This window comes from Cydia amplana, chromosome 26 (genome assembly GCF_948474715.1).
Source record: "Cydia amplana chromosome 26, ilCydAmpl1.1, whole genome shotgun sequence".
Taxonomy (NCBI): domain Eukaryota; kingdom Metazoa; phylum Arthropoda; class Insecta; order Lepidoptera; family Tortricidae; genus Cydia; species Cydia amplana.
The window spans coordinates 2,336,995-2,409,083 of NC_086094.1; the positions used below are offsets into that span (position 1 = coordinate 2,336,995).

The 72,089-nt window shown below is 43.4% G+C and overlaps 2 protein-coding genes across 2 annotated transcripts in view; both read right to left on the bottom strand.

The window, feature by feature from the left end:
- Window positions 1–279: 279 nt before the first annotated feature.
- Window positions 280–54,847, bottom strand: LOC134660026 (uncharacterized). Its single transcript, XM_063515725.1, has 27 exons — window positions 54,747–54,847; window positions 53,970–54,026; window positions 53,455–53,601; window positions 43,981–44,062; window positions 42,805–42,926; window positions 39,059–39,231; window positions 36,873–36,979; window positions 35,852–35,959; window positions 34,897–34,969; window positions 33,538–33,708; window positions 32,961–33,109; window positions 29,894–30,086; window positions 27,554–27,708; window positions 21,827–21,920; window positions 19,769–19,875; window positions 19,011–19,151; window positions 18,458–18,561; window positions 13,791–14,007; window positions 11,587–11,675; window positions 10,479–10,576; window positions 8,980–9,118; window positions 7,209–7,395; window positions 6,452–6,578; window positions 5,011–5,168; window positions 3,837–3,923; window positions 1,179–1,290; window positions 280–405 (listed from the first exon to the last, which is right to left on the bottom strand). Exons 1-27 carry the CDS (start codon window positions 54,808–54,810, stop codon window positions 280–282), a joined length of 3,387 nt encoding a protein of 1,128 aa, XP_063371795.1. The 5' UTR covers window positions 54,811–54,847.
- A 10,849-nt stretch (window positions 54,848–65,696) lies between these two features.
- Window positions 65,697–72,089, bottom strand: part of LOC134660137 (ruvB-like 2) — a 26,385-nt gene continuing 19,992 nt past the window's right edge. Inside the window, exons 11-12 of the mRNA XM_063515850.1 lie at window positions 67,277–67,388; window positions 65,697–65,768 (exon numbers count right to left, since the gene is read on the bottom strand). Coding sequence (XP_063371920.1) covers window positions 65,734–65,768; window positions 67,277–67,388 — 147 coding nt within the window. The 3' untranslated portion in view covers window positions 65,697–65,733. The remainder of the gene's footprint in view (window positions 65,769–67,276; window positions 67,389–72,089) is intronic.

The following is a 72,089-nucleotide window of genomic DNA, read 5'->3' on the forward strand; positions in this document are numbered from 1 at the left end:
AGTGTCGACATCTAGCATCGAGTAGCGGAACTATCAGTACTGCTACTTGACAATAGATGTAGCACCGACAGGAAAGTCTTATCTCAACAGCATAAGACTTTCCGGTCGGTGCTACATCTATTGTCAAGTAGCAGTACTGATAGTTCCGCTACTCGATGCTAGATGCTAATAGTCTTTTTGGTACTAAAACTGATGTATGGAGTGAGCACTCTATGTATTTTTTTCTCTATGTCTAGGGTCAGAGGTGTAGAGTATTCCACATGACAGTTGTGTTGTGACCTACGGTTTGACAGCGGTGAAATACCGCTGCAGGTCCGTGTCGGCTAGAGCTACCCATGCTGCGTTTAAAGCTATGGTGTCCAACGCGCCCACCGCTCCCCTTAGCTCGCCGAATAGATCTTTGAACTGAAATAGACAAATTTGTGTTATTGTTATTATTATTGTGTATTTGACGACCGGTCTGGCCCAGGGATGTTGCGAACATCCGCATCCGCAACCGCGGAACTTCCGCATTATTTTCAACATCCGCATCTGCATCCGCATCCGCATAAAATCGATGCGGAGCTTATGCGGATGCGGATATGGAACAGGTCGGTACAGGAACGTCTTAGCATCGGCGTAAGTGCTAGACTGCTAGGTTAGTCATTAGCCAAAAAAACCTATTAGAAATGAGCAGTCAAGCGTGATTAGGACTTAATGTACGGAACATTAGAACGCGAGTCCGACTCGCACTTGGCCGGTTTATTGAAATAAAAATTACTAATATTTGACGTTTTTTATGTACCCATCTTGACATCCGCGTCCGCGGTTGTGAGCCTTTAAAAATCCGCATCCACAACATCCCTGCTCTGTATTAGTGTAAGGGCTGAGTGGAGGCTCGCTCGGCGACGCGTGCAGCGTGGCTGTGTGCTCACGCGTGATGCGAGCAGCGTGCACTAAGGCCGCTCCTATACGTGCGCGTTTGTTTAACATGCACGCCGCACGCCCCGCCCCGCACAACAAGAGCGTCCACTCAGGCCTTACACTAAAGCCCACTTGCACCATCCCACTAACCCAGGGTTAAGCGGTTAAACCGTTAACCTAATGTCAAATTGTACTGGTAACCATGGTAACTCTTGATTTAACCGGTTAACACCGGGTTAGTGAAATGGTGCAAGTGGCGCTTAGTCAGCACTTACCCGGTAATAGTCGTGTGGTTGGTGCAGGCAGCGCGCGGCGGCGAGAAGCGCGGGCGGCGGCGGCGCGGGCGCAGCGCGCAGCACGCGCCACGTGTGAGCCGCGCCGCGCCATCTAGTGGCAAAAATATGATGATGATGATGATGGTATTGACGACCGGTCTGGCCTAGTGGGTAGTGACCCTGCCTGCTAAGCGGATGGTCCTGGGTTCGAATCCCGGTAAGGGCATTTATTTGTGTGATGAACACTAATATTTGTTCCGGAGTCATGGATGTTTTCTTTGTATATAAGTATGTATTTATCTATATAAGTATGTATATCGTCGCCTAGCACCCATAGTACAAGCTTTGCTTAGTTTGGGGCTAGGTTGATCTGTGTAAGATGTCCCCCCAATATACAGGGTGCTTCCTGTAACAGGAGCAATAAATTAAACTGTAGGCTGTACTCCTCAAACTGACCAACATTTATTCAGCAACTTTTAAAAATTATGAATCCTTTAGACTTCCTCTTTTTCATACAAAATAAATATTGCCTTCAATGTACGCTGACATCAGTGTGTTTGACGTTGCTTGTCACGCTTTAAACATAACAAAATTTGCAATACATTGCGTCTTAGAATAAACTTTAAAGTGTAATAAAAATCAAAACCTGAGTTATTTTTAAAAGTTGCTGAACAAATGTCGGTCAGTTTGAGGAGTACAGCCTACAGTTTAATTTATTGCTCCTGTTACAGGAAGCACTCTGTATATATATCCTGTAATCCCTCATCAGGGACATAGGGCTCTCAGAAGGGATTTCCATTGTTCGCGGTCCAGCGCGGCCTCCTCCAGCTCCGCCCAGCCGAGGCCAACGAGGTGACAAAAATATAACCGAAAATAACAAAGATACCATCTCTGAGATAATTTATAACACTAATAGACGGGCGTACCAGACCGCAACCTTGGTCTGGTCACTTTTTCGCTGTCACCATAAAGTAAGTATAGTATGTTGTCTGTGGCGACACAGATCGAATTTTTCCAAGTATATGCACTTCTTACTGAAGGCCACCCCTAAAGCTGGCCACACACACTAGGTTTTGCGTGTCGGTTTTGCTTGTGCAAGCAAAACCAACAGGCACGACCGAGTTCCATAGGGCACACACACGTAACGACAAACCTGCACAAACTCTCAGTTCAAACCATCATGGCACCGGTAGCGGTGGTTGACGTAGACGCAATAGCGCTATTAGGCTTATATTTCGTCAGCCATACACGCATACAAACCATGAATCCACTCCACACTTAAAAAATAATAAAACTGGCCAAGTGAGAGTGGGACTCGCGCACGAAGGGTACCGTACCATTATCTATAAAAACGGAAAAAAATCATGGGAGCCCCACTCCGACTCGCACTTGGCCGGTTTTTTAGTATTTGTTGTACTAGAGGCAACAGAAATAGATCATCTGTGAACATTTCAACAGTCTAACTAGCATAGTTCATGAGATACAGCCTAGTGACAGACGGACGGACGGACAGTGGAGTCTTAGTAATAGGGTCCCGTTTTACCCTTTGGTTACGGAACCCTAAAAATCTACTAAAAATCCTCTACAATTGCATTTCGTTTGCGAGACGACATTGTTGCACAGTGACTTGCGACCTATCCCCTCGGCAATCACTGGATAACTGAAGCCTATCAAGCCTGCCAGCCACACACGTTCAGTTATGCCTGCGCAAGCGAAGTGCGCAAGCACAACCGACAGGCAAAAAATATAAATTTTGATATTTTCAATTTTGCTTGCGCAGGCAAGGAGTTTGCTTGCGCAGGCAAGGAGTCATGTCATACACACGTTCAGTTATGCCTGCACAAGTAAACTGTGCAAGCATAACCATCGGTTATAACCTAGTGTGTGTGGCCGGCTTAAGGTAGAGCAGTATGGTTCGACCTTCTAACTGGATCATCTCAGGTGATTCCATTCCAGCCTGGGGCACTGGAGGCCTTGGTCACTTTTTCTTAGTATATGACATTTATTTCAGTTTATAATCTATATATGTAGTAGCTTTTCTACTTGAAATCAAAACAAATTTGAATATTATCTGAAAATAATTTGTTTTGTTCGAATACTTCTAATATGTAGTAAAAAACCGGCCAAGTGCGAGTCGGACTCGCGTTCCAAGGGTTCCGTACATTAAGTCCGACTCACGCTTGACTGCACATTTTTAATAGGTTTTCCTGCCATCTATAAGTAAAGAACTATTTTGTGTATTTTTTTCAAAATTTTAGACCCAGTAGTTTCTGAGGTAAAGAGGGGGAATGGTCATTTTTTGTCTATTTTCTTGAATAACTGCTAAACTATTAATCCTAAAATTATAAATAAAATATATTTGAGATCCTTACAATGAGCTCTTTCATTTGATATGCAACACGATATAGTTTGAAAAACTTTATTTTTTAATTATCTCATTTACCCCCCAAAAATGGCCTCCATATTTAAAATTCATTATTTACGTTACACGTCCATCTTTGGGTCACAAACTTACATATGTGTGCCAAATTTCAACTTAATTGGTCCAGCAGTTTCGGAGAAAATAGGCTGTGACAGACGGACGGACAGACAGACGAGTGATCCTATTAGGGTTCAGTTTTTTTCCTTTTAAGGTACGGAACCCTAAAAATGTATTACCTGCAAGCGGCTGCGCAGAGTGCTGTGATCCATTGCTTCCACTCACGGCCACGTTGCGCCTCTGGTGACAGCGCGGTGAACGCAAATCTGCAGACACAGGAATTCACTTAAAATAGAGACATCTATTGACAAACTGAAGAAAACACGTTCTAAGCTATAACCAAAGTAGTTTCAGGATCAGTATGAAAACTGCGAAAAATAACCCGTCTTTTTTTCGTATAAGCGTTTAATCTTCCTTAATATAGGGTGTTTGACTATATATAAAATATTGTACACCGTGCATGAAATAAAGCATCAGATAATTACTAGAAAAACATAGATAGGTAGCAGTTATTTTTAAACACAAGTTCTATTTAATAAATCGGATTGAAATATATAAAGTAGGTGAGTTGACCGTCACGTCACGATGTAATATTTCATATAAATTCCATATTAGCGATTTGCTAATATTTGTTTTGACAGTTCTAAAAAAGAAACTGATTTGACTAGTAGGAAAATACCCTATTACTCATTTTACTTGGATACAACGTCTGTGCAAAGAATACGGCGGAAAGTTGAATTCCGTTATTGCCTTCAGGGATGTTGCGAATATCCGCATCCGCATCCGCAACCGCGGAACTTCCGCATTATTTTCAACATCCGTATCTGCATCCGCATCCGCATAAAATCGATGCGGATGCGGATGTGTAACATGTCGGTACAGGAACGTCTTAGCATCGGCGTAAGTGCTAGACTACTAGGTAATTTAGTCATTAGCCAAAAAAACCTATTAGAAATTAGCAGTCAAGCGTGAGTGGAACTTAATGTACGGAACCCTTGGAACGAGAATCCGACTCGCACCTGGCCGGTTTTTTGAAATAAAAATTACTAAAATGTAATATTTGACGTTTTTTATGGTACTATCTTGACATCCGCATCCGCATCCGCATCCGCGGATGTGAGCCTTTAAAAATCCGCATCCGCGGATGTCAAAAAATCGGCATCCGCAACATTCCTGATTGCCTTTCATCATACCTATCTCCTACAAAGCCTAGTGTCCTACCTGAAGAACAGCCGTCCATCGGCAAAGCCAATGCAGCTAGCAGCGCCCGGTGGCTATATAAAGGACGCGGGGCCGCGTAGGATGCTGTTAGAGCCTAACGTATCTGCTAACCTACAAGGCCGTGTGTCGTACCTGTAGAACAACCAGTCGTCCTTCGGCGACGCTAGCGCGGCTAGCAGCGCGCGGTGGCTATATAAAGGACGCGGGGCCGCGTAGGATGCTGTTAGTGCCTTCCAGCAGGTCTGCCAGCCGACGAGGCCGTATGTGCGCACGCCCGCTGTGAAGGCAGCCTGTACATGACATTTGTTAATTAATTCCGTTCGATGTTTAATTAATTAAATAAGTAGTGTAAAAAAACCATGAAATAATAATTTATTTACAAACAAGATATATACAGTGTATTACTAAAAGAAATTAAAAACTAGCTCAAATCTAAAATAGGCCCATTAATTTAAGTTTAAGTTACTTATAAGAGTTGCTATGCCCTTGCTCGTAAGTTAAATTTCACCTGATATTTCCAACATGATTGTAAAAATGTTATGGAATAAACTATCTTATCTTGCGAGGCTCATTTTTTAAACTTTTATTTCATATGATCTTATGTACAACATGGTAGCAAATAAACTACTTGAACACTTGAATTAACCCTCTACGCAAAAAGAGGGGTGTTATAAGTTTGACCGCTATGTGCGTGTCTGTGGCACCGAAGCTTTTAAACGGGTAAACCGATTTGAATGAGGTTTTATTTATTTATTCGGAAGCAGATTTTCTAGCGCTGGTTCTTAGACGTGTTTTATTAAAATCGGTTCATAGTTTCATTGCGTTGGAGTTTTTTTATAACTTTTATTTAAGACGCGTCAATGTGGCCATGTTTTTGTTTTAGACAACTAAGTGGTAGACGGGCGTTTTCCAAAATAAATATTGAAAACCCGATTCTCACAGATCCTGGTGTTTTTGGGTTCTTTCAACTCAGAATCACTAGCATATTCAATCCTGATGATAAAAAAATATGACCCAAAAAATTGTATGAAAATTGTACATTCCACTACGTCACGTCCATACAAGTGAAAACATTTCTCATAATAAAACGTGACGTAATGGAATGGACATTACTAAGACCCCGCTGTCCGTCCGTCCGTCCGTCCGTCCGTCTGTCACCAGGCTGTATCTCACGAACCGTGATAGCTAGACAGTTGAAATTTTCACAGATGATGTATTTCTGTTGCCGCTATAACAACAAATACTAAAAAAAGAATAAAATAAAGATTGAAGTGGGGCTCCCATACAACAAACGTGATTTTTGACCGAAGTTAAGCAACGTCGGGCGGGGGCAGTACTTGGATGGGTGACCGTTTTTTTTGCTTGTTTTTTGCTTGTTTTGCTCTATTTTTTGTTGATGGTGCGGAACCCTCCGTGCGCGAGTCCGACTCGCACTTGGCCGGTTTTTATTTAATGGAAGGATGGAGAATGCTGTCGATTCTGAGTAGAATGAGCCCAAGAATGTCCAGATTTGAAAGAATCAGGTTTTTGATATTTATTTTAGAAAAAGCCCAGATAAGAAATATGGGTATACCTCCTGGTATATCTCCGGTATGGTCTTGTTGGCGCTGCGCCAGGAATCGAACAGGCGTACCGCCTGCTTCGTCACCCGCTCGTTTTCCCATTCCACACCGGCTGTGAGCAGCGCGCCGCTCAGCCATCTGTCAGAAAGAGTTTTAATACAAGGCCTAGGTCTACGTTATCATCTGTCAGAAACAGTTTTAATACAAGGTCTAGGTCTACGTTATCATCTGTCAGAAACAGTTTTAATACAAGGTCTAGGTCTACGTTATCATCTGTCAGAAACAGTTTTAATACAAGGTCTAGGTCTACGTTAGCAAAGTCTGACGTGAATGACACTAATCAATATGTTAGGTACAAATTACAATCTTACACAAAACAACTTAGTATGGATTTTAAGGCTACTGCTACAAAAATAACGTATTCCAATTTAAAACGGAGCTATAGTAATACTCATAATAAAAAAAAAACGATCGATCAATCTTTCAAAATCACCTTTGTATGAAATCCCATCTCACCCCAATTACTACTATGGGGTGAGGTGGGATTACCTGTCTATCGTCAAAGTTATGAAATGGAACTACCCAAAATAAAATAAAAACTAAAATACAAACGTCCGGAACACTTATTACATACACCATTCAGTTTGGATATGTAAAAATAAAATGTTATCGAAGTTTGAATGTCAGTTTTGCCCCTACTCACCCCATTTTACGGTACATAGTTAGCAAGTTCCATAGAATGACACTTTACTATTAACTAACACTTACAATTGGTCTTCATTCAGCGTCTCCATCTCCTGGCTGGTGTATATGGTCACCGTATCCGGGTGTAGGGTGACCAGCAGCTTGGCTAGAGGCGGGCCTGACGAAGTTAGATGAAGCAGCTCTTTCCACCAGGATAAGTGGTTGAGGACCACACGCCACGGGGCCCAGTGGGTCTCCTTATTTAAGCGGGCTGCGGAGAATATGGAATCAAATTAAAATATATATATAAGAATAAGAATAAGAATAAGAATAATTTATTTATAATAAAATAGGTAGGCAATCACAAAGGTGTCCGGTAAGCACCAAACTAGGCTGAGCCTGTATCTTGGGGCTTACAAAAGAGTAGGTAACATACGGTAACTAAACCTAATTAAAATGATGTGTGAAAGAGGGTGATAAGGTGTATGCTTTTAGGGTGTGTATATGTGTGTGTGTGTGTGTGTGTGTGTGTGTGTGTGTGTGTGTGTGTGTGTGTGTGTGTGTGTGTGTGTGTGTGTGTGTGTGTGTGTGTGTGTGAAAGGTGTAGGAGAGCGAGTAAGGACTAGATGATGACAGACCTAAATATAAGTCCAAGTCAATTCAACAGAACAGTTTTGAATGATTCACGGTTAGTTTCATTAGACTTATATCGACCGGGACATGAACCGTGATTACCATTTGTATTGTTTTCGAGCTCCCGATATAAAATACAAAAGGTAATCACGGTTCATGTCCCGGTCGATATAAGTCTAATTCAACAGAAGTCAGAAATAAAAGTAAACCACGACGATGAAGTGCCTGTGAGGCGATACACATTGTATTTTCATAGTATAGCTAATTAGTATTGCTGAAGGTTGCAATTGTCGTCGTAATGTATCTGTTTTACACATATTATTTTAGTAAATTTATATTAGGTACAATAAAGTGCCTAAACGTGCAAATAAGGTTACAGTGAGAAAGCCACAAGTGAGCAAATTTAGTGCTTATTGCTTGCGGCACAAGGCACATTCTGGAACACATAGTGATGCGAGGTGCCCTTTTTACCTGTAACACCTTTCCGAAGACATGGAAAATAATATCAGGATTTAATACTTAAATGTTAATAAAAATACTACCTAGACTACCTAGAAGACCTATATTAGCTCCGTTTGACAAGAAAGTGTAGGTACCTTTTTAAATAAAATATTTATTCATATTTCTACTGAAAATAAAATTTTGGGAAAATGTCCCAAGTTTTCTATTCAATTTGTACATCAGTTTAGTGTTAGTAGGTCTGGTGATAGTTCACATAAAATGTTTCAAAAGTGAACAAAAATCTAGGACCGCTTTTTTATTTTTTTATCTGCAGCTGCGATAGCACGCTTTACGTAATTCTGCTGTCCGTGATATCCTTCTAGATCTCAGAAAAATATTTTTGAATTTGTAACCGTGTCCTGCTCAAAAACGTTAAAAATAAATGTTGTCCTTTATAAAGGCCACTGGGATGTTGTCCTTTATAAAGGCCACTGGGATTTTGTCCTTTATAAAGGCCACTGGGATATTGTCCTTTATAAAGGCCACTGGGATGTAGTCCTTTATAAAGGCCACTGGGATACTATCCTTTATAGTCATTGGGATGCTGGCCTTTATAAAGGCCACTGGGATGCTGTCCTTTATAAAGGCCACTAGGATGCTGTCCTTTATAAAGGCCACTGGGATGTTGTCCTTTATAAAGGCCACTGGGATGTTGTCCTTTATAAAGGACTAATTTGTGTAAAAAAAAAAAAAAAACATGTGTGATGCTGGGTGTGTCTACCTGCGGCCGCGACGGCGCGACAGGCGGGCAGGCGGCGCGCGCGGCTCAGCACGAAAGCGTCGTCCAACAGCAGCGCGCGCTCGGCCGGCGCGCCGCCCAGGTACAGCGCAGACGCGCGGCCGGCCGCCGCCTCCGCCGTCTGCGAGCAATGTCACACAATAATAACCTCTAGCCACCCATACGTCAAACCTTGCCAAGCAAAATTAAATTTTATTTTGTCAACACAAAGTTCAAATTAGAATGGAACAGGAGACCTTTTTGTAGGTCTCTGGGCAGCTAGAGGTTAATAATAACAAATAATAATTTAAGCCTATATACGTCCCACTGCTGGGCACAGGCCTCCTCTCATGCGCGAGAGGGCTCGGGCTATAGTCCCCACGCTAGCCCGATGCGGATTGGATTGCGGATGTCACACAATAAATATTAAATACCTATCTGAGAGAAAACATATAGAAACTCAAAAATGCGCGTCTTCCCAGAGATAAGCGCCCCGAAAACCCCCATATAGCAAATTTCATCGAAATCGTTAGAGCCGTTTTCGAGATCCCCGAAATATATATAAATACCTACAAGAATTGACAGCAGTCGCTGTGGCCGAAGTCGGATGTGGAGTTATTATTATAGGTACAGAAGATTCACTCTAACAAAACGCGGCTATACGCCAGATATGATCGCTAGGTGGCGCAGGCGTCCGTTCCGTAGCGCGGCAACTACTATGGCTAGACACCAAAATTGGTGTGGGCCGCATGTACTTGTAGGTACTTGTAGCGACGCGACGAAATCGCGGAGTGAGCCATGCCTGGCAATGTTTATAACTAATATTATTTTGGATACAAGCTATTATCGCTGACTGTACTTTTCTTACAAGAGGCAACTCATACTCGTCGAGACAATCCTAACAACCGTAAACACAAGTTAAGTTCATATGGCATCCTGTGTCCATCTCAGCTCGATTATACCATAATATTGCATTGTCATCAGGAACTGAGTCTAACAAAATGTAGCTTGCAAGATTTGACCCGAACATACATACATACAAACAATGCAAGTCAAATAAAAGCTTTCAAAAACCGCACCGTTCGGAATTCCGTACCTTTACACTTTAACCTTTTCGACGCCGTGTCAAACACAAAAACTGTCACGCTGACGCCACGTCACCGAAGTGTCAAAACTGAAATTGAACTTTATGTATATGCACGTAGGTCTATGTTGCTCTGTGGTCTGTGACCGATTAATCGGTCTTTGGCGTTGAACCTACGGTGCGGATATATCGGTCATTGGCGTCCAAAAGGTTAAATATATTAAAAACGGGTCACTCACGTATTTTAAGTCGAAAACGCTCGACATGTTTCACTCCGTACCGAGGAGCATCATCAGGAGCTTGCGTTAACGGTGAGGGACCGGCGCAGACTGCGGGCCGCAGCTCTAAGCGCCCGATGACTCGGCACACACACACACACACACACTTTCTTACAATATTTAAATGTAAATAATCTTACCTCTCCAGCGGAAGGATTCTGTGGCGCGACTCGGTATAGCCCTCTCGCTCCCACATTGTATCGCACCCACTTGTGCTTGCCCAAATCTGGTACCAACACTGAAACGAAACAATATACAGCTGTATAAAAAATTAAAACCCCAGTGTTCGAAAGGATAATTATCAATTATACTTATCTTGATAATTATCGTGATTTTTAGGCCTAATAATTATCGATTTGATAATAACCTAACATTTAAAACCTAAAATATAAAAAAAACGCCCCAATCATTATTTTTTACTATCAAAGAATTCAAAGAAAATAAATATTAAGCACCATCCATACCTGAGATAATTATCCGATAATTATCGGATAATTATCGCGATAGTTATCAACTTATAAAAGACTATAATTATCTGGATCATTTCGAACCCTAAAAACCCATAGTCCCCTTAGCCATACTCCGCGAATCAACCATTTTTACAACAGGTATTATTCCAGCCCTAGTAGCACGGTCGCATTTTTATCGTTTATCACCATGCCTGTCACGTTCTAACAAGTATGTAAGTGCGAAAGTGACGGGCATAGTGATAGTCGATAAAAACGACGGCCGTGCTGAGCCCGCAGGTATGGGTATGGCACCAACCGCGATATCGCGAATAGACAGGTAGGTAACATTTATTACAGCTGATCAAATGTTTTCTATAGGACAGCTAATTATTTTTTTCCAATTTTTGGGTTGGTCTTTTAGTGAAGATTTATTAGTATGATTAACACATTCACAATGTATTAAAATAATTACTTAGCGACCCGCCCCGGCTTCGCAAGGGTTAACAAATTATACATAAATCTTCCTCTTGAATCACCTTATTTATTAAAAAAACCGCATCAAAATCCGTTGCGTAGTTTTAAAGATCTAAACATACATAGGGACAGACAGACAGCGGGAAGCGACTTTGTTTTATATTATGTAGTGACAAGTAGGTATGAATATATTAAGATTCCTTAGCTTAGATTTTAACATCGTGTAATTTTATTTAGTACTATCAAGCGTTTCGATTTTTTTTTATCGTAATTGCGTAGTTTTTAGTAGAGATCCGAGAGATGTCGGTAGAAGCTGTTGACTTACTTTCAGTTTCATTCATCCATATTAAATGTGTGACGTTCTCCGCCCAGCGCGAGCCGTGGGTTAACTTCGTTTCGTTGCCCACGTCATACCTATAGAAAATAATACATTGTGCAACATGGGGCATAAGTTAAATATTGCAAACGAGAGTAAGTTAAGATTTATAGACTCGAGTTTGCAATATTATTACGCCCCGAGTTACACACAATGTTTTTCATCACGCTTGCGATACAAAAATTAAGTGTAAAGACAAAAAACTGCAAATTATGGTACTAGAAACTTCATTACTCCCTAGGGAAAACGCTTTTTTTATTACTCCCGCCAAGCCTGCGTGCAATTCCACATTTACTGAGCGAGTGTGATGAAAAATACTATACTTTGCGAGGAACTACTTAAAATAAGTTTCTGGTAAAAATATCATTTATTTTTGGTATAAGCTTTTATCGGTGACTGTACTTTTGTTTCCATAGGCAACGAAAAACCTTCGAGACAATTTTAACAACCCCAAACACAATTAATTTGCGTTGTTTTATCACAGAGTTCCCATGGCCACCTCCTGTCTCCATCATCAGATCAGCTCTATGTCATTATATTATTGCATTGTCATCTGTTTTACCTATGTATCCAAAGTTTTAGCTCAATCGGAAATGGGCAAGTGGGTAAAATTTACTTTTCACACCACCTATTCGGAAAAGAGCTTTTTCTTCCCTGCTAGGAGGGATCAAAGTGGCACTTTTCTGTTCTAGCATACTATTTTAAATTTTTTTTGTATATTCTTTTTTTAGCTTAAGTAATCTGTTTAAGCATCAGATTGTGTCAACACTAAGATTTTTTTTTATTTTCCCCATAGTTGATGTGAAAAGCAGATCCGTTGTAACACAAACTACTATTCCAAGATTTGACCCACACTAGCCAACATACTTTTCACCTCAGCAGCTCGAACAAGGGTACTTTGCTACTTAAAAACAGTGAGCAAAATCGCATTTTGCTCACTGAGTGAGACAAAATGAGCAAGATGCGATTTTGCTCACTGTTTTTAAGTAGCAAAGTACCCTTGTTCGAGCTGCTGAGGTGAAAACTTAATTGTTGGTATATCTTAAGAAAACATGAGTGAATAGGTAAGTGATGAAGAAGGAATACATTTTTCGGGTTCTCTAATATGTTCTCACTGCTGAGGTGAAAAGTTTTGTGAACTACACGAGATCAAAGTTATTTACATCTCGTGCGCTTTTGAGTCCCTTACTACGCTCAAGATTCTAAATTAGATTCACTCGCTATGCTCGTGAATCTATTATAGAATCTTTCGCTTGCACGGGACTCAAAATAAGCACTCGAAGAAATATCAAACTTTGATCTCTTGTTGTACAAATAACTATATCAGGGCAAGATGAATAAAAGTTTGTAAAAATGTTAAAGGTTTGGATTGGAGGTATTTTTCATTCAGATATACAAGCTGGTTTGTGGTCGACATTATTAACTGAGACGCAACGTTATGACATTGAAGTTCTCGGATCTAGGTACAGTCAGCTGCAGAGAGGTGAACTGTAAACAAATTTTTATGCAGGGGGGGGGTCACCTATCTCTGCAGTTGACTGTACCTAGCAGGGATGTTGCGAACATCCGCATCCGCAACCGCGGAACTGCCGCATTATTTTCAACATCCGCATCTGCATCCGCATCCGCATAAAATCGATGCGGAGCTTATGCGGATGCGGATGTCGAACAAGTCGGTACAGGAACGTCTTAGCGGCGGCGTAAGTGCTAGGTAATTTCGTCATTACCTATAACGAAATCGTCTAGATCCAGAAAAGTCTGCCAAGTTACTGTTTATTACATAGGTACGAGTATAACGCACCTATATTCTTGCTCAAATACTAAACGTTTCGTTTTTTTTAAATAAAAAGATACTAAAAATGTAATATTTGACGTTTTATAAGTACCTAATCTTGACATCCGCATCCGCGGATGTGAGCCTTTAATATTTAAAGGCATCCGCAACATCCCTGGTACCTAGTTAAAACATCTCAGGAACTCACCAAGTCCCATTCTGCAGCACGCTATCCGTGATATTCCTGCCGATGTTGGTGTAGTTTTCGAACCCTGGCTCCAGGGGCCCCACAGAGAAGGTGACGGGGATGACCCACTTGGGGGCCGGGGGGGGCTTGGCGGGGCGGGCTATACCTAGTTAAAACATCTCAGAAACTCACCAAGTCCCATTCTGCAGCACGCTATCCGTGATATTCCTGCCGATGTTGGTGTAGTTCTCGAACCCCGGCTCCAGGGGCCCCACAGAGAAGGTGACGGGGATGACCCACTTGGGGGCCGGGGGGGGCTTGGCGGGGCGGGGCGCGGGGCGGCGGGTGGTGGGGGGAGGGGGGGCGGTGGTGGTCGCGTTATCATCTTCCACCGTGTCCGTGAAGTTCTCTGGAAGATCAGGAAGCATTTGGAATCCAGAACGGTAGCACGGTCGCATTTTTATCGCACGTCACGGTCTAACAAGTGCGAAAGTGACAGGCGATAAAAATGGAACCATGCCACCGCAGGCGTGCTTAAATGTTTACATTTTTCTGGAAGTCCATCCGTCCTAGACTGCATAGGCAAGTTACCATCAGGTGAGATTGTGGTTAAATGCTTACCTTTTTCTAATAAAAAAAAAAAGTGAAGTGATTATGTAGTGATTGTATTTTTGTCCTTATCTTTTACGTGTAAACTTGGTACTAAATAAATAAACAAGAGCTGTATCGTTTATTTAAATACATTTATTAATAAAGTAGCATCGGAAATCGTGAAGTTATTTGACTTATTGTGTATTACCGCGATGACAAACAAGCATTCGTCCGACGACGCCCGGCGCCTAGCTACAGATGTAGTGCATAATTTTATTGTTTTCTATCGTATTTTTTCGGAAACGTTCGTATTTGTCATGCTCCTTCAGTCAATCTCGGTACTTATTGTACCGAGACTGACTGAAATAGCAAGACAAATTCGTGCGTTTCCGTAAAAATACGATGGAAAAAAATTATGCACTACATCTACAATTGGGTCAATTTCTGAACACGATTTTTTTTTTCTGTCCGTGATGAAAATCGCGGGTTAGCATCAGACAATACTTACCAAATTTTTTTTACATAAAGAAGTCACACTTTCACACCGAGTTCCATATGAATTCACTGATTAGTTGGTTTTTAGAGTACACATAAAAATACCTAAAGGCTCAAATTACTACTCCCGTGCCCTGTCCGGAATCTACTTTTGAGCATAATGAAAAATCCTACGAAAAATTCTACATTAGTATCACTAATTTAGTGTCAAATACTTAAACTAGATGATATTTACTATCACTGAGCACATATACTATTAACTTCATTGTGGTAAATAACTCGTGATCGATGTTTAAATTTTGTCCGAGCGCGCGAGTAAAATTTCGTCGGCAAAACTCAAAGGGCTCTGACAGCCGACGTTTGTATTTGAACCGCCTCGTGTCCCGCCTCACCTGTACTGGCAGTATTCGGCTGTCTCTCAAAGCAAGCGGATGTAAGTCAAGCCGCGGCGTGTTCGAGCAAATCGCGTAAGTATTTCGGAATCCGGGTGGGCGACAATTTTTTTCTAATTTCGATGCCCCTTATAAATTTTATTTTCCACATAGCTTTTCAATAGCAATTGTCATATTTAGGAGCCCTTTATGTATCTTTATGTAAGCGATAACATAACAGTTTGGTCAAACACGATTTAAATTTTTGGCGATTTTTTTTATTACGAATTCTAATTTCCGTGCCCTAATTCCCATAACAAATTTACCTAAAACAGCTGATTAAGTGGCACGGGAATTAGAAAGTATTACATATATTGTCAACAAATCTTTTATTGGGGGCACTGTAAGTTAATTGGCAATGTTTACGTCATATTATTATTACTTATATATATTGGCATTGAATATATATTATATGTAATAATAATACGACGTATATCTTTCTATTTTACATTTAAGGAAATCTTAAAGAATGCACAAAAATCTGTGAATAGTTTTTTAGTATAAGTACTATAGTACTTACATACAGGATCGACCCGAATAACCCGGGCAATTTTAATACGTAAGGTAAGGTGGGGTAAGACGACACCGGGGTAAGACTATCACTTGTATGGAATCCTTGTACTGTTAGTCTTGCCCCACCTTACCTTATTCATTGATCATATTATAACATTTATAACATTAAAATATTATATAAACATAAAACTATTTCTGGAATTATTACATATTATAATACCTGTACCTAAGGTTACATGAAACAAAATGAATCACATTTGCAATGTTTTGTTTTTGTAAATTTGACAGCTGACAGCGTATGCCGTATAAAGTTTAAATATCTGGGAGACCGAGCTTTGCTTGGAAAACATATAGGTACCTACCTACCTAAAAACTCAAAAATGCGCGTTTGCCCAGAGATAACACCTACCTAGATAGATTTTTCACCCCAGAAAACCCTCATATATGATAAAATTTCATCGAAATCGTTAGAGCCGTTTCCGAGATCCCCGAAATATATACAAGAATTGCTCGTTTAATAGATTAGTTGTTATAAATTAGCTTTTCTAATACAAGAAAAATTAAATATATCCTATTCTTACTATATTATAAATGCGAAAGTATCTCTGTCTGTCTGTCTGTTATCTCGTCACGCTTAAACCGCTGAACCAATATCATGTTGATGATATTTTGCATGGAGATAGTTTGAGGCCCGGGGAAGGACAAAGGATCTGGGGACACGGCAGTGCCGCCGCCAAGTCGAGCAAAACAAAGTGGCACGGTCAAAATAACATTTAATTTGAACATGTAATCTAAGAATTAATGCACTTTAAAATCCCTTAGTTTTGTTACTGACACAATCACTCACGATCATCATTATTCTAAGGTACTTCTAGCATACCCACAAGTTCCAAATTTGAAACGTAATTAGGTTTAAGCTTTTTAATAACTGCATAAATAAGTTTGTAATCCTATAGAAATATATGCGATAACAAATTTACCTTTTAGTTCTTACAATTAGTAGGGAAAGTAAAGGTACACTACGATGTACGATGTGAGTATGAATAAACATGTATATAGTTATGATATGTGTATACATAGTATCAGTATGGTATGGGTTTGATTACCTGAAAAGAAGGACAGCCTACAAAAAGAGATGGGATCCTATCAAAAACATTACATGTAAAAAGATGCAAGTCTCGCAACGCAGTTCTTCTACTACAAAAAAAGTTTTGAGATGTAATGTGAAACCAAGTCGGTTATTTTAGACAATGCCAGGGGGGTATTAAAACCGTAATACTATTAGATACCTTATTAGGGTTCCGTAGCCAAATGGCAAAAAACGGAACCCTTATGGATTCGTCATGTCTGTCTGTCTGTGATAGTCTTACCCCGGTGATAGTCTTACCCCACCTTACCTCATATGTGGTTAAACAATTGTTTGTGTTATGAATTTATGAAGGCAGCATATTCGATTTCTTCAGATTAACTTACACAATAACTTCTTCTCTCTGTGCCCCTATTTATTTCTTAGTATCATTTCCTATACGGCCATAAAGCAGATCATACACCTTGTACCTATCTACATGCAGATACATAATGACACTTTTTAATGAATAGTTTTGTATGTAAGGCGGACATGTTTACGCAACTACTCAAAGTATTGTTTTGAAATATATATATTTTACTAAGAAAGAGAGATTAGTTGCCATTAAAATCAAGGAAACTATTAGTCAAATACGTAGTTTTTAGTGTATCATACTTTCGTAGATTTGTCGTCCGAAACTAAAATTAAAGTAGATAAATATGTTCGATGCCGCTTCAGTATGGTTGAAGTATATTATTGTAGATTAAAATATACATAAATAATAGTTTTAACTACCAAAATAAGCTAAGAAAACAATTCCTGTGCCATGTTCTAATTTTCGTGCTAGTAAAATCTAATTCCCATGGACACACTAATTCCCGTGCCCTGACCAAAATTTTAAATTGAAATAACTTTTATAGTTTTATGAATATTTTTACCCCATAAGAAAATTAATGTTTATTATATTTTTTATCAAATTATCAGCATATTTTTTTTGTGTAATGTTGGTATTTCAAAATTCCATGGGAATTAGACAAAAATGCTCGTTTGGTGAAATTGACCCAATTAACTGTACACTCCTTTTATGAAAAACTCTCAGTCCTTCGAGAAAACCTCGGTAAATAGTTCATTCCGGATCTACAATGTTCACGAAAGAAAATTCCTGTGAAACCACTCAGGCCCCGGTAGCCATGCCAATCGCTAAGGGTATGCACGCACGGGCAACTTAGTCGCCAGGCGACTTATTTGTCTCTTACGACAAATTAGTCGCCTCCTCGCCGTGATGCGCGCACGAGAGCGACAGCAACATGACTTTTTCTACGCAGTCATCAACATGGATTGCGAAGAGACGGCTGTGGTCGTTGCACTCGTATTAAAAAAACCGGCCAAGTGCGAGTCGGACTCGCGCACGGAGGGTTCCGCACCATCAACAAAAAATAGAGCAAAACAAGCAAAAAAAACAAACAAAAAAACGGTCACCCATCCAAGTACTGACCCCGCCCGACGTTGCTTAACTTCGGTCAAAAATCACGTTTGTTGTATGGGAGCCCCACTTAAATCTTTATTTTATTCTGTTTTTAGTATTTGTTGTTATAGCGGCAACAGAAATACATCATCTGTGAAAATTTCAACTGTCTAGCTATCACGGTTCGTGAGATACAGCCTGGGGACAGACGGACGGACGGACGGACAGTGGAGTCTTAGTAATAGGGTCCCGTTTTTACCCTTTAGGTACGGAACCCTAAAAAACCAAATTGACTCACCTGGTTCATAGAAGAGTTCCTCAAGGTCAGCCCTCAGGTCCAGGGTCAGGAGGGAGTTGATCATGGACGGCTCGGGGTCCGGGGGGTCCGCTGTCATCACGAAACTGTAGCAAAAATATCGGTATTTAGCTGCCAATATACTGAATCTAATAGCTTTAAATGAGCAATTCTTGTTTAGTTATTTATAGATATTCATATATTATATATCGGGGATCTCGGTAACGGTTCTAACGATTTCGATGAAATTTACTAAGGGTTTTCGGGGGCGAAAAATCGAACTAGCTAGGTCTTATCTCTGGGAAAACGCGTATTTTAGAGTTTTTATATGTTTTCCGAGTATAGCTCGGTCTCTCAGATATTATTATCTTATTTGAGAAATTATCTTTATTATCTGTGGACTAAATGATTTTAATGACTCGAAGTCTTTGACTAATATGAACATAAAATGCATTCTTTAGATATAAATAGTAAATTCGGTAGAGTTGCTTCCGGGGTACTATTTACAAGTAAAATTGGGTATGTTTAGTTTATGGACTCTGTGTTAGAAACCTACCGTTCCTGCTTAAGCAGCACGTCGCCCGTGGCCGTGTTGACAGCCGCCAGGAGCGGGTAGCCGGCCTTCTCGCACCAGCCGTCCCACGCGTGCGGCGGAGCCCCGCCGGCCCCGGGCCGCTGCAGGGCGCGCCACAGGTCCCTGCAACAGGATTCTATTACTTACTCGTACCCACAGACAATCTAACCTCTAAACATAGCATAGTCGCGCTACCCCATCTGCCACACATACGGTAGCGTTACTCCATCTTCGAGTCAATCCCGTGCCGTGATTGGTCCGTGTCTTTGAACGGACCAATCACGGCACGGGATTCGCTCACCTCGTCCCCCCGCACCCCCGTATTTTTGGCAGCATCGGTTTCATGAAAGAATTGGCCTAAGCTCAGTCTAGAGGTTGGATTGTCAGTGCTCGTACCAGTCGCATGTGAGCTAGCGGCTAGGGGGAGGCAGGCGATATGGCGGACGGGCTACGGGGGTGCAGGTTGATATGGTCGATGGCCAAGGGGAGGGGGAAGGGCATACTCATAGACTAGGAATCCTCTAGGCGGAGTTTAGAGCAATTATTTCATGAAACCGATGCTGCCAAAAATACTGGGGTGGGGTGGGGTGCGGGTCCGTATACTGCCGTGATTGGTCCGTTCAAACACGGACGTCACACAAAGTAGAACATTTAATGTAGATTAAGTACTTATGTAATAGAACATTTTTTGCTACGGGCCACCGTTTAAGGGTTATAAGCATTATAAGTTCAGCACTGACCTGGCGTCAGCACTGGCGCTGCGATGGTCCCTGAGCAACCTGGCTAGCGCGGCGCGGCCCGCCGCCTCGCCTGCTGCCTCGATCGCCATGCTTACTATCGCCGCTCCCTGGAACAACAGTCAAATATTAAACATCCAGCCAAATGTTTAGAACCTAGGCAACTATTTACGACCTATACTATACCTAGGTACAATACATTATTATACAGTCAGCAGCAGAAGTTGCTAAGCGGGCGAGGTGTTCACAATTACCTTGACGCGCTCTTATTCCCGTAACAATAAAGTCGCGTCAAGATAATTTTGAACAGCTCGCCCGCTTAGCAACTTCTGCTGCTGACTGTACCTACATTGACAAAGGTTGGTGACGTTGGTGTCGTTATTAGCGTTCTTCTAGATTCTACGGTCTGGGAGACCGAGCTTTGCTCGGAAAATATATAAATACTCAAAAATGCGTGTATTCCCAGAGATAATACCTAGCTAGATCAATTTTTCGCCCCCGAAAACCCCCATATCGCAAATTTAATCGAAATCGTTGAGTCGGAATGTCTTATGTTGTTGAGCATTAGACTTTCCGGTCGGTGCTATATCTATATTGTCAAGTAGCAGTACTGATAGTTCCGCTACTCGATGCTAGATGTAGACACTGAAATTAATAGTCTTTTTGGTATCAAAACTGATGTATGGTATGGAGTGAGCAACCTATGTATTTTTTTCTCTATGGTTTAGACTCACTTGTTTTAAGTCACTCGCGCGACATGTTTCGGAGAGCCTAGGTCGCCTTTCTCAAGCACTAACAGTGCGAGCAGCGTTCACGACGGCCGTGTATCGCGTACTGGTGTGGAGACACAGTATATTTAGACACTCGCGCGAGCCACGAGACGCGCGAGAGTCTAAACCGGCTATCACAGTTACCCTACAATGTCTTATCTCACTCACACAAGCATGGTACGAGTTCACCTACGGCGAGCTTAGGCTGTGTGCGTAGGAACGCGTTTGTTTCATACATTTGGAGTGGACTGAGTGGAGTTTGTTAAATCGGCTACCTTTTAATGCAAATAAGTGTAAGGTGATAACTTTCTCAAGCAAACGTTCGCCACTCCAAACTCAATACAGTTTAGCTGATGTCACCCTGGAGAGAGTTAGTGAAATCCGCGACTTAGGCTTAATTCTTGTGGATAAATTTGACTTTCACACACATGTAATTAATATTAGTAAGCAGGCTAGTAAAATTTTAGGATTTGTTATGCGGATATGTAAACAGTTTCATGTTGGAGTGGCTAAACTTCTTTATAACGCATATGTGCGCATATGTACTATCCGTACCCCTATCCCTCCATCTTTGTATCGGGGATGGTCGGGCTGGATACGCTTGAACTGAGGAGGAAATTGTTACTCTTAGTTCACTATCTCTCGGTCGTTCATCATCGAGTCGACAGTCCAGAGGTGTTGGAGAGGATGGGATTGGTAGTTCCTAAGAGAAATACCTCAGGATGTGGACGGGGCGGTAGCGCCGCGCCGCTGGCCATGCCTGTTGCAGCGGCCTTTCGCTCGCACATGCTACGCGAGGCACGCTCCTACCTCGCGCGCTTTATGGAGTCTTCATTCAATGCTCGCTCAGTACGCAGATGCTGACATGTTCGCTAATAGTTCAGCATGCCTATGCAATACTGCTAGACTCTTTCTTAATTCTAAATATTGTAAATTATTGACTGAATTGTAAATTTTATTTTTCTCGACATTATTTAATCTTAAAAATATTGACTGAATTTGTAAGTTTTATCTTTCTTGACATTGTATCTGTTTGCATGTTTTTCTTTTGTTTTTTTGTAATGTATAGATGTTTCTAGTGTGTAAGCGAATTGGTGTAGTACTGTAAGCTTGCACTGTATTAAATGAATTAAAATAAAATAAAAATTTGATCGCCAGTGTCCGAGGTATGGTGGAGACCTAGGCTCTCCGAAATATCTCGCGCGAGTGACTTAAAACAAGTGAGTCTAAACCGTAAAATTATTCAATGTTAGTATGTCCCACAACAGTTTAAATTCGATTGACAACTAACCTTATGCAAAGACAGCTCGTCGGCAGCGGACTCAATGTCGGCACGCTCGAGCCGCGGGGACGCCACAGCACGCACCGACGTACTCGAGTCCAACCTGGAAACAAACAAACAAACTATACAATAGGGTACCTATTTGGTGTATATAACATAAATTATTTTTTCTACTCCCGTACATTTATTTGTCATTTAAAGGGTCGTGCACACACCTTTAAAACCCTATCTTATAGTTGACAAGACAAGTCTTTAGTCCATTCCCCAAAAAAGTGTTTGTGCATACACGCAGTATCATTTTGGCACTTTTACGATACTTCGTGTAATCACCACGTAAAAAATAATGTATGAAATACATTGTTGCCAACCTAATTTTAATTGTCATCTCTGACAGACGAGTGAACCATAGACATGTTTTTTTTTATTTCATTCATTCTTTTCCCGCCCGTACCCTTCATTCTTTGCTACTTTTTGAATGAAAAATATTTGTTAAATTTACAATTTTATTTCAAAGTTGTAGTGTATACTAGATATAGTTATGTACGTAGTTCATAGGATATATATAAGGACCATTTACTCATGTATTTAGTGCAGTAATAAATCATCATTCTAGCTGAACACTTGTTTGTACTCAGTTCCGAATCCTCACCTTACATGGCGATCCTGCCATATACGGTGTCGCGCGTGCGGTCAGTCACCGAGTGATATTGAGAGCTCAATTAGTTACAATGTAAACATGCTCAAGTGGACGATTAATAGAACAATTAAATAATGTAATGCTGTTTCTCACGGTTAAGTGGTTACGCTGTTGCTGATTCAAAGTTTCATCATGGGGGCTACAAAATCAAAAGAAGAGGTTATCATCGCACAAACTGCGGCCGGAGGTGACAATAAGGCTTCTGCGGGCACCGACGAACTTCGATTCCACGCAAGTACCACTAATATTATCCTGGGTATAATGCTCGTCTTATTCGTCATTGGAGGAGGCTACGCCCTGTACAGAAGGTGTAAGAAAACCCACAAGAAATGGATGCGCCAGGAGGTCGCTCTAGCTGAGCTGCAGCGTGCTGCTCGTACGGCTCCTATAAGTGTTTGAGTCAAGTGTTAACTTCTTGGTCGTAGAAAAAGTATTGTATGCAACGTTGTTTAACTGAGTCAAAAAATACTCGTGGCGTCTTTATTAACAATTTTCGGCTTCGCCTCAAATTGTTACTCACGCCACTCGCCTTTTCTGACGGTTGCATAATAGTAGTTTATGCAACCGTTGTTTAAGTGGGGTCAAAAAAGGCGAGTGGCGTGAGTAACAATTTGAGGCGAAGCCGAAAATTGTTAATAAAGACGTCACGAGTATTTTTTGACTCAGTTAAACAACGTTGCATACAATACTTTTTCTACGACCAAGCACTTACTTTGAAAAAAAAAAAATTGTAAATTTAACAAATATTTTTCATTCAAAAAAAATAATACTCTGTGCTCTAAACAAGTGGAATCATATAGGACATATATGTAGGTAAACAAACCAAACCCGGCCACCGCGCCCCACGGCCGGTTGGTCAGCGACACCTTCTTGTAACTCATGAGGCCCTGGTACTTGCTCTTAGTTAAATTACAATTTTGGATAGTTTTTTCTCTCGATTTTGGCCACAGTAGCCTATGGTGACTAACAAGCAACGCTAAGCGGTGTTCGTAGTCTATGGATCTTGCTATATTACGGGTGTCACATGCGCGTTTATGACTTCTGAAGCAATTTTATTGTTTCTAACTTTTTACTATAGAACCTAATTAATATTTTGTAAATTGGCAGCAATGCACTTAGTACTCATCTGTCAGATATGAGAATTAAAATTAGGTTGGCAACAATGTATTTTATACAATATTTTTTAAGTGGTGATTACACGAAGTATCGCAAAAGTACCAAAAAGATACTGCGTGTATGCACAAATACTTTTTTGGGGAATAGACTAAAGACTGGTCTTGACAACTATAACATAGGGGTTTAAAGATGTGTGTACGACCTTTTAAATGGCAAATAAAAGTACGGGAGTAGAAAAAATACTATTACACCATGCATGAAATTATTATAAGCAGTTATTTTTAGACACAATTTATATTTTAAAACCTGTACAAAACTATAAAGAGTAGGTGATCTAATCGTGACGTCACATGCTAGTGTTTCATATAGATTCCATTGTAGCAAAATCGTTTTGACAGTTCTAAAAAAGAAACCGATTTGACTAGTAGTCCAATACCCTATTACACTGGCGGCGAGTTTTAGAACTGACCTTAAGGCAGGCAGCACGTGATCCAGCAGTAGGCTGTCTTGCTGCCGCTCGGCGCCGCCCTCGAAGGCCGGGGCCTTCTGCCCGAGCACGGACGTGAGCGCCTCAATCAGCCACTGCGCGCTCCACCAGCGGGGGGAGACTAGCACACCGAACTGACCTTAGAGCCGGCAGCACGTGATCCAGCAGCAGGCTGTCTTGCTGCCGCTCGGCGCCGCCCTCGAAGGCCGGGGCCTTCTGCCCGAGCACGGACGTGAGCGCCTCAATCAGCCACTGCGCGCTCCACCAGCGGGGGGAGACTAGCACACCGAACTGACCTTAGAGCCGGCAGCACGTGATCCAGCAGCAGGCTGTCTTGCTGCCGCTCGGCGCCGCCCTCGAAGGCCGGGGCCTTCTGCCCGAGCACGGACGTGAGCGCCTCCATCAGCCACTGCGCGCTCCACCAGCGGGGGGAGACTAGCACACCGAACTGACCTTAGAGCCGGCAGCACGTGATCCAGCAGCAGGCTGTCTTGCTGCCGCTCGGCGCCGCCCTCGAAGGCCGGGGCCTTCTGCCCGAGCACGGACGTGAGCGCCTCAATCAGCCACTGCGCGCTCCACCAGCGGGGGGAGACTAGCACACCGAACTGACCTTAGAGCCGGCAGCACGTGATCCAGCAGCAGGCTGTCTTGCTGCCGCTCGGCGCCGCCCTCGAAGGCCGGGGCCTTCTGCCCGAGCACGGACGTGAGCGCCTCAATCAGCCACTGCGCGCTCCACCAGCGGGGGGAGACTAGCACACCGAACTGACCTTAGAGCCGGCAGCACGTGATCCAGCAGCAGGCTGTCTTGCTGCCGCTCGGCGCCGCCCTCGAAGGCCGGGGCCTTCTGCCCGAGCACGGACGTGAGCGCCTCAATCAGCCACTGCGCGCTCCACCAGCGGGGGGAGACTAGCACACCGAACTGACCTTAGAGCCGGCAGCACGTGATCCAGCAGCAGGCTGTCTTGCTGCCGCTCGGCACCGCCCTCGAAGGCCGGGGCCTTCTGCCCGAGCACGGACGTGAGCGCCTCAATCAGCCACTGCGCGCTCCACCAGCGGGGGGAGACTAGCACACCGAACTGACCTTAGAGCCGGCAGCACGTGATCCAGCAGCAGGCTGTCTTGCTGCCGCTCGGCGCCGCCCTCGAAGGCCGGGGCCTTCTGCCCGAGCACGGACGTGAGCGCCTCAATCAGCCACTGCGCGCTCCACCAGCGGGGGGAGACTAGCACACCGAACTGACCTTAGAGCCGGCAGCACGTGATCCAGCAGCAGGCTGTCTTGCTGCCGCTCGGCGCCGCCCTCGAAGGCCGGGGCCTTCTGCCCGAGCACGGACGTGAGCGCCTCAATCAGCCACTGCGCGCTCCACCAGCTGGGGGAGACTAGCACACCGAACTGACCTTAGAGCCGGCAGCACGTGATCCAGCAGCAGGCTGTCTTGCTGCCGCTCGGCGCCGCCCTCGAAGGCCGGGGCCTTCTGCCCGAGCACGGACGTGAGCGCCTCCATCAGCCACTGCGCGCTCCACCAGCGGGGGGAGACTAGCACACCGAACTGACCTTAGAGCCGGCAGCACGTGATCCAGCAGCAGGCTGTCTTGCTGCCGCTCGGCGCCGCCCTCGAAGGCCGGGGCCTTCTGCCCGAGCACGGACGTGAGCGCCTCCATCAGCCACTGCGCGCTCCACCAGCGGGGGGAGACTAGCACACCGAACTGACCTTAGAGCCGGCAGCACGTGATCCAGCAGCAGGCTGTCTTGCTGCCGCTCGGCGCCGCCCTCGAAGGCCGGGGCCTTCTGCCCGAGCACGGACGTGAGCGCCTCAATCAGCCACTGCGCGCTCCACCAGCGGGGGGAGACTAGCACACCGAACTGACCTTAGAGCCGGCAGCACGTGATCCAGCAGCAGGCTGTCTTGCTGCCGCTCGGCGCCGCCCTCGAAGGCCGGGGCCTTCTGCCCGAGCACGGACGTGAGCGCCTCCATCAGCCACTGCGCGCTCCACCAGCGGGGGGAGACTAGCACACCGAACTGACCTTAGAGCCGGCAGCACGTGATCCAGCAGCAGGCTGTCTTGCTGCCGCTCGGCGCCGCCCTCGAAGGCCGGGGCCTTCTGCCCGAGCACGGACGTGAGCGCCTCCATCAGCCACTGCGCGCTCCACCAGCGGGGGGAGACTAGCACACCGAACTGACCTTAGAGCCGGCAGCACGTGATCCAGCAGCAGGCTGTCTTGCTGCCGCTCGGCGCCGCCCTCGAAGGCCGGGGCCTTCTGCCCGAGCACGGACGTGAGCGCCTCCATCAGCCACTGCGCGCTCCACCAGCGGGGGGAGACTAGCACACCGAACTGACCTTAGAGCCGGCAGCACGTGATCCAGCAGCAGGCTGTCTTGCTGCCGCTCGGCGCCGCCCTCGAAGGCCGGGGCCTTCTGCCCGAGCACGGACGTGAGCGCCTCCATCAGCCACTGCGCGCTCCAGCAGCGGGGGGAGACTAGCACACCGAACTGACCTTAGAGCCGGCAGCACGTGATCCAGCAGCAGGCTGTCTTGCTGCCGCTCGGCGCCGCCCTCAAAGGCCGGGGCCTTCTGCCCGAGCACGGACGTGAGCGCCTCCATCAGCCACTGCGCGCTCCACCAGCGGGGGGAGACTAGCACACCGAACTGACCTTAGAGCCGGCAGCACGTGATCCAGCAGCAGGCTGTCTTGCTGCCGCTCGGCGCCGCCCTCGAAGGCCGGGGCCTTCTGCCCGAGCACGGACGTGAGCGCCTCCATCAGCCACTGCGCGCTCCACCAGCGGGGGGAGACTAGCACACCGAACTGACCTTAGAGCCGGCAGCACGTGATCCAGCAGCAGGCTGTCTTGCTGCCGCTCGGCGCCGCCCTCGAAGGCCGGGGCCTTCTGCCCGAGCACGGACGTGAGCGCCTCCATCAGCCACTGCGCGCTCCACCAGCGGGGGGAGACTAGCACACCGAACTGACCTTAGAGCCGGCAGCACGTGATCCAGCAGCAGGCTGTCTTGCTGCCGCTCGGCGCCGCCCTCGAAGGCCGGGGCCTTCTGCCCGAGCACGGACGTGAGCGCCTCCATCAGCCACTGCGCGCTCCACCAGCGGGGGGAGACTAGCACACCGAACTGACCTTAGAGCCGGCAGCACGTGATCCAGCAGCAGGCTGTCTTGCTGCCGCTCGGCGCCGCCCTCGAAGGCCGGGGCCTTCTGCCCGAGCACGGACGTGAGCGCCTCCATCAGCCACTGCGCGCTCCACCAGCGGGGGGAGACTAGCACACCGAACTGACCTTAGAGCCGGCAGCACGTGATCCAGCAGCAGGCTGTCTTGCTGCCGCTCGGCGCCGCCCTCGAAGGCCGGGGCCTTCTGCCCGAGCACGGACGTGAGCGCCTCCATCAGCCACTGCGCGCTCCACCAGCGGGGGGAGACTAGCACACCGAACTGACCTTAGAGCCGGCAGCACGTGATCCAGCAGCAGGCTGTCTTGCTGCCGCTCGGCGCCGCCCTCGAAGGCCGGGGCCTTCTGCCCGAGCACGGACGTGAGCGCCTCCATCAGCCACTGCGCGCTCCACCAGCGGGGGGAGACCAGCCCGCCGAACCACTGCGGAACAGACAATAATACTCATCTTTTACTTGTTTTTGGACCACTCGGGCGCTCGGGATCCCCATCCGGTTTTCGCACGCGATTCGCGCACGAGCGTGGAGGGGGCTTAAACAAAACAGTTCCGCAGATAAGATATAAATGACACGCGATTTTCGAACAATTCAAACGTAGTGTTACTAACCCGCGATCTTTCAAATTTGCCGCTTTTTGCCACTGACGAGATCTGCTTGACCAAGTATACCTACTAGTATTAAATATTAATATTCGCCGCTCAGCGTGAGCACTTTAGACAACTGTCCAACCGACGACTAGCAAGAAGAGGCGGTTTTCTCGAACGAGTTTTTTCTCTTTCCCTGTAACCTCCCTACTTATTACTTAGGTTTTGATGGTTCTAGGATATCTAGAAGTTCTCATCTAAATAGGGAGTATTACTGCAATGTTTTGCCGCCAGAGTGCAGTAGGTACTAGGGTCTTTAGTAAACCATAGAGTAACTTATACATACTGCGTACCTTAAACTGTTTTTTGACAAGTTTTCACAATCAAATATGACATTGATACATCAAGGCGGTTTGTTTACAAAGGGCCTACCGGGACACGCGAAATTGAAACTCAGCTATCAGCCTATTTATCGCTCGAATATGCAAGAGTGGTAGAGAGGTTAGATAACAAAATTTCGACTCTCTCGTTTGCGGTAGACCCTTGTTGTGGGAGTGGCGCCACCTATGCAGAGTTTCGCGTAATATTCCCTATTTGCTTAAGTTTCTTAGAAAATAGTCGATCGCTAGTCACTTTGTAGTAAGACACTTCGTTATAAGAATGCTGCCTATTGTAGCACTGTTTCTTAGTGAAGTATGTATAATACATATATATATACGAGGGGCGTTCAAAATATTCTCGGTATTGATATCTTACGACCTCTTCTAAAATTTCTTTCGTTACTGGCCGCTAAGGTTTATTCATTGACATTAAAAAAAAGTATAATTCGAACCGAGATGGTCTTTTGTTTTTCTGCAATTGCTGAACAAACATGAACATCATGTGCGAATTTACAATGTTAACTAAATTAGAACATCGATGCGTGATAAAATTCTTGACAAAACAGGGTAAAAATCAAAAAACCATAAAAGAGGAAATGGATTGTGTTTACCGTGAGTCTGCTCCTTCTTTATCTACCATTCAAAAGTGGTCAAGCGAGTTTAAACGCGGAAGGGAGAGTATTGAAGATGACCCTAGACCTGGCCGGCCTGTAGTAGCTACTTCACAAGAAAATATTGATAAAGTGGAAAAACTTATATTGGAAGATGGTCGAGTGAAGGTAAAATCTATAGCACAAGTAACCAATCTCTCTATTGGTACCGTACATGATATTATACATGACCATCTTAATATGTCAAAAGTAAGTGCAAGATGGGTTCCGCGAATGCTGACTCGGCTTCAAAAAGACATGCGTGTAGCTTGTTGTTCCGATTTTATTGACCTGTGCGGTGAAAATCCTGATGAGGTGCTGCAAAGAATAGTTACTGGAGATGAAACCTGGGTTCATCATTATGACCCAGAGAGTAAACAAGAGTCCATGCAGTGGCACATTAAGGGTTCAGCTCATCCCAAGAAGTTCAGGGTCATCCCTTCAGCTGGCAAGGTCATGGCCACGATATTTTGGGATTGTGAAGGAGTATTACTAATCGATTATAAAGAAAAAGGTGTAAATATCACAGGACAGTACTACGCTAACATTCTACGTCAATTAAAGGATGTAATTAAAGAAAAGAGGCGAGGAAAGTTAACCAAAGGTATTCTGCTTCTGCATGACAACGCCCCCGTCCATACTGCTCATATTGCCAAGGCAGCTATTGTTGAATGTGGGTTTAAAACTGTTACTCACCCACCGTATAGTCCGGACTTAGCCCTCAGCGACTTCTTTTTGCTCCCCAATCTTAAAAAGGATCTGCGTGGAAATAAATTTTCTGACGATGAAGCATTGAAGGCGGCAGTGGAGGAGCATTTTTACACGAAAGATAAAAAATATTTTTACGAGGGATTAAAAAAAATAATTGATCGATCTTTTAAGTGTATGAACATAGGGGGGGAGTATATTGAAAAATAAAAATATCAAACTTTTCGTACTTGTTTGTTTTCATTCTCATACCGAGAATATTTTGAATACCCCTCGTATATACTAACCTGTTGCGCCAGCAGACGCGCTATGGTCTTCGTATCAGTAAGGGTGCTCGGAGACAGTGTGATGAGCCCCCACCCCTCGGAGTACACCCCTCCCCCCTCCACCACAACCACGTCCAGCTTGGGGAGGGGGTAGGACGTGTTCAGCTCGTAGGCAAACTGTTGGATAGTTTTCTGCACCCATTCTAGCAGAGGTCTGTAAAAGAAGTTCGAGGGATTAGCTTGTTAGGTTGAACTAATGAATGAAATAAAATATTCAAGTCTCAAGTTTTATTTCATTAGGGTTCCGTACCCAAAGGGTAAAAACGGGACCCTATTACTAAGACTCCGCTGTCCGTCCGTCCGTCTGTCACCAGGCTGTATCTCACGAACCGTGATAGCTAGACAGTTGAAATTTTCACAGATGATGTATTTCTGTTGCCGCTATAACAACAAATACTAAAAACAGAATAAAATAAAGATTTAAGTGGTGCTCCCATACAACAAACGTGATTTTTGACCGAAGTTAAGCAACGTCGGGCGGGGTCAGTACTTGGATGGGTGACCGTTTTTTTGCTTGTTTTGCTCTATTTTTTGTTGATGGTGCGGAACCCTCCGTGCGCGAGTCCGACTCGCACTTGGCCGGTTTTGCAACTAACTGAGCAAGAATATAGGTGCTTTATATTTAATAAACAGTAACTTCGCCGACTTTTCTGGATCTAGACGATTTTGTTATAGGTAATGACGAAATTACCTAGCACTTACGCCGCCGCTAAAACGTTCCTGTACCGACTTGTTCGACATCCGTATCTGCATAAGCTCCGCATCGATTTTATGAGGATGCGGATGCAGATGCGGATGTTGGAGGAATTTTGGTATATCTTACTCGGCTTCATCTAAGATGACTTGCTGATCGCTGTAGAGACTAATTTCCGGTGGAGGCAACATGAAATCCTCTTCATCAGGTATATATAGGTAGACGGGGTGAGCTCTGGTGTTTCGGTGAGGAGGCGGGGCTGTGCAAGGGTTGCAGTGGCGTGCACAGAGATTTGAGACTGGGTAGGCAAAAAAAAACCGGCCAAGTGCGAGTCGGACTCGCGCACGAAGCGTCCCGTACCATTACGCAAAAACGGCAAAAAAAATCACGTTTGTTGTATGTGAACACCACTTAAATATTTATTATATTCTGTTTTTAGTATTTGTTATTATAGCGGCAACATAAATACATCATCTGTGAAAATTTCAACTGCCTAGCTATCACGGTTCATGAGATAGAGCCTGGTGACAGACAGACGGACGGACGGACAGCGGAGTCTTAGTAATAGGGTCCCGTTTTTACCCTTTGGGTACGGAACCCTTAAAATAAGAGCTACTAACAGTCTTACTAGCTTACCAACAAAAATCCGTCATGGTTTCACATCCTTGTCAAGTCGGTTAATAATGACGTACGTAATTATGTAATTAACCACGGCAAATATACGAAAAGTGATTGATTTTACTTTACCACTTGTTTGTGTTAACTGCAATTCCGATGTTCACCGGCCCTTTTCAATCACTTTTTTTTGCTAAAAGAAAGCTTTGAATAAGCATAATTTTTAATATTCGGTACACACACACACACACACACACACACCGTACACACCGTCATACTCGTGAACGGGTGCTGTTTGTGGAGACTGGTCTATTTAAGCTAACACGAGCTATTATATTTAGTTACTCTATTTTTGAGGATAATTACATGGACACAGACACACATCATTCGGTTCTCGTATGCTATTTTATTTTTATTGTCATTTTCTTACTTAATGAATGTTTTAATTAGGTATACAGGATTTTGACTCTTGGAGACCCTATACATCTCTAAGGATAATTTGATTAACTACTATATATTGTAATCTTTTAGTTATGATGACACTTAGAGACATTTACATCTCTAAATAATTTTAGATTATAGTTTTGTATCTTTGTGTTCTTTTTTTTCAATACTATTGTTATAGCGTTTTTTTTTGTAATTCGACATTTAGAGACTTTATACATCTCTATGTAATACTTTAGTTTGATTTTATATTTGCGGCTTAGAAAGTTGTATTTTATAATTGTAGATGTGTTTTTTTTTGCTGTATGTAAATTCCATGTTGACGTGTAAAAGTGCCCTTGTGGCCTATTTGCTGAATAAATGTTGATGTTTGATGTACAACGTTCACAATTCTAAATATCCATATTTTCACTAATCACAATTATTCTAATTGCCGGTAATTGTTATCGTTATCTCACCAAAACAAACAAACAATGGCGGCCGAATAAAAAATGTAAATAAATAAACTTACCTAAATAAACTAAACGAATAAAAAAGTAGTCTCGTCTTTGTACTAAGTTACCATAACAAATGCTACTTTTTAAAATAGTCACGTAATCATGCATCGCATCGGAAGTATTCGGAAACCTCCGGCCGTCATCGTTAAGGATTCGAACGATAGGCGCTGCCTATCAGCGACTAAATGTGTGCGTTACTTGTATCATTGTGTGCTCGTATTTATAGGAAGGCCCACTAAACTGTTACCGCGTAACTACGACTCACGGACATGCACACATACAAAGGTTTAGACCGAAATGTTTTCTGTCTTTGCCGTGCAAGGCGGCAGGCGCACAGCGGCGCTAGTGCCGCGTGGCCCGCGTGGTGTAAACTTCGTCGCGTAGAATTATAGATAACGACAACGGACACCGGTAGATGGAGCGCTTATTAAATTTTAGAATGTTTTATTGATTACAGATACGATCAAGTATAAATTAAATTAAGTAGTTTAAAAGGAATTATCGGAATTATAGTAGGGTAGGCAGTGCCTTTTTGCCTTTATGAAGTGCACGCCACTGAAGGGTTGAGATATAGATGGAATATCATACCCTGCTTCATCTAAGATGACTTGCTGATCCCTGTAAAGACTAATTTCCGGTGGAGGCATCACGAAATCTTCCTCATCAGGTGTCTCCGTACTAGACGTAGCTACTTCCGTGGAGGGGTTGGGTTCAGGTGCCTCGGTGGGGAGGGGGGGCTGTGCATGTGTTAAGATACAACATAGGTGGAATATCATACCCTGCTTCGTCCAAGATGACTTGCTGATCGCTGTAAAGACTAATTTCCGGCGGAGGCATCACGAAATCTTCCTCATCAGGGGTCTCGGTACTAGAGGTAGCTAGGTCCGTAGAAGGGGTGGGTTCAGGTGCCTCGGTGAGGAGGCGGGGCTGTGTAAGGGTTGAGATATAGATGGAATATCATACCCTGCTTCGTCCAAGATGACTTGCTGATCGCTGTAAAGACTAATTTCCGGCGGAGGCATCACGAAATCTTCCTCATCAGGGGTCTCGGTACTAGACGTAGCTAGGTCCGTAGAAGGGTTGGGTTCAGGTGCGTCGGTGGGAAGGCGAGGCTGTGGAATATCATACCCTGCTTCGTTCAAGATGACTTGCTGATCGCTGTAAAGACTAATTTCCGGCGGAGGCATCACGAAATCTTCCTCATCAGGGGTCTCGGTACTAGAGGTAGCTAGGTCCGTAGAAGGGGTGGGTTCAGGTGCGTCGGTGGGAAGGCGAGGCTGTGGAATATCATACCCTGCTTCGTCCAAGATGACTTGCTGATCGCTGTAGAGACTAATTTCCGGCGGAGGCATCACGAAATCTTCCTCATCAGGGGTCTCGGTACTAGAGGTAGCTAGGTCCGTAGAAGGGGTGGGTTCGGGTGCGTCGGTGGGGAGGGGGGGCTGCGCGCGGCGCTGCAGGCGGCACACCGCCACCGACGTCATGTGCGGGGGCATCGGGGGGGACTGCGCGAACTCATCTTGGAGCTGGAATGTGACAATGAATGAATTAATGAAAATATTTATTTGAGGTAACTAGTGGCATATGGATAGAGCTTAAAACTTAAAATTAGCATAGATATTATAAAAAATATATTATAAAACGAAGCGGTGGTGGCCGAGTGGATATGACGTCCGACTTTCAATCCGGAGGTCGCGGGTTCAAATCCTCGCTCGTACCAATGAGTTTTTAGGAACTTATGTACGAAATATCATTTGATATTTACCACTAGCTTTTCGGTGAAGGAAAACATCATGAGGAAACCTGCATACATCTGCGAAGAAATTCAAAAGGTGTATGTGAAGTCTCCAATCCGCATTGGGCTAGCGTGGGGACTATAGCCCAAACCCTCTCGCGCATGAGAGGAGGCCTGTGCCCAGCAGTGGGACGTATATAGGCTGAATTATTATTATTATAAAACGAAACACTACAAATCACATTGTGGTTCCGATGCATTACGCAACCCCGCAGTGTCAGGGAGCTGGCCTAGAAACCGCCGGAACTTGACACTCTTCGGACACTCCTTGGTTTATAGGGCTGATGTGTTACTATATCTCGATGTTAACTTATTAACTACCAGGGGTATAAAATTTGGCGGGAAACGAAGGAGTTAACCAAATACTTACTTGATATAATATTTTATTGAAAAGGAAGTTTAACCATTCTTAGATCTCTTCGACATTTCGATTCTTTCTCCAACGTAGCAACTAAATAAACGAATATTGGGTTCGATCCTCTAGCATGAAAACGCGCATCTTTAACTTAAAAGTTCGCCTTGACATATGGAGTCGCGCGTCTACGCAAGTCATGCTAGTTAAACGATCAGGTTTATTCAATACAAGCTTTTGCCCGCGACTTCGTGTGCATGGAATCAGTAACATCAGCTAGAGTAAGTATAGCGCCTGGATAAAATGTAATAGCAATTATTCAATTTGAGCATTGCTTACATCAATTAACAGGCAATTAATTAATTTTCTCATTTGTACCTTTGCATCCATTTTAGGGATGATTTCCGACATAAAAATGTCCTTCCCCGGGACTCGAACTATCTCTATGCCAAATTTCAACTAAATCCGTTCAGCGGTTTAAGCGTGAAGAGGTAACACACAGAAAGAATGACAGACAGACAGTTTCTCATTTATAATAGTAGTCTGGATAGATTTCAATATACGTACCAAACGATGTCCTAAATAGAATCCGGCTTCTTCCGTCGCCACTATTGGCATGTTCGTCAGAGATACGTGGAATCTGAAAACACAAACAGTCCTCCATTAAGTTAATTTTACGGTATAACACACGTATAGTCACATGCGCGATATAATACACGATGCACTCATGCACTGTTAGAGCTTGGAAATGGAGACCTAGGCTTTCCGAAACATGTCGCGCGAGTGACTATAAATACTTGAGTGAAACCGTAAAATTAGTTTAACGTAAGTATGACTCACGACAGTTTAAATTCGAGTATCCTCTCTAAGCAATTCCTTCCGTATAAACACCAACAATAGCTAAGGATTATGTACAGATTTATCGTCTGCTCTGTCTGGCGGAAATGTGTACTACATTTGGAGACTCTTGTGGATATAAGACAGAGATTCACAGATTTATCCACAAGACACTTTAGCTAGACAGATTTGTGTCTGAACAAATCGCGTTAATCGCGCAAATCAGTACGTACTTATATCCTTACTTAAATACTTGGCATGTTACTGTAGGTTCTAAAATTCGTTTTACCTACCTACTATACATACGCGACATACGCAAAAATTTTCGTTAATTATTACATGAGCGTTTTGCAAAAAAAGTGTACATTTCATTCATGTCTTCAGAATATTGACTTCTTGGGCTCATTTTACTCAGTCATTTGTACATTCACGCCTCATACATGAAAAAAAGTGTCCCAAAATGTTGTATAAAAATTTTTTTTTCCAGTGTCACATTCATACAAATAAAAAAAAAGTCATACAAGAATGTGACGATCTGGAAAGGAATTTTTTGGACACATTTTTTTATGTATGAGGCGTGAACGTACAAATGATTCTGAGTAAAATGAGCCCAAGAAGTCAATAGTTTGAAGACATGAATGAAATGTACACTTTTTTTGGAAAACGCTCACATGTAGTAAAATACCTGTCTCTGACGATTGTGAGTCGGAACGTGGCTCGTAGATGCGGCTCGTCGAGGCACGGGAACGCGGAGCGCGCGTGCGTCAACCAGAATCGGGACACGGCGCAGCGACTTAAAAAGAAATAGTAACGAGTTCAATTGAACGAAAGCCGGAATGTATCAAAAATCGCATGCGATTTGTTGCGAGATCCATAGAGATCTAAAGGCTTCGTCACACAGGCGCGTTTTCCGGGCGCGGCGTGAGCCCGGAAAACGCGCCTGAAGACGAAGCCTTTAGGGCTCATTTAGACGGTGCGAGAACTCGCATGCGAGTTTCATTCCATTGCGTCATTTGATCGGTGGGCTGAATTGATGTAACCTCAATGGTCCGCAATGTAACTAAAATCGTATACGAGTTCGCGCGCCGTCTAAATCAGCCCTAAGGCTGCGTTTCCACCAGAGATGTGAGAGGTAGCTGAGCGGTGCGTGGATGTGGAGCGCCGTGAACGTTTCCACCAAAGATGTGCGAGGTAGGGGAGCGGTGCGAGCATGTGTAACAACGGTGTGTTTACAACAAATAAGCGAGAGGGGTGTGGTGAGGCCAATGACTAATAGTTTTCGCTCGCGTCCGTCCCCTCGCAACACATCCCTTGCGCACATCGTTTGTTGTACAAAAACCTCGCTCCGCTGAGCTGTTTCCGCTAGAGCTGCGCTGAGCGAGCCTAGGTAAATGAAGTGTTGCTGTTCCTATTGGTTCAAGACAAACACATCCCTCGCTACGCATCATCGCACATCTCTGGTGTAAACGCAGCCTAATAACTACATAGAACAAAGTCGCTTCCCGCTTTCTGTCCCTATGTATGCTTAGATCTTTAAAACTACGCAACGGATTTTGATTGCGGTTTCTATTAATAGATAGAGTGATTCAAGAGGAAGGTTTATTATGTGTAATTTGTTAACCCGTGCGAAGCCGGGGCGGGTCGCTAGTAAATAAATAAAAGGCTTATTGAGAGGTCACAGAGCCACTAGTATAATAGAAACTCACTGCCTATTGTTGCCAGCCAAGAAGAATCCGCGCTGCTTGTCATTTCTCTCCAGTTTAGTGATGAAGCGGAGGCTGAGCGTGTAGTTGAACTTACGACGGAGTTTCTCCTAGAAAGTAAACAAATGAAATTTTAACTCACTCTAATCGGATAAAAATTAATGTAAGTACCTATGTGTAAAGTAAAACTCACTTTGAACCCGATGTACGACTACTTCAGCCAACTTGAGCCCCAAAAAGCTCCTATTGTTTTGAACTAGTCTAAAACCCTTGAAACACTCACTCAATATACGTCTGTTCAGTGGAAGAAGCGCCCCGAGCGGCACTTTTAGGGGGCGGCAAAATTTCAGAATAAATACTAAAAATATCGTATAAATGTTTGAACTATTTCAGTTGCACTTATTATATTGAAATACGTAAGCTAGGGGGCGGCAAAATTTTCATCCGCCCCGAGCGGCCGAGACCCACGCTACGCCACTGTTCAGTGGGTCATTAATCCAGCCGGGTTGGCACATGATTGGCGCGACAGTATCTCGCGGCGAGATAGACTACCCGTCCCTCTTTTAATTAACATAGAAAAAGACGGCTAGTCTATCTCGCCGCGAGATACTGTCGCGACAATCATGTGCTAGAGCCAGCACTTCAACCACCTTGCACCCCAATGCCTTTTATCAACTTTGAACGCAATATACCTACGTCTATAGGCAACATCAACATTCACGCAAAATAGGCACAATGGTTGTCGATTTGCGGAAATGTCCAGCAAAATTATCTAACTACGTTTATAGGCCGACTTTTATTTTATTCCAGACTTTACAAAATAGTATGATTCGGGAGTCTACAATATCATACCTTGAACTCAATGTAAGTTTGTTCAGCGGGCGGATAATCTAGTACTTTAGCGACCTTGGGCCCCAAAGAGCCCCCAGTCTTGAACAGCGCCCGCTCTGTGACGTTCATGTCTCTCACGTTCAGGACCACGAATGTGGAGTCCCGGTCCACCCTGACCTGACTTTGATGACCCTGGCATGACCTGAACTTACCTTGAACTCAATATAAGTTTGTTCAGCGGGCGGATAATCTAGTACTTTAGCGACCTTAGGCCCCAAAGAGCCCCCAGTCTTGAACAGCGCCCGCTCCGTGACGTTCATGTCTCTCACGTTCAGGACCACGAATGTGGAGTCCCGGTCCACCCTGACCTGACTTTGATGACCCTGGCATGACCTGAACTTACCTTGAACTCAATATAAGTTTGTTCAGCGGGCGGATAATCTAGTACTTTAGCGACCTTGGGCCCCAAAGAGCCCCCAGTCTTGAACAGCGCCCGCTCTGTGACGTTCATGTCTCTCACGTTCAGGACCACGAATGTGGAGTCCCGGTCCACCCTGACCTGACTTTGATGACCCTGGCATGACCTGAACTTACCTTGAACTCAATATAAGTTTGTTCAGCGGGCGGATAATCTAGTACTTTAGCGACCTTGGGCCCCAAAGAGCCCCCAGTCTTGAACAGCGCCCGCTCTGTGACGTTCATGTCTCTCACGTTCAGGACCACGAATGTGGAGTCCCGGTCCACCCTGACCTGACTTTGATGACCCTGGCATGACCTGAACTTACCTTGAACTCAATATAAGTTTGTTCAGCGGGCGGATAATCTAGTACTTTAGCGACCTTAGGCCCCAAAGAGCCCCCAGTCTTGAACAGCGCCCGCTCCGTGACGTTCATGTCTCTCACGTTCAGGACCACGAATGTGGAGTCCCGGTCCACCCTGACCTGACTTTGATGACCCTGGCATGACCTGAACTTACCTTGAACTCAATATAAGTTTGTTCAGCGGGCGGATAATCTAGTACTTTAGCGACCTTGGGCCCCAAAGAGCCCCCAGTCTTGAACAGCGCCCGCTCTGTGACGTTCATGTCTCTCACGTTCAGGACCACGAATGTGGAGTCCCGGTCCACCCTGACCTGACTTTGATGACCCTGGCATGACCTGAACTTACCTTGAACTCAATATAAGTTTGTTCAGCGGGCGGATAATCTAGTACTTTAGCGACCTTGGGCCCCAAAGAGCCCCCAGTCTTGAACAGCGCCCGCTCTGTGACGTTCATGTCTCTCACGTTCAGGACCACGAATGTGGAGTCCCGGTCCACCCTGACCTGACTTTGATGACCCTGGCATGACCTGAACTTACCTTGAACTCAATATAAGTTTGTTCAGCGGGCGGATAATCTAGTACTTTAGCGACCTTGGGCCCCAAAGAGCCCCCAGTCTTGAACAGCGCCCGCTCTGTGACGTTCATGTCTCTCACGTTCAGGACCACGAATGTGGTGTCCCGGTCCACTTTGAAGTCGATTGATACTTCGCCTGTGAAGAGAAAATACGGAATTAATAGTTTGCTTAGTATTAGGTACCTATTATTTTTGGACGTGATAACGAGTTTGACTGTGGGGTCATCAGTATCTGGTTAATATGTAACTTATACCTTTAAACGAGCAATTCTTGTTTATTTATATATTTATTTATATATATATATATATATATATATATATATATATATTTCGGGGATCTCGGAAACGGCTCTAACGATTTCGATTAAATTTACTATATGGGGGTTTTTGGGGGCGAAAAATCGATCTAGCTAGGTCTTATCTCTGGGAAAACGCGCATTTTCGAGTTTTTATATGTTTTCCGAGCGAAGCTCGGTCACCCAGATATTAAAGTAGGTTTGACAGCGAATCGCTTCTCTCTGATCGGTGGTCGTGAACCGATCGCACCCGAACAACAGAGTGAAATATCACTGTCAATAGTCAAGAGATATGCCGGTCAAACAGAAAACTGTGTTCACGTCTTTCCTGTAGACATACACACGAGTTAAGGGCTATAAAGGTTAATTTTCTTATTTAACCCTTATCCACGTGAAAAGGTCCTCCTTTTATTTAGAGAACTATGATAAAATCATTACTTACATGCCCACAAGCTGTTAATTATTGCCCACAGGAGAGAAAAATGTACAGTTAGCGCTAACACACTAGTTTTCTACTTCTATAGGGTTAAATAAGAAAATTAACCTTATAGCCCTTAACTCTTGCGTATGTCTACAGGAAAGACGTGAACACAGTTTTCTGTTTGACCCAGGCCTTAAAGTGGAATCCAGACGAGAAAATTTTTCGCCAATCTGATGAAATTGTCCGATCAAATCAGGACGTGCGGACGCAAACATCAATTTGATTCCCCGATCAAATCAGCAGGTGCGGACACAAGAATGCCGATTTTCGAAGTTTATCGTTGCAAATTGGTGATTAAATTGTGTACGTGTGGACTAGATGAGATTGGCGCCTATTATTTTCCTGATCAAATTGGTCGATTTGCCCAGCTCGTCTGGACTCTACATTCATAATCATAATCATAATATATTTATTGTGACTATAGGTATACAAAAAAGGTGTTACATTTTATAAGTACTAAAACCATAGCCTACCATCTTAATGGTGCACAATATTTGTTACTTAAAGCTAAAAAATAATATTTAATGCCATTATTATAGCATAATTGCATTTGGCTAAGCATAATAAATTATAATTTATAACTAAGACTACTTAATTGACAATCAATAAAGTAAACAAATTTGTTTTGTATATATAATAATAATTATATTAATTATATACAGCCTTTATTATTTAAAAAGTCAGTAACTGTGTAAAACAATCTATGCAGTAACCATTCATTTATTTTCTTTTTAAAGGATATAGCCGGGTAAGCATGGCCAAACTGCCCTTAGCGAAAAAAACAATTTCCTTTTACTGGATTATTAACCTATGTATATGTAGTGCTTTCACCAAATATTAAGCCTCAAATGCTTCAGATTTAAAAAAAAAATGCAAAATAAGAAAAATTATTTTTATTTTATTACAGCCAAAGTACTAATCCGATTTCTTTGTAATTTGGGTATGTTGTATATACAATTAAGGTCGCTTTCTGAAAAAAATAATATTGAATTATCTCTTAAAATAATAGTAAAAAATTGAGATGAAAATTTTCAGAAAAATAAAAAAAATACATGCGAGATAGCGACAGTTATCAAATTTACATATTTTATGTAGAATTTAATAATGTTTAACATATATTTTTTTCAAAAATTAAAATCGGGATTAACAGTGTTAAAAACTCGAATTTGTAACATCCCATAATACCTTCTCTTCATACAAAATAACTTGTACGTTATACTAGAAAGTTATATTCCCAACGCAATTTGAATTTAGAACGCGACTTATTTCGCTGAGCGCGGACCTTAAACTCCGTGGCTGTATGCGGCTAGGGCGAACGGCATTCAGAGATTTAAAAAGCGGCCAAGTGCGAGTCGGACTCGCCCATGAAGGGTTCCGTATTTAGGCGATTTATGACGTATAAAAAAAACTACTTACTAGATCTCGTTCAAACCAATTTTCGGTGGAAGTTTACATGGTAATATACATCATATAGTTTTTTTTGGTTTTATCATTCTCTTATTTTAGAAGTTACAGGGGGGGGGGGACACACATTTTACCACTTTGGAAGTGTCTCTCGCGCAAACTATTCAGTTTAGAAAAAAATGATATTAGAAACCTTAATATCGTTTTTGAAGACCTATCCATAGATACCCCACACGTATGGGTTTGATGAAAAAAATTTTTTTGAGTTTCAGTTCGAAGTATGGGGAACCCCAAAAATTTATTGTTTTTTTTCTATTTTTGTGTGAAAATCTTAATGCGGTTCACAGAATACATCTACTTACCAAGTTTCAACAGTATAGTTCTTATAGTTTCGGAGAAAAGTGGCTGTGACATACGGACGGACAGACAGACGGACAGACAGACATGACGAATCTATAAGGGTTCCGTTTTTTGTCATTTGGCTACGGAACCCTAAAAAAAGCGCGGGAACAGGAAAATAGGCACGAATTTTATACAGAGCGTTAATGATTGAAAAATGTCTGTTCCTTTGATGAATAAAATACGTCACATTCTAAATTCAAATTCGTAAAGACTGCGTTCACAATATACTTCATTCGTTTATGACTACTTAGCTTTGCTTGTATGAAGAGAGAGTATTATGGGATGTTACAAATTCGAGTTTTTCACACTGTTAATCCCGATTTTAATTTTTGAAAAAAATATATGTTAAACATTATTAAATTCTACATAAAATATGTAAATTTGGTAACTGTCGCTATCTCGCATGTATTTTTTTTATTTTTCTGAAAATTTTCATCTCAATTTTTTACTATAATTTTAAGAGATAATTCAATATTATTTTTTTCAGAAAGCGACCTTAATTGTATATACAACATACCCAAATTACAAAGAAATCGGATTAGTACTTTGGCTGTAATAAAATAAAAATGATTTTTCTTTTTTTGCATTTTTTTTTTAAATCTGAAGCATTTCAGGCTTAATATTTGGTGAAAGCACTACATATACATAGGTTAATAATCCAGTAAAAGGAAATTGTTTTTTTCGCTAAGGGCAGTTTGGCTATGCTTACCCGGCTATACCCTTTGATATCATTGTAGCCGCCGTGCAGGTCAGGAGCTCGACGACTCAAATAAAAAGCTTCGATTCTTAGTGAACTGATATAATTTTCCAAGTACTGGTTTACAAGGGTTCTTGCCAAAACGGTTAAATGTAGAAGTGGTGTAGTTATTGTATGAAGGCTGATGAGACAGTGATTTGCATAATTTCAATAGTACAAAAGGTGGTTTAAATTAAGGTACCTCTAATTGGCCGCGATACAAAGTATTGGTGCTTAAGAAAAAGCTTCCGAATACTAGCCGAGCCCGACGGCCGCGTTTAGCTACTGCATTAGGAATGTATTAAGAGTTTATACAAATAAAAGGTTGCGTTCGCAACAATCATCAAAGGATTTAAATTGGTCTACCTCAATACGTCATTCATACATTACCTCTCAGTTCGCCGGTGGTCAGGTTGGGGTGCAGCCAGAGGCTGTAGTGCTTCGGGATCAGGAACGTCGGCAGCCGGGCGCCGCGCCACGGGAAAACGGCGCCGTTCGTCGCTATGCGGTCTCTGAAACACGACAAATGGGCTTTATTGACCTTAAAATACGTATAATAAGTTTCTGGCAAAAAAATCATTTTTGGCACAAGCTTTTATCGCTGACTGTACTTTTCTTACGACAGACAACTAATACTCATCGAGACAATTCTAAAAACCCCTAACACAATTAGGTTGCGTTGTTTCATCACAGAGTTCCTATGGCCACCTCCTGTCTCCATCATCAGATCAGCTCGATGGTACCGTAATATTGCATTGTCACCCGACTTACATGTGTATGCAAAATTTCAGCTCAATCGGAAACCGGGAAGTGGATCAAATTTAACTTGCAAGATTTAATTACAGACAGACACGGGACAGGTGAAACTAAATAAAAACTTGTAAAATACACATACCTACGCACTCTTTGAACATCTCAATGTGTTTGTTTGTGGTCATACAAAGGCGTGGCCCACTCCGCGATTTCGTGGCGTCGCAACAAGTACCACAAGTACATTCGTTCCACACCAATTTTGGTGGCTAGCCATAAGCCGCGCGTGGTCCTTACGCCACCTAGCGGTCATATCTGTTCTAATCGTAACAGACAGAATCTTCTGTAGCGAGTCTATTATTTATTCTGTGATCATACTCATAATTAGTGCAACTTGCGTAAGCCTCACATATTGAGCATGATTTGCGCTCGAACAGCGAGCGTGCAGTGCACAAATGCGCATAAGCACAGAATAAATAATAGTACTAGGTACAGAAGATTCACTCTAACAAAACGCGTCTATTACGTCAGATATGACCGCTAGGTGGCGCAAGCGCGAGCAGGCGTCCGTTCCGTAGCGGTGCGCGGCAACTACTATGGCTAGACACCAAAATTGGTGTGGACCGCATGTACTTGTACATCGACGACTTGGAGACGACGCAACGAAATTGCGGAGTGAGCCACGCCTGGCATAAGTCAGATCTAAACGTGCCTTTACGTAAACAGGAGAATTCCTGGCGGATTTACCAGATGTAGATGCGAGTAAATTTAACTTTTAGACTTACTAAAGGTTATAAAAGTTAATATTTAACATACTTATTAGCAGCAGCTGCGTTGGCATCGGAGCCTGCCGTGGGCGCTCCGGGAATCAGAGGGTTTTCACCCAGACAGGGGCAATCTGTAACACGACAAACACGAGGTCACATAGGACATTATTAAAATGACGTATAACAAACAAGTAAGTAAACAAGAGGCAACTCGCAGATACAGTTGCCTTGCAAATATAGTTGCCTCGCAAATAGATAAGTATAGTTGCCTCGCAAATACAGTTGGCTTACAAGCTTCAAGGCACATCTACATTTGCCTTCATCACTCGCGAGGCAGCGGGTCACTGTGGGCACACGCCCACTGAAGATACTCTACCGTGGGCGTGGATGTTAACGGAACATGGTGTCGGTACGTCCACAGTAATTTAAAATCGACTGCATACAATCTCACAGATTTAGATCCCCTGCCTTGTCGTGCCGAACGGGCCGTCCACAGAAAAATATGAAAGCACCTATTAGGTACTTGCCTGGTTGTATACTGGTTGCTCATGTGTACAACAATCAGCTCCTAGGAGTGCAGCAGCTAGGCAAAGCGAGCGTCACTGCTAGCACACCGCCTATTGCCTCGCGAAGCTTGTCTGTGTCTATCACCCGCGGATCTAACTAATTAGAGACTTGACCACAGAATAAATAATAGTATGTACTCAGTGGCGTAGCTAGAGGATATGGCGCCCGGGGCAGGCACCAAATTTGCGCCCCCCCCCCCCAAACGAAATGAACTAACGAAAGGGTTACTTTTTACTTATTAAAGTTTACTTTTGATTTAGACAAATAAGTGTTTTTTTAGTCCATCGGTGGCTAACAAGCTTACGACTCACCTGATGGTAAGCGGTCACCGCATCCTATGGACGTCTACATTCCAGGGGCGTTACATGCGCGTTGCCGACCATTTTAAAACTTATACGCTTCTTTTTTGGAGATCTCCTTAGACTTGAAGATTCAATATCGCTTGTAAGTTTGGGATTGTAGACTATTTATAGCGAGCCTTTGGACTGATTTGAAGGGACCAAGGTGGCATCTAGGTGCTCCTGCCCAAAGGTGACAGCAGTACTCATTATATGGGATCTGTTCATGGTCGTACGCAGCATTTTTTAAGGGGTGGGGCAGAAGTAGGGGAGGCTGGGGACGTTGTAACAGGGTACGGTTGAAACAGAGATTCTTATCTTATGGTCAGAGACCAGGGTGGGACAACTGCCTCACCTTGCCCCACCGCCTATGGATCTGTCTGCCCCAGAGTAAAGTATCGCCTCCTTTTATTGAGCACACCGAGTTTTTTGGATACGAGCGCAGCAAGGTGGCTACGAAATTATTGGACGTCACTGATGGACATGTCAACACCGAGGCTCCCAATACTCCCTGACATGAAAGATGAGGTTTTCTTAGCGGTAAACGCGCAAAATTGAGCCTTGGTGGGATTGAATTGGACTAAATTCTCCCGATCCCACATAGGGTTGCCAGATCGAAAGACGCTATTATCGGGAAAAAATACAAATTTTACGGGATTTTGGGCCTTAAGTCGGGAAAAAAAACCATTCAAATTAAATTAATTGTATTAAAAACAACGATATTTTACATTACTACGTCAGCTGCTCTGCCCGATCTCGCCACGCGCGCCTGGGCGCGCGCGCTGACGGGCTCGACGCGGGTCGCTCGCTCGCTCGACGACAGTTCGGAACTTGAAATTATTGTTTTATAACGTGAAGCTGTTTTTCGGGACAATTTTCACTTTGTCGGGAATCGGGAACACATGCTAAAAATCGGGAAAATCCCGCCGAATCCCGACCATCTGGCAACCCTAATCCCACACCGAAACTCTGGATAGAATGCTCTCAATACCTGACACAGGTTTTTCACGGCATTCTAGTATCACAGAACGAGCGATGTTAGCACGGCATGTGTTAGAGACAAACCAAAGAAAGTCTGCAGCGCAATAATTTGACATCGAATTAAAAAACTACATATGGCAATGTTTTTTAAGCAGTCAGTAAACGTCATGCACTATGGTATGTTTGTCAAAATCGTTTAAATATTCATTGTGTTTTGTGATGAACGGAATAAACATGGTGAAACCTTACAAAACCGGCGTGCGGGAGTTACTTTTCCGCGTGACGAATAATTTTACACTTGTAAAAAGTCAGCACGAGGCGATTCAAGCTGAAAAACGACAATGTTTACAAAATTTGGAGTTGATGACGGGTAAGTGGAATGAAACATCTTAATACTTCACCATATGTACCTACTTAGATAATATAATATTGGTTTAGACTAAGGTTTCACAGCAAATTGAACACACCTAATAGGTATAGGCATACTTATGAACTTCCTCTAACATTTCGAGAAACTCATTGGTACTAGCCGGGTTTTGAGCTCGAACCCACAACCTCCATGCTTATGCTCACGGCATGGGTACCTACTAGTTAAAGCTAAAATTAATTTTTAATATACAGGGTGTCCCAAGAAGTAGTGATATACTGAAGCTGGGAGGTAGAGGACCTAGAGGGCTATCTGAATCACCCCCATGTATGTTCCGCGATTTTTCGTATTTTCGGAGTTATGATTTTTTTAATTTTTCACCTATCGCCGAGTACGATGAGATTTTTATTTATGGTGACGTGAATTATTGCGGTAGATGCTTGATTTTTTTTGTGTGCTAAGCTGATAGATAGGCCAATTCAGTATGGTAACATTTACTATCGTTAGATCTTTGAATGGAATTAAAAGAAAATTAATGCCAAGAAAGATAAAATTACCCAGTATGTTCACAACTTCAAGGGCGCTTAGAAAAATAAAACATTCAGTATATCACTACTTCTTGGGACACCTTGTATGTTTATTGTTTAAATGGTTTATTTCGTTTTTCCGAAAACTTTAGTTCGCAAATTGCGTGCAATTTCTCTGTCAATCTAATTACGCCTTAATGGGAGTAAAAGAGAAAAATGCTCGCATATTGAGAACTTCGGTGTTCGCGGTAGGCCCTCTGTACCTATTTACCGCCGTCGCGGATATTACAAAAGCTTATTAGTTTTGATGAAGCCAAATGTCACATTCTCCCAATATTATTTATCAATATTAGTATATGTCTACATATTAATAGTGACATCTATTGTTGGAATGAAATTTATTTTACCATAAAAATTAAGCTGTGCATACAGCTAAATTTTTTCATAGACGGTAAATATGGTAGAAATTTCACAAGTATCAAGACTATTTAATCCATTTTCTGTGGTGTTGTCGCATACTGATTTTTAAAAACTACTTTTAATCTAGCGCTGCAGACTTTCTTTGGTTTGTCTCTATACAGGTTGGTCCAAACCTTGCCGTCCAAAAATTTTTTTTAGATTCCTCACGCTGTGGGCTATCAGAATATGTATGTTAGCCGACTTTTCGTAGTTTTCGAATTATGATTTTTAATTTTATTACTTTTAACTTTTGTTGAGAAATTCCGGGGTGAAGCAATTATTTATTTAAAAAAACTATTGAACTTTTTTGAATATTTTTTTTTGTAACATAATCCTTCACAAACGGCGCAATTGCTAAAAAAAAATCAGCATCCTCACTTGGCTGAGTTGGGAAAATAAAACAATTTTTTACGTTCAAGCATGTCAAGCTTAGATGTTGCCCTTACCTAAATAAATAAAAATACAAGCGATTTCAAGGACTTTTGGTTATTTTAGAAAATGCTAGACCCTACGTTTTTTTAAAAGGTCAAGAATGTGATACTTAGTAGTAAAAGGCGGCATCGTCAAACAGCGGTCTTGACATCACTACGAGAACCAGGAATAGAGCAACACTTTGACGTCTGTCATCTAGAGATCGGTTTTTGCGCGTGATCGGCGTCGCGTATTACCTAAGTCCAAAACTCTGATTATTATTGTGATTCCCTAATAAATATTGTTTAAAATGGTGCTCTGGTGTTTTTACCCTTACAGCTTCAGAAGTGCGATAGTGGATTCCCGCCTACTACGATATAATTTGTCGAAATTGACATTACGAAATTTACCGCGCGTAGTCCTTCCTTGTTTCATTGTTCTAATCGTTAATCTGATTGTAATGAGTAAATGCACCAACACCACTCATCAGTTAGGGACTTAAATATACAAAGTCCAAGATTGGTGTCAAAATCATACCTACAAGAATAGCCTACAAAACTAACCTGTGCCGGCTATTGGCTGGCGTATCGTACCTTTGCCGTGTGTTTTGTGTGTTTTGTGTTTGATTTCAGATACCTATTTCAGTTTATGTACATCAATGATCATGACTGTCAAAAATAAAACATATTGACAGTGTAATAAAGCTGCTGGCATGTATGTATTACAATATTCACAGCAGAAGATCACAAGACATAAGCTGACAGATACCATTAGGTACAATTGAATTTTGATATTGGTATGAATGAAATAAATCCTTGGGATTATAGAGTAACTCAGGTAAAAGTTAACTCAGGTAAGAAGTCTGTCGATCCAACACCTAACAGTGCTCCGGGGCCATAGTGGTAAATATTCACTGCCTCACTTATATGTTGTGTTATTTTTGTAATCTATGTGCTTTCAGATACATAACATAATGTGATTAAGTATGTCTACATGACATATTAACAAAATGCTATGATCATTTTCTAAAGTTTGTGTCGTGGTGAAATTTACATTCAAGTAAAAAGCATACAAAACAAGTTTGGTAATGTAAACTTAGCCTTGATTGATACTATATGTATGTTGGTATTATGCTTTCATGATTAACAATGAGTGCTATTTAATACTTTATCCTTTCAGTCAAATTAAAATAGATTACAAGTTTTCAAAAACACTGGAATATTGGTTACAACAACAATAAGGAGAAATTACTTGTTGTTTCATATGTGTGTGTGTATGATATTACACATGCTTATTGCAACTGACATAATGCTTTGTTGGTGTGTTTTTGGTTTGGGTAATTTCCAGATATTTGACAGCAATGATTCTTGAATTGAACGACCATACCGTCATTGAAGACACTAGAGTGGCTATCGGGTCAGGCCTCTGTAATGAACCCGGATGGACATGGCTAATATTTCAAAATTAGTTGGTTATGGATGCCAGGTATAATATGTCCTAGTGTTCAACTAATTCATTATATGGAGAAAATATGTTGATAAGTGACTAATCTCCGATGTCATGGAAAATGAGGTATTTATTTAGAAATAAAATGTTTGTTCATGTTGTACATGTATACTAACGGTCAGTACGTGTTACATTGACTGTGTGTGGTTAGTAAAATGCGCTTTGTGAATAAGCGAAAGGTGACATTTATTTCAAGCTGGTTAGTAGTGTCTGCGACAAATGTAGTCACTCCATGTATCCGGAGCCTCCTCGGACTGAATATTTTAAAAGACAGTTCATTTCACATATAACCTCCTGCATCTTTGCAATTAACATTAAGCTGCAGACATACTGATAAACAAGGCAGTAAATCATTTGAGATGTTGAGAAAATTTCTGTCTGTACATATTATTGATTGGTTCTATGTATGAAAAATCTTATGAATGTTTATACAAATTAATTGCATACAGCTTATAGTATGTTGTGGTTGTTGTTTTGTTCATTGGGATGTTGGTTAAAGTTTGCATTGCAAATATTTTTCACAAAATGTCATGTTATAAAATGAACCAAAGACATATATTTAAACAGACTTACCAAACTAATGAAAGTTTTATTGGCATGACATTGTCAAGTGTTTGAGTTATTGACAATGATAATCATTTGTGTTCTAACAGTATGTTTCAGATGCATTTCATTATAACAAAACTTTACTGATGAAGTTTGATGAATTTCCAAGGTTAAAATCTTGTCAAAGAGATGGACATATTGAACAAGATATTTACTGAGCTGAGTATGACACTGGTAAAGCAGGTTGTTGCTAATGGTAAGCGAGGTAAATACTTTCAGGAGTCAATATGGATATTGACGGTCTACATGATACATGTCTTTTACATACAAGTGCGACTGGACTCTAAACGTTCCAGTCCGATAAGTGAATATTAAACGAAGGTAAATAGCTTGGTTAAAGCTTTCCAAATAACTATTTTAACCCATTCACTGCTAATGAACATTGACCGAAGAATATCGTGTCATGAGCTACTGTTTGAAGTTATTGACGGTTTTCGTCTGAACTTGTAGTGTGTTATGGTACCGTTGCATGTGAGCTTAGATTATCCTTAATAGGCTAATTTTGTTACTGGTATATCTGCAGTGCAGGCCTTAAACGGCGGACCATTGCATGTGATATAAGACTATCCTTAAGAGGATGGTTGTTTACTGGTATTTGCAGTGTAGGCTTTAAGAGGCGGACCATTGCATGTCATATAAGACTATCTTTAAGAGGATGGTTGTTACTGGTGTTTGCAGTGTAGGCCTTAAGAGGCGGACCATTGCATGTGATATAAGACTTTCCTTAAGAGCATGGTTGTTACTGGTATTTGCAGTGTAGGCCTTAAGAGGTGGACCATTGCATGTGATATAAGACTATCCTTAAGAGGATGGTTGTTACTGGTATTTGCTGCAATGCAGGCCTTAAAAGGCGGACCGTTGCATGTGAGCTTAGATTATCCTTAATAGGCTAATTTTGTTACTGGTATATCTGCATTGCAGGCCTTAAGAGGCGGACCATTGCATGTGATACAAGACTATCTTTAACAGGCTAGTTTGTTCCTGGTATCTGCAGTGCAGGCTTTAAGAGGCGGACCATTGCATGTGATATGATATTATCCTTAAGAGGACCATTATTTCTACTACCGATGAATGTTTTATCTATATCGTATCGTACTATTTGTTGTTGACCTTGAGAGGTTGGCTTGAGACCTTGTTTACAAAAAGATATTTTAATGACCTTAAGACTGATGATCTCAAGTTTACCTTGAAAGGGTTGCTTGCACTTATACCTTCTAGGGATCGCTGGCGAAGTACCGGATCCAGTAGAGTTGGAGGGAGTGCCTGTTCGAAATACCCAGTTGGAGCGAGTGCGTGCACCGGGCTCCGTGACAACCTTATCGTGAAGGGCCGACTTCTACGGTCGTTGCGCCTACAAGGGCAGTGGTGTCCTAGCCTAGGCAGCTCCGCACATGCATGAGACGTGTCCCATGTTAGCCTCTCACGAGTTGTACGCATTTTTGTGCGTGCATGCGAGGGAGTCTTACATCCTACAACGGAGAAGCCAATTGTGAGTTTGTTCCAAGTCTTTGCTTTTAAAACGACACAAATAGTCATTGTTACGTTAAGCGGTCAGTATGAACGCACCGCTCAATGGAAGGTTTGGGTTAGCTGCATGGGTATACATGCTAGAAATTTATCAAAATCTAATAAATCCTTCAAAGTTATATGACGTTATTCACAAGAAAATAATTTATGTTAGATGGTGTTACAAAAAAAGGGGGTGGTTTATCTACCTGCCGCTAGATGTCACGCTCATCGCAATATTTTATTATTTTGCATAATTAATTAATTGGTATTTATATCCTCTTGGTGTCATATGCACGTGAATTAAGCCTTTTGTGTATTTCAAGCAAGTGCTGAGCAGACTTGCATATCCTAACACCTCTCATACCACGGATTATTTGGTACCTAGCCTGGTCATGCTTTCTTACATTTGGTTCAGTCGGCTAGCCCTTACTCCAATTCGACTGAAATAGAACGAAATATCTTGGTGTAAGTTGACAATAACGAAATAGACCGTTTCAACGGAACTCGAGTCGAATTACTCAAAAGGACCAAGGCTTGTATATCGGCTGAGCGTAAAAGGTGCTTGTTCAATTCGCAGAATATTGAACTGGTGGAGGCTACATCCACCTGGTGAAGACCCAGCTTGCTGCGACTGCGTTGGCTGTGGCAGACTTCAGTGGCTGCACTGATGACAGTGACCTGCGGGGCGCTGGTCGGGTCAGGCGATGGCCGAGCTAAAAGGCGGCATCGTCAAACAGCGGTCTTGACATCACTACGAGAACCAGGAATAGAGCAACACTTTGACGTCTGTCATCTAGAGATCGGTTTTTGCGCGTGATCGGCGTCGCGTATTACCTAAGTCCAAAACTCTGATTATTATTGTGATTCCCTAATAAATATTGTTTAAAATGGTGCTCTGGTGTTTTTACCCTTACAGTAGTCATAATTTGTCAGAGTCGCCGGTCAAAGGAACTGAGGTGGAAAGCTTCCAAATTAGTAATTCTTTACAAAAATCCTCTTTTCTTATTTCTACTATTATTTTATGGGGTCACTTCCCCATCGCTATTTCATGTTATCAGTGCAAATACCACGAACAATTATTAGAAGGCATAAAATCAACGCAAAGCTTCACCCCGGAATTTCTTAACAAAAGTTAAAAGTCAAATCCGAAAACTACGAATATGCGGCTAACATACATGGGGTACCTATATTCTGATAACCAACGACGAGGATTCAAAAAAAATTTTTTGGACGTCAAGGTTTGGACCACCCTGTATACAGGGTGGCTAAAAAATAACTGCATTTCCGTTGCCGGGAGGTTTTGGGATTATACTGAGCAATTTTTACTATGAGACCAACCCCTAAGTCGCTAAAAAAAAATTTGACTGTTTCCTACATTTCGGCTGGTCCATTTTCTATGGGAGGTCTTTTGCCCATTTTGGCGCCCCCCCTTGGACGGCGCCCGGGGCACGTGCCCCCCCCAGCCCCCCCCCCTAGTTACGCCACTGTATGTACTAGGTACAGAAGATTCACTCTATAACAAAACGCGTCTATTACGACAGATATGACAAGCGCGAGCACGCGTCCCCGTTCCGTAGCGGTGCGCGGCAACTTCTATGGCTAGACACCAAAATTGGTGTGGGCCGCATGTACTTGTAGGTACATGTAGCAACGCGACGAAACCGCGGAGCGAGCCACGCCTGACTTAACTGATTGAAGGCTCGCATAATACGACATCTCTCATTTAAGACAACAGCGGTGAGGCATAGTGCGAATCGCTGCGAACTCACCGCTGATTGCCTCGCGAGATTTGTCTGTTATTTTATTTTATTGGTTTACCAGTAACTGTTACACTGACGCATGCATAATTTTTTTAAATCCTTAATTTATCAACCGTGGACCTATTATATTAGAGTTACCAGGTTGAGGGCTCGCGTATACAACAATCAGAGCGCTCGCGAACATAGCGCTCAGCACGACGGCCGCGAGGCAAAGCGCGCGTCGCTGCGAGCACACAGCGACCGGTGCCTCGCGGAGCTCGCGTGCCTCGCGCACTTTGTCTGTGTCTGGAATTAATTGAATAAATAGGTACTTACCAGGTTGAGGGCTCGCGTATACAACAATCAGAGCGCTCGCGAACATAGCGCCCAGCACGACGGCCGCGAGGCAAAGCGCGCGCCGCTGCGAGCACACCGCGACCGGTGCCTCGCGGAGCTCGCGTGCCTCGCGCGCTTTGTCTGTGTCTGGAATTAATTGATTAAATAGGTACTTACCAGGTTGAGGGCTCGCGTATACAACGATCAGAGCGCTCGCGAACATAGCGCCTAGCACGACGGCCGCGAGGCAAAGCGCGCGCCGCTGTGAGCACACCGCGACCGGTGCCTCGCGGAGCTCGCGTGCCTCGCGCGCTTTGTCTGTGTCTGGAATTAATTTAATAAATAAGTACTTAATGTTTGTAACATGTCTTAGTGCCAGTTGCACCATCCCAACTTGACAGACTGATCAACGTCAGCCGGCGCGCCGCGGCGGTTTACTATGAAACTTTCCAAACAATAAAATTTAGCGATTTCTTTAACGATGACAAACAGTTTAGTGCAACCGACCGATTTCAGCTTGGCTATAAAACTATCCGCATATCCAGAGAGGAAAATGGGGAAAATGAGGTAACTAAGTTTTTATGGGGAGAGCCACCGCCCCCTTTCCTCTCAAGCTCTTAAAAGTGGGCCGTTTGATTAACATTTGACACAATAGTAAAAAGATTTGACCGTTTATATTGATTTAAGCTTACCGGCCAGAAAGGCGACATCGTCTAAGTCTTGATCCACCATGTTTCGCCAGGCAGCTGCTGAAAGCAAAATATTTTGTTAGACACGGAACTATACATAAATATACTGCACTTTCAGAGTACTTTCAGTAATTATAATGCACATTTTGACATAACTTTGACATTATTAAATTGTACAACGGGACTTAATGGCGTATCTAAGTTTTAAGATTTACCTCCAACGTTTCGAGGACGGCGTTGTCCCCGTGGTCTCGTATTTGACCCTTTTTGGGACCAATGTAAACATTAACTTATGATAGTTGTTACCGACTCCACAGCCGTCCGTCACATGGCAACCCTGCCATTATAAAGGCTGACACATACTCTTTTAGCTGAGCCGTTGCGGTCGGGCTTGTTGCCGAATCAATCTGTAGTCCGTCACATGGCGACCGCGTCTGTGCTTGATATAAAGGCTGACACATACCCTTAGCGTAACTGTTGCGGTCGGGCTTCCTCTTACCGACTCTATCTGTGGTCCGTCACATGGCGACCATGTTAGTGCTACATTAATATAAAGGCTGATACATACCCTTCGCTGAGCCGTTGCGATCGGGCTTGTTACCGACTCCGCCTGCCGTCCGTGACATGGCGACCCTGCCATTATAAAGGCTTCGTCACACAGGCGCGGCGTGAGCGGGGCGTGAGCGTTTTATATGTAAAAGCGGCGCGCCCCGCTCACATCCCGCCCGGAAAACGAGCTTGTGTGACGAAGCCTTAAAGGCTGACACAAGTGACACATACCCTTAGCTGAGCCGTTGCGGTCTGGCTTGTACTTGCCGACAGGCTCCATCTGAATGCCGTCCATCTCACGCCGGGACCGGCATGCCTACCGCAACCTGGAACGAGGGTACATCATTGACGTATAACTCAGGACGGGCTTTACAGGCACTAAGAATGGTGCTAGCTAAGCGGTGTGCCTCACTAATTCGAGCCAATCGTGCAGTCTAACGCAACTATTACCTACTTTCGACCAAACGCGCGCGTGATGCGGACTCATCAACCAATCGCGTTGTAGCGGTGGCAGACCGCTGTACTGGCCCCATTCTTATATTGCCCGTAAGGCCCGTCCTGAGATATAAGTCAATGGGATACCTACATCCATTAAGCATCTGATTTGACGACCGGTCTGGCCTATTCGGCAGTGAAGCCTATGAATCCGATGGTTCTGGGTTAAAATCCCGGTAAGGGCTTTTACCGCGTGATAAATAAACAATAAATAAATAAAAATAATTTTATTCAGAAACGAAGATAGAGTTGCAATAATAGCTGTACTGGTGCCTCTTTTTAAGTATTTAAGATACTTACTTGTCTAAGGAGCACCGCTCTTACACAGGTGCTATTTTTTTTCATTCATCATCAATCATGATACGAAAAAAACACAGCCAAGTGTCGTACGAATTGTGTACTAACAAACATCATAATTCATCATATATCATTTCTACATTTCCACTCGCTTTACCTTTGAGTGTAGCATTTCATCGCACGGGTTAAGCCCCCTTTAACCCTTTCGCCGCTCAATGGGGCAGGAGGGATGCGTGTCAAAGGGAAACGCAGGGAAAAAGTAAAGCGACGCGCTTTTGAATTTTTTTAATGAGAAGGGGGCGCACAATGCAGGTTTGAGCAGGATAATGACTTAGGAAAAACGATCAACGGGTGTTTATGTGGTTTTTTTTGTGCAAACATTGACCGTACAGGAAGCGGTCATCTCAGGTGGGTCGGCAAACTTATTAGAAATAGATTGAAAAGTGAAAAAAAATATGGTTGTCTGTAAAGTCGGTTTACGGACGATAATTTTGCGTGATAACACTGATAACGTCATAAGAAAACATTGATGAAAAATTGCATACTATTATACGTTACCATGGAGATCTGTCCACAACGTGACACTTTTTCGTGCATGCTACCGGTGTTCATCGATTTATAAGACGTTGTCACGTAAAAAAAAAAACATATTCTTCAGGAGTTTTGCAGACAGACGGATTTAGCGAAACTATAACGTTTCCTAGTTGATAACCTAAAAACTACATTGGAAATCGGTTCAGCTAAATCTTTATATGTATTAGGCAGAGGGAATATATTTCCCACAATAATTTTGAACTTTATTTCTAACGGGTTAAAATCCAAAATACAGTGCAAGGTACTGTTTATTCTGTGTCATCATGCTGTTTTCAATGGTATAATCGTTGCTTTGTTGTCTTTGTTTCTACAGTTGTAACTGAGACTGTGCTTTTTCAGACGAGGGTGACATAAGGCGACTAAAGAACGACTTTACCTCACAGTCATACGTATATAGTTAATACACCTACTTATAGATGCCGGCAAACTTCTTGAACAGTAAAATATTAAAATCATTTATTTACAAACAAGATATATACAGTGGTATTACTAAAAGAAATTAAAAACTAGCTTAAATCTAAAACCAAAATAACCAAAATGTCAGATACCTACGTACACTGATACCTGAGAACTTGTGAAGTTGTGAGGCGAACTACGTAAGATAGCGCAGAAATTGAAATTGATCGAAGTGAAATTATATCAATATTTTGACATTTTTTTATTTTATTTTATTAATTAACATTATTAACTAATTTGTAATTTAACGATCGAATATTTATTTTCATTTAGGCAAGCCGTTATTATCTATTATATTTTGATTTCATTTCATTTCTTTTTAATTTCAATTAATTCATTTATATCATTTTGCTACAATGACATTGTATATTAGTTTATAGAGCATAATACTAACAATATTTTATAAGGCATAGTCGTAACCACTAACAAAAATGATCCCTGATGGTCCTGAAATAAATGAATTTAATTAATTAATTAATTAATTAAAATAGGCCCTTGAGGCATTTGTACCAAGGATGCTGGCGACATTTCCTCGCTGTACCTATCGCAATGCTGATACGTTGTGCGAGGTAGCCGCCAGCTCTTCGGTCACCAGTTACGCAAATAGAAACTGAATATGTGACGTCCCACGGGTAAAGGTACCTTATGGCGGTTGGCGCTTACGCTATTATTAACGCCGCTCCAATATTATTGCGGCGCGCGACGTAAGCGCCAGCGGCCATAAGGTACCTTTTACCGTGGAACGTCACATATATAATATGTTACAGAGTACACGCCATGATATCAAAGCACAGTAGGTATGTGATACAGGATAATACAGTATGGAATATATCAACAGTTACAATATATGTATATATATAAAAAAAACAACGGGTTGCACTCAGGGAGTGCCGGCAGAAGTGAAAACTCAATGACTAGTGCAAAATGCACTATGAGGTTAACACCATCTAGCGTTATTTCGTCACATTACTTGAAACCCCTAAACACATCAACGTTAGTACTCGAGTTATATTAATACCAGTTAGAGGGAAACTCACTAGATAGCATTTAAATCAATAAAGAAAAACTCAATGACATTGTAACAGTGTTTCAATCCGGTCACGTGTCCGTCTTACGTCTTGCGAATCTTACCTCTCGCGAGTTTAAAAAATTTTCCCCATCACAAAAAGTGCACAGCGCCGCTAAAGAAGATTTCAGTTCTAAAAATGCTATATAAGCAATGAGTAAGAACATCTACAAATGAGGACACGATAAACGCGAAACCATCTACAATGTAAGCCCGCAGCTCGCAGGCTAAGATTAAGTCTAAGGGATTGCGCCCCTAGGGGTTGGTTCATCTAATTTCGCAAGGGGAGCGGTAAATGCTGTTTTTATAGCGAGGGACCCCTTAACCAGACTGCTTACATTACATACGTAACGTCAGGCTGGTATAGTCATGTCTCGATAATTGACGTACAGTCAGCAACTCTGATGTGGCGGAAAGTTTCCTAAACTGCAAAATTACATGGAAATTTTTCGGAAATATCTCATATTTTTGAATCAGAATTGAAAATTTCCATTTCCAGAATTAAAGTAGCATTTGTTCCCTGTGAACTATTCTTGAAATTTCACAAACATTTCCGATAACTTTTTGGAATTATTTATACATATTATAGAAAATCGTTTTTTTTTTCCTAATTAATCTACTTAATTATAAATGCACAAAAAATGTTACGGATATATATAGTTACCCAGTCTATAATTTAGGAAAATTTTAGCCATAACCAGAAAAGGCCTAAAAACACACTTAAAGAGACAGCACGCAGTCATTGACGTATAATATCAAAGGACGAGCTAATGGGGCACTAAAAATGGTACTAGTTCAGCGGTGTTACTCACGAATTCCAGCCAATCGTGCAGTCTAACGCAACCAGTTGCTACCAATAGCGCGCGTAATGCGAACTCGTCAACCAATCGCGCGCGTGATGCGAACTCATCAACCAATCGGGTTGTAGCGATTTCACACCGCTGTACTGGCCCACGTCATGCCTCATTATTATTGCCCTTAAAGCCAGTCCCTTGATATATATGTCAATGCACGCAGTTATGTCTTAGGGCCACTTGCACCATGACTAACCCGGGGTTACCATGATTACCAGCACAATTTGACGCTAACCGCTTAAGCCCGAGTAAGTGGGATGGTGCAAGTGTCTAGTACAGTGGTTCCTAACCTTTTCAGTCCGGTCACCCCTATGACTAACTACGGAACCTGATTTTATCCCTCCTCCCAATGGTAATAAAAAATAAAACGTGTACGTTTGTTGTATTGTTATATTAGGTCAGCTTATTTACCCCCGTAAAATACCAGTTTTATCCCCACGGGGGTAATTACCCCCAGGTTAGGAACCACTGGTCTAGTGGTTACATATTAAGTTCATAAACATTAAAGTTAATGAACTAGACACATTGAAAGCTACAGAGAAGACTTAATTTCCTGAAAATCAGACAGGTTCAGTACCGGATATTGCCTATCTGCGGCTCATATCCGAGTCACCCGCCTATTTTGAACTGAGCTAGTAGGTGTTACATGTTGCTGTAAGGGCAGATTTTTAACCCCCGACGCAAAGAGAGGGGTGTTATAAGTTTAACGTGTCTATCTGTGTTATCGTAGCTCCCAAACGGATGAACCGATTTTCGTTTAGTTTTTTTTGTGTCATAGATAATTTTATCCCGAGTGTTCTTAGCCATGTTTCATGAAAATCTGTTCAGCCGTTTGAAGATCAGCTCTTATAACTTATAATCTTATAGTCGGGGGGTTTTTTTAATTTTGGTTAGGTTAGTTATTTATCATCACACTAGCTCGTAAAGGCTCTCCTGATTGTTTAAGCACTGATGAAAAAGTAGCACTTTATCCACACGTGTGGCAAAGTAATCTAATGCATATTATTTTAATTATTCATATCATATCTATATATGATAATATGTTACAGACCCGTTATGTGTGTGTGTTATGAATATGTTACATATTTACCGTGACTTATTTTTAAAATGTGTTTTTCAATTTAAAGACATGTCAAAATCGCTTACCTACCTTCTTTCAAGTTCTTTCTAATGCAAAAAAAAAACTAACTATAATAAGTACTTGAAAAATAAACTGGGTAAGTATCTTTATCTTATCCTTATTTAGCGCTAAGTACGAATATATAGTCTACGAAGCATTTTCACAGGATAATACCATGCCATACATATTTTCTGAAATGTACCTATGTTATATTCATATAGGTCACTCTATAGTAGTTTATGCAACAGTGATATAATAAGGGTTCTTAAAATTCAAGGGTCGAAGTTACAAAACGAGACGTAGTCGAGTTTTGTAAAAAAAGATCCGAGAATTTTAAGAACCAATTATGAGCTGTTGCATACATTACTTTTTCTATGACAGCTGCAGCAAAAAAAAAAAAAAAGTTATTATTAAAAAAAAAATTGAGTTATTATTTAAAAAAAAAAGAGTTATTATTGTAAATGAAAACATACCTCTTTCAATCAAGATGATCGGAACTTGTATCTTTAAAAAAAATAAAGCAGTTGTATTATACTCATAAGATGACTGCTAGCAGTCATCTTATGAGCCTATAGACAAAGCATTCAAATGACATTGCTTTAGATATCACTGTCAGTCATTTAATTGACACATTTAAGTGCTGGAGTAGAAAAAGTATATTTTTAGGTTTCACTCTTGTAATGCGTATCACGCCTATTGCGCATAATTTTAGTTAAACTCAATTATACTCTATTCTTGTTACTCATTTTAAAATTCCCTTCCATTGATTATTCGAGACGCTTATTCCGGAATTTCGTCTTCGATAAGTGTAAGTATTGTCCTTATTAGCAGTATTTTTTCTCATATCGTTACTTTAAACTATTTCTTTACATATTTACTTACCAGTTCACCGATTTTTTCACTCGATACGTTAATCCAAAAATCACAGACACACTTTTCACTGTTTTACTTCCGAAATGATTTCAAGCACTTGTTTTTATTAAAAAAAAAACATGTGGATGCCTCGCACGCGGGGATAACAGTGAAAATGTCGGGAAATCGATTTTCCGGCTTCGTTCGTGTCGGGTTTTAGAGAGAGACAGGTAGATGGGGGAGGTGTAGGGTGCGAGGGAGTAAGGGGAAGGATGCGAGGGGAAGGCACCCCTTAGTAGGGTTGACTGATGAAGTGTTACTAGGGGTGTTTGTGTTGTGGACGGTAATGGTATTTGCGAGTTATTTTATCGATTCGAGTTTTTTCATAACTAATTTATAAAATCGGTATGTGTCTAAGTACCACTTGCACCATCCCATTAACCCGAGGTTAAATGGTTAATTCGTTAACCCAGTGTCAAACTGTACTGGTAACCATGGTAACTTCATGTTTAACCGGTTAACCCCTGGTTAGTGGGATGGTGCAGGTTAAGTACGTACCTTACGTGTATACTAAAATTTTAAAATTTAAATACTTCGCGTCTATCCATAACGTCCGACTTTCAATTCGGAGGTCGCGGGTTCAAATCCTGGCTCGTACCGATAAGTTTTTCGGAATTGATGTACCTATGGAATATCATTTAATATTTAGGTACTACTAGCATTTTCGGTAAAAGAAAACATCGAATTTAAACTGTTGTGAGACATACTAACATTGAATAATTTTACAGTTTAGACTCACTGTTTTAAGTCACTCGCGTGACATGTTTCGGAGAGCCTAGGTCTCCTTTCTCAAGCACTAACAGGCTGTGTATCGTCGTGAACGCTGCTCGCACTGTTAGTGCTTGAGAAAGGAGACCTAGGCTCTCCGAAACATGTCGCGCGAATAACTTAAAACAAGTGAGAAACCGTAAAATTATTCAAAAGAAAACATCGTGAGGAAACCTGCATACATCTTCAAATTAAAAGGTGTCTACTCGTATGTAATATGTTAACCTTTTCGACGCCGTGTCAAACATAAAAGCTGTCACTCAGACGCCACGTCATAACTCAAATATTGAACTTTATGCATATGCACGTAGGTCTATATTGCTCTGGGGTCTTGACCGATTAATCGGTCTTTGGCGTTGAACCTACGCTACGGTGCGTATATATCGGTCATTGACGTCCAAAAGGTTAAGCCCAAGCCCTCTCGAGCATGAGAGGAGGGCCTGTGCCCAGCAGTGGGACGAGTAACTAGAGATAGCGATCTTTATTTGAATACCACGTATTTTACATAAATATACATGGAACCTGTGAAAAGGGTGTAGGAAAGCCATGAGTTGAATAAAATAAAAAAACTGACATCTGGCCCAGTGGGTAGTGACCCTGCCTGTGAAGCCACGGTCCTGGGTTCGAATCCCGGTATTTATTCGTGTGATGAGCACAGATATTTGTTCCTGAGTCATGGTTATTTTCTATGTATTTATGTATTTGTATATTATATATATCGTTGTCTGAGTACCCACAACACAAGCCTTCTTGAGCTTACTGTGGGACTTAGTCAATCTGTGTAAGAATGTCCTATAATATTTATTTATTTAAAAAAAACCTTTAAAACTCGAACTCACTAATTTCTCGAACTTATTTCACTCGTTCGACAGTAGTAGCTCGCTGAATGACTGTTTTCCCTGCATCCGAAACTAGAGCAGTAGGGGATGATGTTTTACATCCCCTTACTAAAGGTATTAACAGACATTTGTGGCGGTTCTAGAGAAAAGGGACCAAGGGTTTTCAGTTCGGTCTAGGAAAGGTTCTATACCATGCTTATCAGAAACAGTCGGGGATAATATTTTGTTTGCATACAAATAATTATATTAATTAAGTGTTAAATGTACCATACTTTAAAAAAAAAAAAAAAAATTAACAATTAAATAAAGGGCTTAACCGGCAATTGTGTTGTGTCGGTCTTGAAGAAAAGGGTTCATGACGTGGCCGTATATATAGTGTTTTAATTTCAGTTCGCTTGGCAACATTATATACCGAATATAATAGAGCTAGGGATATTGCTATGTATTCGAAAAATGACACAGATTGTACGTATTGAACGTACCCTCCTGAGACCCAGAGGCATTTGTTTTGTTTTTGAATTGTGAACCCTTAGTTACTCAATGAAAGTTCAAAATATTTTTTGGAATATGTACAAAAAAATTTACGCAGGATCTTAGGAGGACGATTTCCAGAAAAAATATCATGCGCAATTTTTAACAATTGGTACTCAAATACAATTATCGTCGGTGACGTTTTGCGTGTAAGGGCACTAAGCGACAAACACAATAAGGTCCCTCTTCCTTCAAAATCAACCATAATATTGACTCTTAAGACCTTTACTTCCGAGATCCCAGTACAGGGCACTACACGTTTTTAAGGGGATCCTTATTTTGCTCCCAATGTCGAAAGGACGTAAGTCACTAGAGATTCATATGGAATTATGACGTTTTGATTTAGGGTCAATGTATGCTCTGGTTTTCTCAAAAGGGCCCTTTAACGTTCTAGGGATTTGAACCGTGGTACGTTTAAGCTTTTTAACCGACTATGGAAATAATTAGTTATTTTGTTTTGACTGTATTCTTTTTAAATGCAAATTCGCGACGTTTTTTGGTATTCCCATTTGTCCCCGCTGGGCACAGGTGAGAATAGGCACGTGGGGCGGGGACCAATGGGAATAGACCGTTTTTTTGTATAAAATAGTCTCCTTCATCCTATATTTGGGCACTTTCAGATTTGTAAAAGATTATACTAATTTGTAATTAATCTCTCCCTTCATTCCCTGTACATGGGTACATCAGTGCGAGAGATGCACTGAGGTTATTAACATCAAATCAATATCATATTTTAAAAGCTGAATGCACACTTCGCTACGCTAGTTTTCGTAGCCCGCGTAGCTTGCTACGACCGCTACGCCGTAATGCGTAGTCCGGCTAAGGCTAGTATTCCACTTGTCCAATTGATAGGTCCAACGTGCAAAATTTTAAGAGCCAACAGGAGCTAAGATTTAAATATTTTAGGTAAATATACCCGTCTCGCTAACGGAAGCGGCTCCTAAAACTAGTGCGATACGGACAAGGCGAAAAATCCTGCGTAAAAATATCAAAAATCAGGGTTTCGTACTCGACTGTTTCCTCCTCCAAAACTTAACCAATCGTAACCAAATTTGGAAATCTAAATGATTATGACATTATCTGTGTCGGACCGTTTTGCTTTTTTGACTAATTGATGTCAGTTTTGAATAGCACGCCTCTCATTGCGGCATAGTCAATTAGGCCATTTTGGCCATTTTTGAAGGGCCCTAGCGCCTTAAAAAACAAACATATCAAAAAAAGCAAAACGGTCCGACACAGATATTGACAATATTAATTTGTGTTGAAAAAATCATTGCTCTAGCTTCAAAACCCACGGAGGAAACAGTCGAGTACGTTTGTATGGAGAAATGACCTCTCCTGTTGGCTCTTAAGTGTGGGAGTGCCACTATAAACGCCATTTGAATTCCTGTATCAGGGGCCCGTTTCTCAAAAGCTTGTAACTTGTAATACAAGTGGAAGTCCCTTTCTAACAAAAGCTGTCAAAAAGTGACATCCGCTTGTATTATAAGTTACAAGCTTTTGAGAAACGGGCCCGTTATTGGGTGAAATAAAATAAAAAAGCAACTTCAATTTTACCGTTTATTACAAATATGGCCTTAATAATAGCTTAAAGCTAACTTAAACCAAACTTCTTGGGAAATTAAACAAACTTAGTGGATTCTGACCAAATAATTAGCAACGCCTACACGGATAGTGCTTAAGATTCATACAAAATAGGAGAATGACTCAAAATCTTTAAAATAATTCCACGAAAAAGTAACGCAAGTAACGATTTCATTGCATGGAGTAAAAACTTGATAATTTGCAATCACTACATAGTATAAAACAAAGTCGCTTCACGCTGTCTGTCTGTCCCTATGTATGAATAGAATAGAATAGTAAAATATTTATTCAGTCAACACATCATTACATTACAAAATCTTCATCTTCCTCGCGTTGTCCCGGCATTTTGCCACGGCTCATGGGAGCCTGGGGTCCGCTTGGCAAATCCCAGTAATTAGCGTGGGCACTAGTTTTTACGAAAGCGACTGCCATCTGACCTTTCAACCCAGAGGGTAAACTAGGCCCGTATTGGGATCAGTCCGGTTTCTTCACGATGTTTTCCTTCACCGAAAAGCGACTGGTAAATATCAAATGATATTTCGTACATAAGTTCCGAAAAACTCATTGGTACAAGCCGGGGTTCGAACCCGCGACCTCCGGACACATCCTCCTACATTACAAAATAACAACACAATAAACATGTGACATTATAGTATAACAAAAATGTAATGTCACATGTATGCTTAGATCTTTAAAACTGCGCAACGGATTTAGATCGGTTTTTTTAATAGATAGAGTGATTCAAGAGGAAGGTTTATGTATAATTTGTTAACCCGTGCGAAGCCGGGGCGCGTCGCTAGTCATGACTGAAACGTGCACGCAATGAAATAGTGACCCGCGTTTCTCTTACCGAGGACAAGGCAATACAGGGCTTCGGTGAAATTAGGATTTTTTGGGACTTTCAAAAAATATAATGCCTACATTTGATATTGTTCGCAAAATCTAAAGGGGCCCACTAATTACCAGTCCGCCGGGCGATATCGGCCTGTCAGTTGTTCGGAACTGTCAACTTTATGTTCTAACTGACAGGCCAATATCGTCCGGCGGACTGTTAATCAGTGGGCCCCTTTAAGATTAACATAAATCATGTTATTTTGTTATCATGTTGCTTTTAGTTTAAAATGTTTAAATCAATAAAATCAGATGGAAAATCATTAACATAAAATAGTACATTGGCGGTCCTTTAGGTACAGTCGCCATCAGATATATCGGAGCGGCCAAGGCGCTCACAAATATCTGAACACGCCTCTATAGGGAATTTAACGCGAAAGTGTGCGTAGGGGGCGCCACTCCCACAGTATGTCAATCTAAGGGTCTACCGCATACAAGAGAGTCGAAATTTAGTTATCTAACCTCTCTATCACTCTTGCATATTCGAGCGATAAAGAGGCAGATAGCCGAGTTTCGATTTCGCGTTTCCCGGTAGGCCCTTTGTAGACAAACCGTCTTGATGTATCAATGTCATATTTTATTGTCTGTGAAAACTTGTCAAAAAACAGTTTAAGGTACAGTATGTATAAGTTACTCTATGGTATACTTAAGTCACTAGTGCTGCACTCTGGCGGCAAAACATTGCAGTAATACTCCCTATTGTCAGGGCGTTGGATTGCGTGTTCAGATATTGTGAACACCTTGGCCGCTACGATATATCTGATGGCGACTGTACATACCTCATATTAAAATATTTGGTCGCATTTCCATTTTACTGTGATACCTCCATTGCTTGCTGCGGGCCATCTGAAACAACACATTTTGGTTGAAAATTCATGCAATATATAGGTTACGCCCTGACAATAGAGGCGCGTTCAGATATTTGTATGCATCGTACAGTCACCTGCAATAATATGTTACTCTTCGAAGGCCGCAAAAATATGTGACACGCTCTTACGGCTCGACGAATAAGATCGTGTTAGATATTTATGCGGCCTTCCTTGTCTTACGGATAATGTTTCTAACTTCTCACCGTCAGATTAAGAAAATACGTACAAATGATTGTCAGATTAAATATTAACGCAATTATGTAATGTGGATACATTATGTAATATGCATATGTTATGGACCAAGTGATAAATCGGGCATTTTTCATAGTGCCCGGGTATTATGAAAATGACCAATTTGAGATGGCAATTTGATAATTAATTAAATTGCCCGGACATTTTACATAATGCCTATCACTTATTGGGCAATTTGATAATTACTATTGAAATACATAATTAAATTGACCGGGCACTTCATATAATGCCTTTCACCTATTGGAAATAGATATGAAAATATGAAATATAGCATTAACATGGACCAAACTAACCAAATGCACAATAGGGTAATTCGCCAGTAACTGGCCACCCTAAACAAAACATGAATTCTATTCACCTATAAACAGAATTCATTTTAGTATAAGGTGGCTAGTTATTGAAGGCTGGCCAGTTATTGAAACCTTATACTAAAATGAATTCTGTTTATAGGTGAATAGAATTCATTTTTAGTTTAGGGTGGCCAGTTATTGGCCGGTAGCCAGTTACTGGCGAATTACCCTATCTGTTTCACGTTTTTTTTATTTGCCCACCAACCGCCACCAACCTACCAAAATGACCCTTATACTAATAGACATAAGGCGCACTCACCACCAGACCCGTCGTCGAACATGAACTCGTCCTGGTACTCCTTGAGGAACTGCTCCGAGCGGAGCTGGTCCAGGAACAGGGAGTACACCTTCAACACGTCTTCCATGCTCACCTGACAAAATGACCCTTATACTAATAGACATAAGGCGCACTCACCACCAGACCCGTCGTCGAACATGAACTCGTCCTGGTACTCCTTGAGGAACTGCTCTGAGCGGTGCTCGTCCAGGAACAGGGAGTACATCTTCATAACGTCTTCCATGCTCACCTGCCAATATGACCCTTATACTAATAGATATAAGGTGCACTCACCACCAGACCCGTCGTCGAACATGAACTCGTCCTGGTACTCCTTGAGGAACTGCTCTGAGCGGTGCTCGTCCAGGAACAGGGAGTACATCTTCATAACGTCTTCCATGCTCACCTGCCAATATGACCCTTATACTAATAGATATAAGGTGCACTCACCACCAGACCCGTCGTCGAACATGAACTCGTCCTGGTACTCCTTGAGGAACTGCTCTGAGCGGTGCTCGTCCAGGAACAGGGAGTACATCTTCATAACGTCTTCCATGCTCACCTGCCAATATGACCCTTATACTAATAGATATAAGGTGCACTCACCACCAGACCCGTCGTCGAACATGAACTCGTCCTGGTACTCCTTGAGGAACTGCTCCGAGCGGTGCTCGTCCAGGAACAGGGAGTACACCTTCATCACATCTTCCATGCTCACCTGACAAATACATTATTACATTTAAAACTAGCGACCCGCCCCGGCTTCGCACGGGTAGTTCAACGAATTTACACGAAACCTTTACAAATTATACACGAAAACCTTCCTCAAAAATCACTCTATTGATAGGTGAAACCCGCATGAAAATCCGTACAGTAGTTTTTGAGTTTATCGCGAACATACAGACAGACAGACGCGGCAGGGGACTTTGTTTTATAAAATACCGACCGGCCTGGCCTAGTGGGTAGTGACCCTGCCTGTGAAGCCGCGGTCCTGGGTTCGAATCCCGGTAAGGGCATTTATTTGTGTGATAAGCACAGATATATGTTCCTGAGTCATGGTTGTTTTCTATGTATTTAAGTATTTGTATATTATATATATCGTTGTCTGAGTACCCACAACACAAGCTTTCTTGAGCTTACCGTGGGGCTTAGCCAATTTGTGTAAAAATGCCCTTTAATATTTATTTATTTATTTAAAAAAATATATATATATTGATATTGATTTGGTATTGCAGTTGCAACTTTTTTTTACATTCCTACTGATGGTTTCTTTTGTTTTAGCACTCCTTTTCAAAATAAAAGGCAAAAAAGGTACTACTTTAATACTTACCCGCATATTCATAAAACTTTAACAGCACCAGATAATTTATGTTTAATTACGTTTCACATTTTTTTGAAGATTGTCCAATATAGACATACACATTGGGTGGATCAACTATTTCTTGTTGTTATTCTGTCCGGTCAGCCAAGAGACAATAGTAGCATAGTTTGTTAGAAGACATTGTACACCACCTTCTTCTGACACGCTTGGTAGACGACCCTCAATGGAAAGGGTTTATAAGAATCACAAAAAAGCGTTTGGTGAATTAAAATGCCTAAAAATCACGTTTTAAAGAGTGACACAGGAGAACGTGTAGGTATTTTTGTGGACCACTTTTGTATTTAAATTATAAAAAAACAACGGGTTGCACTCCGGGAGTGCCGGCAGAAGTTGAAACTCAATGGCATTGTAACAGTTTTTACGTGTCATGTGTCCGTCTTACGAATTATCAATCTGTCGAATCTGTCGGTCACGTGACCTGTCGCGAGTTTAACATTTTTTCCCCCCCTCAAAAAGTGCACAGCGCCGCTAAAGAAGTGTTCACTTCAAAATTAATTAATATTTTAAAGTGAATTTTGTGGTAAATAAAACATTTCTGTACCAGGGATGTTGCGAATATCCGCATCCGCATCCGCAACCGCGGAACTTCCGCATCATTTTCAACATCCGCATCCGCATAAAATCGATGCGGAGTTTGATGCGGATGCGGATGTGGAACAGGTCGGTACAGGAACGTCTTAGCATCGGCGTAAGTACTGCTAGGCAATTTAGTTAATATGTGTTCCGTTCCACGTCTGAGATCTTCATTGAGAGCGTAACGCCTCCGGTGACCGATAGATGCCGCTAGCGTCTATGTAGTCGCTCCGCCGCCTCGCCGTGACGTAGTTCCGCTTCCCTTTCCTGCAAACAGACGCCCGCCCCCCGCCACTCGCCGCCGCCATGTCATTGTTTCGTCGACCGTCCTGACCGATGGTCCGCAAATTTTTTTGCGAACATTTTTGCAGCATGGTGCTTTAAAAATTTCCGATCCAAAGTTTGTTCGATTAAATAGCGAGATATAGCCAGAGATCGCCACTACTAGTCTTTTGGCGCTCTCGGGATCGATCTTCCAACGGTGCTTTTCGATTCTACCCACTTTTTTCTTGCTAAATTATCTTTTACATGCCATGCTGCTAAAATCGTTACCGTTAACTCGCATTTTCGAGAGTGAAGTAGGAAGTGCGTCAACAAGTCGTTTCAAGTGTCGTTTGTTACAACGCGTGGTAACGTAAGTCGCTCCGCTTCGGAGAGGAACGTGCGTCATCGTGCCTGCCGCGGGGAGCGGGGCCGGCCCGGCGCGGGGGGGTGCCGGGGCCGCGCTGCAATAGGATAGGTTTGGATTGTCTCAAACCATCTGGTAAGGCAGTTTAATGATATTCTAGCTGTATTTGGCGTTCGGAAGCGCATTGTGAATGCCTACTTGGACGCTAAAGCCCCGGTTCTCGTCCGATTACCGCAGGTGTCGGCCGAGGTCGGTGCTCGTGCTCGGAGCCCGGGAGTATTACCTCGTGTTGTTAGTTTTCGACGCGACAGTTCGTGTCGTTCGCCGCGTCGGCGCCGTCGACTTTCTCTTGTCGTCCGAGGTGACTCCGAGACGCCGCGACGCTGTGGGCCGGCGCCCGAAGTGTCGCAGCGCAGGTGCTTCCGTCCGCGGAACTCCGAGAGACGTCACGCGCCCGCTCCTGTTGCTGCGGTCGCGGCGCGGGTGGATCGCGGACCTCTCGGTCCCGTCCTGGCGCCAAGGTGAAGGCGGACCGGACCACGGGGAGCATGCTACTGCATCTCGAGCTCAAAGTGGAAGGAAGGTAAGTTACGTGGAAGCCACTCTGTGGAAACACTACGAGTACAGCGGCGGGGCCGTTCGCCGCGCCGGTTGCCATCTATCAAGGCGTCGGGCAACAGTGCCGCCCGCTACGGTGGCGCTGCCCGCCACGCGCATCGGCGCCTCCTGAGCCGACAACGTCCATCAGGCGCGATGGCGCGTCACGCACCGGCGCCTCCCGAGCTGGCGGTGGCTGCCGCCACGATTGGCGCCGCCCACCTCACGCATCGGCGCCTCTTGAGCTGGCCGCCACCATGGCGCCTCACGCACCAGCGAAACAGTGGCGGGCCGCCACGATGGCGGCACCCGCCTCACGCGTCGGCGCCTCTCGAGCTGGCCGCCACAATGGCGCCTCTCGCCTCACCAGCGCCTCCTGAGCCAGTGGCGGCCGCCACGATGGCGCCGGCCGCCACGATGGCGCCTCTCGCCTCACGCACCTGCGAACCGGTGGCGGGCCGCCACAAGGGTGCCGCCCGCCTCGCGCACCGGCACCTCTCGAGCTGGCCGCCACGATGGCGCCTCTCGCCTCACGCACCGGCGCCTCCCGAGCTGGCCGCCACGATGGCACCTCTCGCGTCACGCGCCAGCGCCTCCCGAGCTGGCGGTGGCTGCCGCCACGATGGCGCTTCTCGCGTCACGCGCCGGCGCCTCCCAAGCTGTCGGTGGCTGCCGCCACGATGGCGCCTCTCGCGTCACGCGCCGGCGCCTCCCGAGCTGGCGGTGGCTGCCGCCACGATGGCGCTTCTCGCGTCACGCGCCGGCGCCTCCCAAGCTGTCGGTGGCTGCCGCCACGATGGCGCCTCTCGCGTCGCACGCCGGCGCCACCCGAGCTGGCGGTGGCTGCCGCCACGATGGCGCCTCTCGCGTCGCACGCCGGCGCCACCCGAGCTGGCGGTGGCTGCCGCCACGATGGCGCCTCTCGCGTCACGCGCCGGCGCCTCCCAAGCTGTCGGTGGCTGCCGCCACGATGGCGCCTCTCGCGTCGCACGCCGGCGCCACCCGAGCTGGCGGTGGCTGCCGCCACGATGGCGCTTCTCGCGTCACGCGCCGGCGCCTCCCAAGCTGTCGGTGGCTGCCGCCACGATGGCGCCTCTCGCGTCGCACGCCGGCGCCACCCGAGCTGGCGGTGGCTGCCGCCACGATGGCGCCTCTCGCGTCACGCGCCGGCGCCTCCCAAGCTGTCGGTGGCTGCCGCCACGATGGCGCCTCTCGCGTCGCACGCCGGCGCCACCCGAGCTGGCGGTGGCTGCCGCCACGATGGCGCCTCTCGCGTCACGCGCCGGCGCCTCCCAAGCTGTCGGTGGCTGCCGCCACGATGGCGCCTCTCGCGTCGCGCGCCGGCGTCACCCGAGCTGGCGGTGGCTGCCGCCACGATGGCGCTTCTCGCGTCACGCGCCGGCGCCTCCCGAGCTGTTGGTGGCTGCCACCACGATGGCGCCTCTCGCGTAACGCGCCGGCGCCTCTGCCGCCACGATGGCGCTTCTCGCGTCACGCGCCGGCGCCTCCCGAGATGTCGGTGGCTGCCGCCACGATGGCGCCTCTCGCGTCACGCGCCGGCGCCTCCTGAGCTGGCGGTGGCTGCAGCCACGATGGCGCTTCTCGCGTCACGCGCCGGCGCCTCCCGAGCTGTTGGTGGCTGCCGCCACGATGGCGCCACCCGAGCTGGCGGTGGCTGCCGCCACGATGGCGCCTCTCGCGTCACGCGCCGGCGCCACCCGAGCTGTTGGTGGCTGCCGCCACGATGGCGCCTCTCGCGTCACGCGCCGGCGCCTCCCGAGCTGGCGATGGCTGCCGCCACGATGGCGCCTCTCGCGTTACGCGCCGGCGCCTCCCGAGCTGGCGGTGGCTGCCGCCACGATGACGCCGCCCACCTCACGCACCGGCACCTTCCGAGCGGCGGCGGTTGCCATGATAGCGCCGGCAATTACGTCGATGCTGCAAGTACGACGCTGTCGTCCTTTGCAATGGCACCCATGTTCTGTTCGTAAGAAAACTTACCTGCTGCCGTTCCCAATGATATCGCCAGCGGCCGTGTCGATGCAGCCCGCCAAGCCGACGCCGGCCGGGCGCCACGCCGCCGCCGTCCGGCGCCACGTGTGCCACGGTACCAGTTTTCCCTGTCCACATGGCCCCATTGAGGTACGCAGGCGCTTATAGCTATGGTGCAACAGCACGAGCAGACCGCTAAACTCTTGCTTTCGGTTAAGGATTCCTCCGTCGCCAAGGCGACGGCAGAC

Excerpts from the sequence above, each read along its gene's own strand:
- LOC134660026 (XM_063515725.1), bottom strand. The coding sequence starts at position 54,810 with ATGGACGGCATTCAGATGGAGCCTGTCGGCAAGTACAAGCCAGACCGC. Across the intron at positions 42,927-43,980 it reads AACGCAGCTGCTGCTAATAA|AGACCGCATAGCGACGAACG; the intron begins GTATGTTAAATA and ends GTCGTGTTTCAG. Across the intron at positions 19,152-19,768 it reads AGCGCCAGTGCTGACGCCAG|GGACCTGTGGCGCGCCCTGC; the intron begins GTCAGTGCTGAA and ends ATCCTGTTGCAG.